Source organism: Rutidosis leptorrhynchoides, chromosome 1, assembly GCF_046630445.1.
Source record: "Rutidosis leptorrhynchoides isolate AG116_Rl617_1_P2 chromosome 1, CSIRO_AGI_Rlap_v1, whole genome shotgun sequence".
Classification (NCBI taxonomy): domain Eukaryota; kingdom Viridiplantae; phylum Streptophyta; class Magnoliopsida; order Asterales; family Asteraceae; genus Rutidosis; species Rutidosis leptorrhynchoides.
In genome coordinates, this window is record NC_092333.1 from 513,650,772 (window position 1) to 513,722,860 (window position 72,089).

A 72,089-nucleotide genomic window follows, 5' to 3' on the forward strand; every position below is an offset into this window, starting at 1 on the left:
TTACGCTTAAAAATATAAAATCGACAAACCGGTCATTAAACGGTAAAAACCCCCCTTTTATAATAATATTACTACTTATATATATATATATATATATATATATATATATATATATATATATATTTATATAAATATAGTTTTATAAAATATAGTACGTAATCACTAGCTCCCTGTGGAACGAACCGGACTTACTAAAAACTACACTACTCTACGATTAGGTACACTGCATATAGTGTTGTAGCAAGGTTTAGGTATATTCCATCCGTAAATTAATAAAACTTGTGTCATATTTTGTAGTATTTCCTAGTAAAAATAATACTATTTCGTACCCTCACGCTACATCATCACTATCCTACTTGCAATCACAGCTATACGAATCCGTTCATCACAGAATAACCATTTTCATTCAACTTCATATTTGGATTTTGACCTATCAGAGTCCGATAAGTGGCATAATGAAGAAAACATTGGACAAAATAAAATTTGTTAGAAACAAACAAATTAACTATGAGAAATTTTGTTAAGAATCCACGCTAACAAAATCTTAGCTAACTGTTCCTAGCTAACTGATTACATTTTAATTATCGCAATTTATTTTATCGCAATTTACATTCTCGCAATTTTATTTATCGTCATTAAATTTCTGTTATTCACTTTACGCACTTCATTTATCGTTATTTAATTTTCTGTTATTTATTATACGCACTTTAAATATCGGGATACGTATACAAGGTTTTGACATATCATATCGACGCATCTATATATATTATTTGGAATCACCATAGACACTCTATATGCAGTAATGATCGAGTTCTCTATACAGGGTTGAGGTTGATTCTATAATAATATATATAGTTTGAGTTGTGATCGAGTCTGAGATGTATACGGGTCATGACACGTATTAATTAATTCGAATATTATATATTATACTATATATGAATTTTTGGGCTGTCAACCGTGGACTAATAACATTGGACAATTAAAATGAATTAAAATATTGATTATAACATATGAAACTAAACAATTCTTCAAGTTGCCACTTGATTTCATCTTAAACATTATTTGTATCTTCACGATTACATTCTGCGTTCAAACCTTTCATGATTCTTGAAAACATTTCAATCGAGAGGATGAACCAATCGCACATCATTTACGGAAGGAAAGAGTGATGCATATAGCTATGCACCTGAAAATACTCAGAACCTGAGTAAACGTTTAACATGTATCTGTGTTAGATCCTTTAGCATTATTATTACCCAAAATAACTTCACAATCCCTTTTCAAGGTAGTAAATTTTGTCACAGCTCCAACAAGTCAACTTCAACTTTTCACTCGGTTTAGCTTATTATAACCCTGATATAAAAGTTGCCTTTCGTCATCAATACCGGAAAACCGTTTATATCTCACTACATTAGCAGTAAACGTACCAGCAACCTCGTTGCTTCTTGACTTAAATCTCTCTGACAAATCATTATATTTATTCATTGAAACCCTATCATATACTCATCCGCATCTTGTAACGAGAACTGCCATAACAATTACCAGGAATCAGCAATCAGTACTTTGAAAACTCACAGCATATCTACATCAACAGTTATATGTATGACATTTATCTCTTAGAATTATGATCTCTCCTTCTGGAATTCTGAAAATCACTCAGTCACAAATCAATACTCTGAATGTTGAAAAAGCTAAATGAAGCAGCAGAAACCATAGACAACCGTAAACTACCATAATCATCGAAAGTTTGATGATAAAGAATAGTATGTTGGAAAAGCCCAGAAAAGTTGGAACTGGAAAACGGATTGAGCTAACCACGAAGGAGACCGAGGACAAATACAAGGACCATACCATATATTCAAAGAATCCAGGTAATTCTGGATCTGATGAAACCTTCAAAGAATATCTTGCACCGAAGTCATGTTAAAATCTTGCGGAAAATCTTTCTCCATCAACCATCGAACTTAGAAATTCCAAAATATCATCATCAATATCTTCGATATTTCTGAGGATATTTTCATAAATATTCTCGTCCGAAATTATATACCTCCTCGTACTCCCTGTGTATCATTATATTAGAAACATTCAATAGAAAATTTAGTACCGAAAAGCAGATTATGCGAAACTAGGAAGAAAGCCATGGACAAATCACAAAGAATAAGTTTGACTTTAAAGAATCCAAATGATTCAATGTCTGCTAAAGTCTTTAGTGAATATCTTGCTCCTTACTCTAAACCCTTGCAGACAATAGTTTCTATCATTCGCTGATCTTAGATATTCCAAGATATCATCGTATCTTTCATTATAAATATTCTCCATATTTCTGAAGATATTTTTATAATTATTCCTATCTAAAATCATTAATCTTTTCGAGCTATCAGTGTTACATCATATAGAAACTGTTAGTTTCTATATTCTGTAAACTTTTGAGCTTAAAATATGAATGTTTTTGAAGTAGTGTTGGGAATTGATGCATGAGATAGTATAATATAATGACACTTGATCAAAGTGATTATATTACAGTAAGTCATGTTGAGTTTCTAATGGAACGTGATGATTCATAGATCATAACGTCATCATGTTCCATGTTACACGACTCGTTCATTCTACTTCACTTCCGAACATATCAAGAACATATATTCTTGATAGTTCTATTCTCAGTGATTCTGGTAATTTGACAAATCAAACTGTGCTATCACGTTCCTTCCTGCTTAGAACATTATAATTATTTGAAACTCTATATCTACAAATTCCGGACTATTATTCGCTTGACTTGAAGTCGGGATGAGAAAACAAAAGCATAGAGCTTTGAAAAATAAGGGAGATTATAAAGCCCGATAACAACACATAAATTACAAACCGTGTATATCAATGTTTATCGCAACATAAAGACACGGGAGAATTAAAAACATTATAATCCCAAGGGCGAAGTAGAAGAAAGCAGATTCCTCTGGTGGAAGTTGGAAAAAGAGAATGATTGTTGCGATAGTAAGAATGAGGACAAGGATTAGAACTGGATTAAGCATTTTTCAGAATCTTTTGGATGTATGAAACAAGAAGGAAAATATAGGAATGGTGAGAATAATGAACGGAAGAGCTTAATTTATAATTGAAATATCAAACATAGTAATCGAGGCAGATCACCGTATTTAATTAAAAAGATCTTAATTTCCATAAATTCCGAAGAATCAAATCTTTTAGAATTCGAAGATCTTCTTTAAATCCCTTGAATTTCGGAATTCAAACAAGACAACGTCAAAAATTAAACGAAACTTCATTTATTCATTTCACTCTTTTATGATAACTTCATTCGTGCTCTTCGATTAATCGAATCATTTTATCCATATTACTCAATGATGATAAAGCTCTAGTTATCAACTCATATTCGTCATGAAAACATTTTTATTGTTAACCATGACGACCTCACTCAAATTTCGGGACAAAATTTCTTTAACGGGTAGGTACTGTGACGACCCGGAGATTTTCGACTAAATTTAAACTTAATCTTTATATGATTTCGACACGATAAGCAAAGTCTATAAAGTGAGTCTTAAGATTTTCGAACTATTTAACGAAATCATTTGACCTTTGACTATTCCCGACGATTCACGAACAATTATTTGTAATTAAATATGTGAATTTATATATAAATATATATATGAATTCTATACATAAATAATATTATATATTGTAATTAATATATATTAAAGATTTAATATATTATAATTAGTAAATATGATATAACTAATAAATTGTATTATATTAGAATTTAGTTACCAGTTTAAAAATATAATTGTTATATTAAAATTATTATCATTATTTTCATTATAATTATTGTTAATATTAATACTTGTATTATTAATATTATTATTATCTTTAATAAAATTAATACTATTATAAACAATAGGATCATTATTATTATTATTTTTATTATTATTGTCATCATTATTATTAGTTATTATTAGGCTTATTAATATTATCATATCTGTATTATTATTTATTATTTTGATATTATTATTATTCAGTATAATTACTAATATGATTATTAGTATTATTATAACTAGTATTTCAAAATTATTATTAATAAACTTTATTATTAGTATTGATATCATATTAGTAATATCATTATCAATATTAGAGTTTATGAACTATATATATATATATATATATATATATATATATATATATATATATATATATATATATATATATATATATATAATACATATACTAAAATATATATTTATACAAATACACTTATATACACATTTACATATATAAATAATTACATATTTAAGCATAAGAGAATCAAATCAGTTTTATATCCTTTTCAAACCATATTTATTGGAATCTTACTGTATCTGATTATTGAAAATTATTCATAGATTGGTACGATTCAATTACAGTCCCTTTCTTCTTTCTATTTTTTTTAGTTTATTTTTCTATTTGATTATTTCGTGTTTGTTCCTTTGCAATCATAATCACATTTATTGAATTATTAAAGGATCACTGTTTTAGAATTTAGCTATCATCTAAAGTCTTATTTGGACATGTACATATGATATGCATACTCATTAACCGAACACCAATCATCTATCTCTCTTCTCTTTCTCTCCCTTTCTACTTCATTGAATCAACACCATCAGACTAAAGTCGATTAAAACCTGCTGTATGCTATCACCGAATACTCAAAGACAAACCATAGGCGATTTTGTTGCTGTTTTGTGTCTGTCACGATCCAGGATCAAACCCAATTAAACATCCATGAAAACCCAATAAAACCATTGTCGTTGTTACTACTCATTATCTTCATAAACCCACAACCTGAACACCTCTTATTTGCATCTATTCCTCTTCCACTCCTGCTCATGTTTTCGAACGCCATCACCAAACGAGTCACCAGTCACCACTGTTGCAGCTTACGTTTCTTTCTCTAAAAGCTGCTACGACCACCACTTGCAACCTGAACCCTACTATTGTTGCAGTCAAAGGGAAACAGCCTCTACCGCATCTGTTTCTGTCCAAACAGCAACACCCTTGTCTTGCTTCGATCACCATGTACAGCTCCTACTATTGCTTCGTGTTTCTGTGTAAATCATAACCAAACCATAACAAATTCTTGGGAAACTACTACTATCAAATGGTATGGGTCCGTATGATATTTTTTTTTTCTTTCGGTCAACTACAAGTGTTTATAGCCATGCAAGTTTCCTTCTCTTTTTCATTTAGCCGACAACTTTTGGTGAGGAAATACCCCACTTAACTTTACAAGTTACTAGTGGATTGCAAAGGGATATAGGTATGGCCAACCAATTGCTTTATGGACGTTTATTTTTTTTAGTAAGACATACAATCATGCACGGAACTATGTGGGGGTGGGATTAAAAAAAATAATAATAAATGATAAAGATGACCCACGAGCTGCTACAGCCGCTGTAGCAGCCTTCTGTTTAAAATGATCACGGAAGCAGCTGAATTAACAACCATCGATACCTGCTACTACTACGCTGCCATAGTTCCGTTTCTGGTACTGTTTTAATAACGAAGGTTACACCTAAGATGAAAATAAGATAACGATGTTTATGGTTGTGATTTTATGTGAGTACCGGATGATGTGATTATGATATAAAAATGGTAACGATGATGATTAGCATGATAAATGATTAAATGTGAAGAAGAAGAAGAAAACAAAATAACGAATAAAAGGAATTATTTTCTTGATTTGACAGATAGAAAATAGCAGAGTAATGGATAGGGTGTTTGCAGTTAATCGAGAGGTCATGGGTTCAAAACTAGGCTAATACAATCTTTTTATTATAGAAGATGCTGTGGCAGGAAACAAAAGGAAATCATTTTGTTATTTGTTAACTAGTTGGGCTCATTTAAATCATTATAACGGGCTTCGGTATAATTAAAGATTGTGTAGTGACCCGAACTTTTTCATGTTTATATATATATTAAATGAAATTGTTATTTACATGATTAAGTGTTTCCAACATATTAAGCAATCAAACTTGTTAAGACTTGATTAATTGAAATAGGTTTCATATAGACAATTGACCTCCCAAGTTGACCGGTGATTCACGAACGTTAAAACTTGTAAAAACTATACGATGACATATATATGGTTATATATATAGTTAACATGATTTTATTATAAGTATGTATCTCATTAGGTATTTTAACAATGAGTTATATACATAAAAATGAGACTATTAATTTAAGAAACTCGAAAACGATATATATAACGATTATCGTTATAACAACGTCTTACTAGGTACATATGAATCATATTAAGATATTGATACACTTGGTTAATTATGTTAAATGATAAGTAAATATATTATTAAGTGTATTAACAATGAACTACATATGTAAAAATAAGACTACTAACTTAATGATTTCGAAACGAGACATATATGTAACGATTATCGTTGTAACGACATTTAACTGTATATATATCAAACTAAGATATATTATATATCATAATATCATGATAATATAACAATTTAACATCTCATTTGTTATAATAAACAATGGGTTAATAACATTCAACAAGATCGTTAACCTAAAGGTTTCAAAACAACATTAACATGTAACGACTAACGATGACTTAACGACTCAGTTAAAATGTATATACATGTAGTTTTTTAATATGTATTCATACACTTTTGAAAGACTTCAAGACACTTATCAAAATACTTCTACTTAACAAAAATGCTTACAATTACATCCTCGTTCAGTTTCATCAACAATTCTACTCGTATGCACCCGTATTCATACTCGTACAATACACAGCTTTTAGATGTATGTACTATTGGTATATACACTCCAATAATCAGCTCTTAGCAGCCCATGTGAGTCACCTAACACATGTGGGAACCATCATTTGGCAACTAGCATGAAATATCTCATAAAATTACAAAAATATGAGTAATCATTCATGACTTATTTACATGAAAACAAAATTACATATCCTTTATATCTAATCCATACACCAACGACCAAAAACACCTACAAACACTTTCATTCTTCAATTTTCTTCATATAATTGATCTCTCTCAAGTTCTATCTTCAAGTTCTAAGTGTTCTTCATAAATTCCAAAAGTTCTAGTTTCATAAAATCAAGAATACTTCCAAGATTGCAAGTTTACTTCCAAGTTTTCTAAATCCATTCCAAGTAATCATCCAAGATCAAGAAACCTTTGTTACTTACAGTAGGTTATCTTTCTAATACAAGGTAATAATCATATTCAAACTTTAATTCAATTTCTATAACTATAACAATCTTATTTCGAGTGGAAATGTTACTTGAAATTTTTTCGTGTCATGATTCTGCTTCAAGAACTTTCAAGCCATCCAAGGATCCTTTGAAGCTAGATCAATTTTTCATATTTCCAGTAGGTTTATCCAAGGAACTTGAGATAGTAATGATGTTCATAACATCATTCGATTCATACATATAAAGCTATCTTATTCAAAGGTTTAAACTTGTAATCACTAGAACATAGTTTAGTTAATTCTAAACTTGTTCGCAAATAAAAGTTAATCCTTCTAACTTGACTTTTAAAATCAACTAAACACATGTTCTATATCTATATGATATGCTAACTTAATGATTTAAAACCTGGAAACACGAAAAACACCGTAAAACCGGATTTACGCCGTCGTAGTAACACCGCGGGCTGTTTTGGGTTAGTTAATTAAAAACTATGATAAACTTTGATTTAAAAGTTGTTATTCTGGGAAAATGATTTTTATTATGAACATGAAACTATATCTAAAAATTATGGTTAAACTCAAAGTGGAAGTATGTTTTCTAAAATGGTCATCTAGACGTCGTTCTTTCGACTGAAATGACTACCTTTACAAAAATGACTTGTAACTTATTTTTCCGACTATAAACCTATACATTTTCTGTTTAGATTCATAAAATAGAGTTCAATATGAAACCATAGCAATTTGATTCACTCAAAACGGATTTAAAATGAAGAAGTTATGGGTAAAACAAGATTGGATAATTTTTCTCATTTTAGCTACGTGAAAATTGGTAACAAATCTATTACAACCATAACTTAATCAACTTGTATTGTATATTATGTAATCTTGAGATACCATAGACATGTATACAATGTTTTGACCTATCATGTCGACACATCTATATATATTTCGGAACAACCATAGACACTCTATATGTGAATGTTGGAGTTAGCTATACAGGGTTGAGGTTGATTCCAAAATATATATAGTTTGAGTTGTGATCAATACTGAGATACGTATACACTGGGTCGTGGATTGATTCAAGATAATATTTATAGATTTATTTCTGTACATCTAACTGTGGACAACTAGTTGTACGTTACTAACGAGGACAGCTGACTTAATAAACTTAAAACATCAAAATATATTAAAAGTGTTGTAAATATATTTTGAACATACTTTGATATATATGTATATATTGTTATAGGTTCGTGAATCAACCAGTGGCCAAGTCTTACTTCCCGACGAAGTAAAAATCTGTGAAAGTGAGTTATAGTCCCACTTTTAAAATCTAATATTTTTGGAATGAGAATACATGCAGGTTTTATAAATGATTTACAAAATAGACACAAGTACGTGAAACTACATTCTATGGTTGAATTATCGAAATCGAATATGCCCCTTTTTATTAAGTCTGGTAATCTAAGAATTAGGGAACAGACACCCTAATTGACGCGAATCCTAAAGATAGATCTATTGGGCCTAACAAACCCCATCCAAAGTACCGGATGCTTTAGTACTTCGAAATTTATATCATATCCGAAGGGTGTCCCGGAATGATGGGGATATTCTTATATATGCATCTTGTTAATGTCAGTTACCGGGTGTTCACCATATGAATGATTTTTATCTCTATGTATGGGATGTGTATTGAAATATGAAATCTTGTGGTCTATTGTTACGATTTGATATATATAGGTTAAACCTATAACTCACCAACATTTTTGTTGACGTTTAAAGCATGTTTATTCTCAGGTGAATACTAAGAGCTTCCGCTGTTGCATACTAAAATAAGGACAAGATTTGGAGTCCATGTTTGTATGATATTGTGTAAAAACTGTATTCAAGAAACTGATTTCGATGTAACATATTTGTATTGTAAACCATTATGTAATGGTCGTGTGTAAACAGAATATTTTAGATTATCATTATTTGATAATCTACGTAAAGCTTTTTAAACCTTTATTTATGAAATAAAGGTTATGGTTTGTTTTAAAAATGAATGCAGTCTTTGAAAAACGTCTCATATAGAGGTCAAAACCTCGCAACGAAATCAATTAATATGGAACATTTTTAATCAATAAGAACGGGACATTTCAGTTGGTATCCGAGCGTTGGTCTTAGAGAACCAGAAATTTGCATTAGTGTGTCTTATCGAGTTTGTTAGGATGCATTAGTGAGTCTGGACTTCGACCGTGTTTTCTTTAAAAATGATTGCTTAACATTTTTGTTGGAAACTATATATTATTAACATGTATATATTATGTGATATATTAATCTCTTAACATATTTGATATTGTGTGATAGATGTCTACCTCTAGCACAAATCCCATTGACTCACCTAATAATAACGAAGAGTCGAATATATATTGGACTGATTCACAAGTTCCCGAAGAAGAACCGGAAGAAGAATCAGAACCGGAAGAAGAATCAGAACCGGAAGAGGAGGAACTGGAAGAGGAGGAACCGGAGGAGGAAATAGAACCGGTGGGGGAAATAATAAAATGGTTAAGTAAAAGAAAATCCTCAACCAACCGACCAAGGTTAATTATGGTCAATGGTGTTTCCGCCAAGGAAGCAAAATATTGGGAGGATTACCAATTCTCCGATGAATCGGATTCCGACGAGAATTCCGATGATGTTATAGAAATTACCCCAACTGAATTTAAAAAGGCAAAAGGAAATAATAAGGGAAAGGGCATAAAAATAGAGAAATCTAATTCCAACCCCGATGAACTTTATATGTATCGTCAACCCCCGAAGCCCTTAAGTTGTAACAATGACCCGGGAACCTCTAAACCACCAGGTTTTTCTAAACCGTTGTGGAAAACGACAGCTCGTATTAGGGGAACATCATATATCCCTAGAAACTTGGCAAAACGAACCAAAACCCAAGAAGAAGAAACGAGCGAGTCAGAATAAGATAGTTGTATTAGTGTGGTGTAATATATGCAATATAGTGTGCTTATGCTTTATGATATATGTAAAAATTGCTTGTATTAATAAGTATTTTTTTTTTATGAATCTAACTCTTGTCTATTTAACAGTATAAAAACACAAAATGGATAGACAACCCAATATTTTAAGAGACCTACCCGGAGACATGATTGATGAAATCTAGTCTAGAGTCGGTCAGAATTCTTCGGCACAACTATTTACGGCAAAATCAGTTTGTAAGACATTCGAAGAACGTTCCAAGAATGTCTTGGTTTATAAGAGACTTTCGTTTGAAAGATGGGGGATATCACATTGGGAAACCCATAGTTACGATGTGTTTACTTTGACGCATATATTGCGGGGAACCCAAATGCTATTTTACGCAACGGGTTAAGAAATTATTTTGACTCAATGTATCCGAATATAGGACTTCATGATTTAGAAAAAGCGGCTAACATGCAACATAAAGAAGCATGCTATGCTTACGGGTTAGTAATGTTCGCTTCTCACCAAAGTGAGAAAAAGAACATCGGGCTACAACTATTAAACAAAACGTTCCCACAAGTGACGGAGTCGGTAATTGGGGTAAGAAATGAGGTTTTTAGGTTATTACGAGACTGTTAGTCATTACGTAACCCTCGTCCCTTTGACAACGTTACAACACGCTGTCTTATCAATGACCATAACGGTTATGTTCCACAAGACCAAGGATGGGAAGTAGTCCTAGTAAAACCAGAATGCATGACTTGTTTCTGGACGTATGAATTACGTGTCTTTATTGCCTTTGTTGAACGACTTGTGTACTAGCTAGAATTATCTTCACATCTATCTTGTATCAAAGTTATTGTGTGCTATATTTCATGCTTTATGTAAAATAAGCGGTATTGTAAGTTTGTAAAATATTGTATAAAAGTTTGAAAGCGAAATATTATTATAATCAGTTTTTCATATAGAATTGTAGTAGTTGAATTGTATATTAGCTACTAAGTATGAACTTAACGGGTAGGTACTACCCGTTTTAAACTTATAAAACGCTAATATGAAGAAAAAGCTTTTATAAAGGAGTTCATATTATGCTACGAAATACTATTAACTACTCTTAATATTCTGTATGATTAACTTGTTCCATTTGACTATTTTGAAGGAAATGGCACCGACTACTCGACACACCGTGAATATGAATGAAGAGGAATTTCGTACTTTTCTAGCTTCAAACATAGCCGCAGTACAGGCTGAGCTACATACCAACAATAACCTTGGATTTAGCAGTACAGGAAATCGTGTAGGATGCACCTACAAAGAATTCACTGCCTGCAAACCTTTGGAATTTGATGGAACCGAAGGACCGATCGGATTGAAACGGTGGACCGAGAAGGTCGAATCGGTGTTTGCCATAAGTAAGTGTACTGAAGAGGACAAAGTGAAGTACGCTACGCATACCTTCACAGGTTCTGCGTTAACATGGTGGAATACCTATCTAGAGCAAGTGGGACAAGATGATGCGTACGCACTACCGTGGTCAGCATTCAAGCACTTGATGAACGAGAAGTACCGTCCCAGAACCGAGGTCAATAAGCTCAAGACAGAACTTAGAGGGTTACGAACCCAAGGATTTGATATTACCACGTACGAAAGACGATTCACAGAATTGTGCCTTTTGTGTCCGGGAGCGTTCGAAGATGAGGAAGAGAAGATCGACGCGTTTGTGAAAGGATTACCGAAAAGAATCCAAGAAGATATAAGTTCACACGAGCCCGCCTCCATACAACAGGCATGTAGAATGGCTCACAAACTAGTGAACCAGATTGAGGAAAGAATTAAAGAACAGACGGCTGAAGAGGCCAATGTGAAGCAAGTCAAAAGAAAGTGGGAGGAAAACGGTGATAAGAATCACCAATACAACAACAACAGCAATTACAATAATAATCGCAACAATTATCCCAACAATCGCAACATCAATCGCAACTACAATAAACGGCCTAACAACAACAACAACAACAACAACAGCATCTACAATAATCATCCCAACAACAATAACAACTGCAACAACAACAACAATCAGAAGCAGCTATGCCAAAGGTGTAAAAAGTATCACTCGGGGTTCTGCACCAAATTTTGCAACAAGTGTAAAAGAAATGGTCATAGCGCGGCGAAGTGTGAGGTCTACGGACCAGGGGTTAACAGAACGAAAGGAACAAATGGTGTCGGAATGAGTAATGGCGGAGCAAGTAGTGTCGGAGCAAGTTATGCCAATGTAGTTTGTTATAAATGTGGAAAACCGGGCCACATTATTAGAAATTGCCCGAACCAGGAGAACACGAATGGACAAGGCCGCGGAAGAGTTTTCAATATTAATATGGCAGAGGCACAGGAAGACCCGGAGCTTGTTACGGGTACGTTTCTTATTGACAATAAATCTGCTTACGTTTTATTTGATTCGGGTGTGGATAGAAGCTATATGAGTAGAGATTTTTGTGCTAAATTAAGTTGTCCATTGACGCCATTGGATAGTAAATTTTTACTCGAATTAGCAAACGCTAAATTAATTTCAGCAGATAATATATGCCAGAATCGAGAAATTAAACTAGGTAGCGAAATATTTAAGATTGATTTGATACCAGTAGAGTTAGGGAGTTTTGATGCAATAGTTGGCATGGACTGGCTGAAGAAGGTGAAAGCAGAGATCGTATGTTATAAAAATGCAATTCGCATTGTACGAGAAGAAGGAGAACCCTTAATGGTGTACGGAGAAAAGGGCAACATGAAGCTACATCTTATTAGTAATATGAAGGCACAAAAACTAATAAGAAAAGGTTGCTATGCTGTTCTAGCACACGTCGAGAAAGTACAAACTGAAGAAAAGAGCATCAATGATGTTCCCGTCGCAAAAGAATTTCCCGATGTATTTCCGAAAGAATTACCGGGACTACCTCCACATCGATCTGTTGAATTTCAAATAGATCTTGTACCAGGAGCTGTACCAATAGCTCGTGCTCCTTATAGACTCGCACCCAGCGAGATGAAAGAACTACAAAGCCAACTGCAAGAACTATTAGAACATGGTTTCATTCAACCAAGCACATCACCATGGGGAGCTCCTGTTTTGTTTGTCAAGAAGAAGGATGGTACATTTAGGTTATGTATTGAGTACAGAGAGTTGAACAAACTTACCATCAAAAACTGTTATCTACTGCCGAGAATTGATGACTTATTTGATCAACTACAAGGCTCGTCGGTTTATTCGAAGATCGATTTATGTTCTGGATATCATCAAATGCGAGTAAAGGAGGATGATATTCCAAAAACTGCTTTTAGGACGCGTTATGGTCATTACGAGTTTATGGTTATGCCGTTTGGATTGAATAACGCACCAGCTGTGTTCATGGACCTTATGAACCGAGTGTGTGGGCCATATCTTGACAAGTTTGTCATTATTTTCATCGATGACATACTTATTTACTCAAAGAATGATCAATAGCTCGAAGAACATTTGAGAAAAGTGCTAGAAGTATTGAGGAAAGAAAAACTGTACGCTAAGTTTTCAAAGTGTGCATTTTGGTTGGAAGAAGTTCAATTCCTCGGTCACATAGTGAACAAAGAAGGTATCCAGATGGACCCGGCAAAGATCGAAACAGTTGAAAAGTGGGAAACCCCAAAAACTCTGAAGCATATACGTCAATTTTTAGGATTGGCTGGTTACTACAGAAGATTCATCCAAGATTTCTCCAAAATAGCAAAACCCTTTACTGCATTAACGCATAAAGGGAAGAAATTTGAATGGAAGGATGAACAAGAGAAGGCGTTTCAATTATTGAAGAAAAAGCTAACTACGGCACCTATATTGTCATTGCCTGAAGGGAATGATGATTTTGTGATTTATTGTGACGCATCAAAGCAAGGTCTCGGTTGTGTATTAATGCAACGGACGAATGTGATTGCTTATGCGTCTAGACAATTTAAGATTCACGAGCAAAATTATACGACGCATGATTTGGAATTAGGCGCGGTTGTTTTTGCATTAAAGACTTGGAGGCACTACTTATATGGGGTCAAAAGTATTATATATACCGACCACAAAAGTCTTCAACACATATTTAATCAGAAACAACTGAATATGAGGCAGCGTAGGTGGATTGAATTGTTGAATGATTACGACTTTGAGATTCGTTACCACCCAGGGAAGGTAAATGTGGTAGCCGACGCCTTGAGCAGAAAGGACAGAGAACCTATTCGAGTAAAATCTATGAATATAATGATTCACACTAACCTTACTACTCAAATAAAGGAGGCGCAACAAGGAGTTTTAAAAGAGGGAAATTTAAAGGATGAAATACCCAAAGGATCGGAGAAGCATCTTAATATTCGGGAAGACGGAACCCGGTATAGGGCTGAAAGAATTTGGGTACCAAAATTTGGAGATATGAGAGACATGGTACTTAGAGAAGCTCATAAAACCAGATACTCAATACATCCTGGAACGGGAAAGATGTAGAAGGATCTTAAGAAACATTTTTGGTGGCCAGGTATGAAAGCCGATATTGCTAAATATGTAGGAGAATGTTTGACATGTTCTAAATTCAAAGCTGAACATCAGAAACCATCAGGTCTACTACAACAACCTGAAATCCAGGAATGGAAATGCGAAAACATTACCATGGATTTCATTACTAAATTGCCAAGGACTGCAAGTGGTTATGATACTATTTGGGTAATAGTTGATCGTCTCACCAAGTCTGCACACTTCCTGCCAATAAGAGAAGATGACAAGATGGAGAAGTTAACACGACTGTATTTGAAGGAAGTCGTCTCCAGACATGGAATACCAATCTCTATTATCTCTGATAGGGATGGCAGATTTATTTCAAGATTCTGGCAGACATTACAGCAAGCATTGGGAACTCATCTAGACATGAGTACTGCCTATCATCTACAAACTGATGGGCAGAGCAAAAGGACAATACAAATGCTTGAAGACATGCTACGAGCTTGTGTTATTGATTTCGGAAACAATTGGGATCGACATCTACCGTTAAAAGAATTTTTCTACAACAACAGCTACCATTCAAGCATTGAGATGACGCCGTTTGAAGCACTTTATGGTAGAAAGTGCAGGTCTCCGATTTGTTGGAGTGAAGTGGGGGATAGACAGATTACGGGTCCAGAGATAATACAAGAAACTACCGAGAAAATCATCCAAATTCAACAACGATTGAAAACCGCCCAGAGTCGACAAAAGAGCTACGCGGACAGTAAAAGAAAAGAAATAGAGTTTGAAATTGGAGAAATGGTCATGCTTAAGGTTTCACCTTGGAAAGGCATTGTTCGATTTGGTAAATGGGGGAAACTAAATCCAAGGTACATTGGACCATTCAAGATTATAGATCGTGTCGGACCAGTAGCTTACCAACTGGAGCTACCTCAACAACTCGCGGCTGTACATAACACTTTCCATGTCTCAAATTTGAAGAAATGTTTTGCTAAAGAAGATCTCACTATTCCGTTGGACGAAATCCAAATCAATGAAAAACTTCAATTCATTGAAGAACCCGTCGAAATAATGGATCGTGAGGTTAAGAGACTTAAACAAAACAAGATACCGATTGTTAAGGTTCGATGGAATGCTCGTAGAGGACCCGAGTTCACCTGGGAGCGTGAAGATCAGATGAAAAAGAAATACCCGCATTTATTTCCAGAAGATACGTCAACACCTCCAACTGCTTAAAATTTCGGGACAAAATTTATTTAACGGGTAGGTACTGTAGTGACCCGAACTTTTCCATGTTTATATATATATTAAATGAAATTGTTATTTACATAATTAAGTGTTTCCAACATGTTAAGCAATCAAACTTGTTAAGACTTGATTAACTGAAATAGGTTTCATATAGACAATTGACCACCCAAGTTGACCGGTGATTCACGAACGTTAAAACTTGTAAAAACTATACGATGACATATATATGGTTATATATATAGTTAACATGATTTTATTATAAGTATGTATCTCATTAGGTATTTTAACAATGAGTTATATACATAAAAATGAGACTATTAATTTAAGAAACTCGAAAACGATATATATAACGATTATCGTTATAACAACGTCTTACTAGGTACATATGAATCATATTAAGATATTGATACACTTGGTTAATTATGTTAAATGATAAGTAAATATATTATTAAGTGTATTAACAATGAACTACATATGTAAAAATAAGACTACTAACTTAATGATTTCGAAACGAGACATATATGTAACGATTATCGTTGTAACGACATTTAACTGTATATATATCACACTAAGATATATTATATATCATGATAATATAACAATTTAACATCTCATTTGTTATAATAAACAATGGGTTAACAACATTCAACAAGATCGTTAACCTAAAGGTTTCAAAACAACATTTACATGTAACGACTAACGATGACTTAACGACTCAGTTAAAATGTATATACATGTAGTGTTTTAATATGTATTCATACACTTTTTAAAGACTTCAAGACACTTATCAAAATACTTCTACTTAACAAAAATGCTTACAATTACATCCTCGTTCAGTTTCATCAACAATTCTACTCGTATGCACCCGTATTCATACTCGTACAATACACAGCTTTTAGATGTATGTACTATTGGTATATACACTCCAATCATCAACTCTTAGCAGCCCATGTGAGTCACCTAACACATGTGGGAACCATCATTTGGCAACTAGCATGAAATATCTCATAAAATTACAAAAATATGAGTAATCATTCATGACTTATTTACATGAAAACAAAATTACATATCCTTTATATCTAATCCATACACCAACGACCAAAAACACCTACAAACACTTTCATTCTTCAATTTTCTTCATCTAATTGATCTCTCTCAAGTTCTATCTTCAAGTTCTAAGTGTTCTTCATAAATTCCAAAAGTTCTAGTTTCATAAAATCAAGAATACTTCCAAGATTGCAAGTTTACTTCCAAGTTTTCTAAATCCATTCCAAGTAATCATTCAAGATCAAGAAACCTTTGTTAATTACAGTAGGTTATCTTTCTAATACAAGGTAATAATCATATTCAAACTTTAATTCAATTTCTATAACTATAACAATCTTATTTCGAGTGGAAATCTTACTTGAAATTGTTTTCGTGTCATGATTCTGCTTCAAGAACTTTCAAGCCATCCAAGGATCCTTTGAAGCTAGATCTATTTTTCTCATTTCCAGTAGGTTTATCCAAGGAACTTGAGGTAGTAATGATGTTCATAACATCATTCGATTCATACATATAAAGCTATCTTATTCGAAGGTTTAAACTTGTAATCACTAGAACATAGTTTAGTTAATTCTAAACTTGTTCGCAAATAAAAGTTAATCCTTCTAACTTGACTTTTAAAATCAACTAAACACATGTTCTATATCTATATGATATGCTAACTTAATGATTTAAAACCTGAAAACACGAAAAACACCGTAAAACCGGATTTACGCCGTCGTAGTAACACCGCGGGCTGTTTTGGGTTAGTTAATTAAAAAGTATGATAAACTTTGATTTAAAAGTTGTTATTCTGGGAAAATGATTTTTATTATGAACATGAAACTATATCCAAAAATTATGGTTAAACTCAAAGTGGAAGTATGTTTTCTAAAATGGTCATCTAGACGTCGTTCTTTCGACTGAAATGACTACCTTTACAAAAACGACTTGTAACTTATTTTTTCGACTATAAACCTATACTTTTTCTATTTAGATTCATAAAATAGAGTTCAATATGAAACCATAGCAATTTGATTCACTCAAAACGGATTTAAAATGAAGAAGTTATGGGTAAAACAAGATTGGATAATTTTTCTCATTTTAGCTACGTGAAAATTGGTAACAAATCTATTCCAACCATAACTTAATCAACTTGTATTGTATATTATGTAATCTTGAGATACCATAGACACGTATACAATGTTTCGACCTATCATGTCGACACATCTATATATATTTCGGAACAACCATAGACACTCTATATGTGAATGTTGGAGTTAGCTATACAGGGTTGAGGTTGATTCCAAAATATATATAGTTTGAGTTGTGATCAATACTGAGATACGTATACACTGGGTCGTGGATTGATTCAAGATAATATTTATCGATTTATTTCTGTACATCTAACTGTGGACAACTAGTTGTACGTTACGAGGACAGCTGACTTAATAAACTTAAAACATCAAAATATATTAAAAGTGTTGTAAATATATTTTGAACATACTTTGATATATATGTATATATTGTTATAGGTTCGTGAATCAACCAGTAGCCAAGTCTTACTTCCCGATGAAGTAAAAATCTGTGAAAGTGAGTTATAGTCCCACTTTTAAAATCTAATATTTTTAGCATGAGAATAAATGCAGGTTTTATAAATAATTTACAAAATAGACACAAGTACGTGAAACTACATTCTATGGTTGAATTATCGAAATCGAATATGCCCCTTTTTATTAAGTCTGGTAATCTAAGAATTAGGGAACAGACACCCTAATTGACGCGAATCTTAAAGATAGATCTATTAGGCCTAACAAACCCCATCCAAAGTACCGGATGCTTTAGTACTTCGAAATTTATATCATATCTGAAGGTTGTCCCAGAATGATGGAGATATTCTTATATATGCATCTTGTTAATGTCGGTTACCAGGTGTTCACCATATGAATGATTTTTATCTCTATGTATGGGATGTGTATTGAAATATGAAATCTTGTGGTCTATTGTTACGATTTGATATATATAGGTTAAACCTATAACTCACCAACATTTTTGTTGATGTTTAAAGCATGTTTATTCTCAGGTGAATACTAAGAGCTTCCGCTGTTGCATACTAAAATAAGGACAAGATTTGGAGTCCATGTTTGTATGATATTGTGTAAAAACTGCATTCAAGAAACTGATTTCGATGTAACATATTTGTATTGTAAACCATTATGTAATGGTCGTGTGTAAACAGGATATTTTAGATTATCATTATTTGATAATCTACGTAAAGCTTTTTAAACCTTTATTTATGAAATAAAGGTTATGGTTTGTTTTAAAAATGAATGCAGTCTTTGAAAAACGACTCATATAGAGGTCAAAACCTCGCAACGAAATCAATTAATATGGAATGTTTTTAATCATTAAGAACGGGATATTTCAGATTGGGCCGTGTAAATGTTTCGGTATTGGGCCAATATTCAATTACTAGATGGGCAGTCTAATATAGATTCTTTATTAGTCCAAATAAATATAAAGATGATAGATAAATCAGTTATATTCGGGTTCATAGCAGAAAAGCATGATAGTTCAACTGGTTTGAGTGTTTGATGGGTTATCGCGAGGTTGCGGGTTCGAGTCCGGTCCCGGGCGTTTCTTTTTAGAGACCCTTCTACAAGGGTATACCCTTTTATTCTATTTCTATTATTATTATTATTATTATTATTATTATTATTATTATTATTATTATTATTATTATTATTATTATTATTATTATTATTATTATTATTATTATTATTATTATTATTATTTTTAGATGTATGATCATTTTATCATTTTTATTATTAATATCATTGTTAGTATTATTTTTTAACATTTTTATTATTATCATTAATATTTTCTTATCAAATAACTATTAAGTTATGTAAAACTATATTAATATCCTTATAATAAATATTAATATAAATAATTTAGTAGATTATTAATGAAACACATAATTTATTAAGATAATATTTATATCACTAATTATTTATAAAATTGTTCGATTACAATTATATGTGTTAATATATATAACTGATATAGGTTCGTGAATCCGAGGCCAACCCTGCATTGTTCAGTATCGTCGTATGCATATTTTTACTACAAAATATCATATTGTGAGTTTTCATTACTCCCTTTTTATATATATTTTTGGGACTGAGAATACATGCGCTGATTTTATAAATGTTTTACGATATAGACACAAGTAATCGAAACTACATTATATGGTTGGATTATCTAATCGAATATGCCCTTTTTATTAAGTCTGGTAATCTAAGAATTAGGGAACAGACACCCTAATTGATGCGAACTCTAAAGATAGATCTATCGGGCCCAACAAGCCCCATCCAAAGTACCGGATGCTTTAGTACTTCGAAATTTATATCATGTCTGATGGAGGATCCTGGAATGATGGGGATATTCTTATATGTATATTGTGAATGTCTGTTACCAGGTGTTCAATCCATATGAATGATATTTTTGTCTCTATGTAGGGGACGTATGTTTATGAGAAATGAAAATCTTGTGGTCTATTAAAATGATGGAAATGATTATTTATGTTAAACTAATGAACTCACCAACCTTTTGGTTGACACTTTAAAGCATGTTTATTCGCAGGTATGAAAGAAATCTTCCGCTGTGCATTTGCTCACTTTAAAGATATTACTTGGAGTCATTCATGACATATTTCAAAAGAAGTTGCATTCGAGTCGTCAAGTTCATCAAGATTATTATTAAGATAATTATAATTAGATATATTATGAAATGGTATGCATATCGTCAATTTTCGATGTAAGGAAGTTTGTCTTTTCAAAACGAATGCAATGTTTGTAAAATATATCATATAGAGGTCAAGTACCTCGCGATGTAACCAACTATTGTGAATCATTTGTAATCGATGCGGACTTTGTCCGGATGGATTAGGACGGGTCTTTACAGAGGGGACATATTTTAGTAGCCACTACTTTACCTTATTTTAAATCTCTTCAATTTCACTTATTGCCATATCGTAAACTTTAATTACTTTTTACTATTTTGCTATATTTCCATGAAAAACCTTATTTCTTCTACTTTGTTAGATAAGTTTAAATCGTATTTTTATTGTCGTTAATTTAGTTATTTCATTTTAGTTAAATCTAATTTCCATTCAATTAAGTAGTAAACCCTAATCCAAAATCCCCCTTTTAAATAGATTAACTTTTAGCAATTAAAAAATCTTGAAAACTCCATCTCCCTGTGGAACGAACCGGATTTACCAAATAAACTATTACTATACGGATAGGACAAAGTTGCCTATATGTGTGAAATCAATCCGAAATCATAAGAACACCGTATAATCACAACCAATTCATGTAATAAATTCAATCTAAATCCTATCAAAATAAAAGGACATGATCTTCACGTCATCAACTTTTTGGCGCAGCTGCCGGGGAAGTTGGCAGTTAAATAAATAGATATTTTTTTTTGATTCGTAGTAATAGTTGGATTTGTACATGGACTGGGTTATTGGAGCCAAACAGTACTCAATTATATTGAGACCAAACGAATCCTGCCCCTCTGCTACATCTTTTAGCTATTCGAAACGTGGGCAAAATCAGAAGAAAAATTTGTTTGTTTAAAGGTTTTTATCATTGTTTTTATGTTATTCGATCCTTTCGTGAAAATTCATTTTCAAGAAAGTTCAATGTTTATACACTTAGTGAATAAATCCTTCAAGATTACATACAATTTTGTAATTGTATGACCCGTTCAGGAAATCCTAAACTTGTTGCACTTAATCCAGAGCCTGAAAGAAACTTGAACAAAAGATTAAAACAAGAAAAACGAAAAAAAATTAGGTAGTACTAGTCAACCGAAAACACCGAAAAATATCAAAAAACAAGTAGGAAACACTAGTGGTCAACCAAAAATCAAAACTGAACCTGAAACCATCGTCATCAAAGAAGAAATGGCTGAAGTAACACCTGATCCAAATGATCTACCGATGTGGAATACCAGACAAACTGTTCCCCCTCTCGCACTTGCACCTATAAGAAGACCTGAAATTGAGGCTGAAAACTGGGAAGTCAAGGGGCAGTTTATGCATATGGTTCGTGAAAACCAATTTGACGGAAGACTTAATAACAATCCAATAGAACATTTAGAAGCTTTTGAAGATTTATGTGAACTGTACAAAAACAAAGATGTTTCTTCAGATGCATTTAAGTTAAGAACTTTTTCGTACTCGTTAATCGGAGACGCAAAAGCATGGTTGAAAGCATCAAAACCTGATTCTATCACAACTTTTAACGAATTAAGAGAAAAATTCATTACCCGATTTTTCCCACCGGCAAAAGCCGAAAGACTTAGAACTGAAATCACCACTTTTAAACAAAAGTCGGATGAAACTCTTTATGATGCATGGGAAAGATTAAAAAGAATGTTACGAAATTGTCCGCAACACGGATTGCAAAAAGGGCAAATAGTTCAAACTTTTTATCGTGGTATTGATGAACATACTCGTGGTATATTAGATTCCTCCGCTGGAGGAGTATTTATGTACAAATCACCAAATCAAGCGTATGACATGTTAGAAGACATGTCAGTTCATACTTTTGAATGGACACCGTCTAGAGATCAACTACCTAGAAGGACGGTGGCAAGCCTTGAAGAAAATGAAGACAACAACACAACCATAGCTTCACTGTCGAATCAATTCAAAAAGTTTGGAAGAGAAATAGAGAAACTAAATTCAACAGTTTTAGCATTACAAGTAGGATGTGAAATCTGTGGACAACCACATTTCACAAAAGATTGTGATATCAATGATCGCCCAATGAACTCGGTAGCACAAGTTAATTTTATGGCCAATCAAAGACAAGGAAATTTTCAAGGAGGAAATTCTAATTATCAACCTGCAAACCCAGGATATCAAAACCCGAAGAATTTTGCTTTTCAAAGAAATGGACCACCTGACTTTTTCAATAGAAACCAACCTCCATTTCCACCTCAACAAAATTTTCAACAACAACCGTTACCTCAATTACCATATCAACAACAAAATCATAACACGCAACCAGTAGAGAAGAAATCTAACTTTGAAGAAGTTATGATGAATTTTGTCAAAAGTCAATCAGAAACGAATGAGCAAGTGAAGAGACAACTTCATCAATCCCAAACGGAAAACGAGCAAGTACAAAGGAATCATCAAGCGTCAATTCAAAACCTTGAAAGAGATATGGGAAGAATATCCCAATTGCTTGCTGAAAGGCAATCGGGAACTTTACCATCAAACACGCAACCAAACCCTAAGGGTAAGGAAACTCAAAATTCAAGTAATATTTCACAAGTTAATTCAATCACTACGTGAACTGGGTTAACCATTAACCCAGAGATTCCAAAGCCTCTCACTCCTATTCATGTTTCACAAGAAAACGAACCTCTGGTGGAAGAAAATACGATGCCAACCACAAGTCCACCAAAGACTCAAAATAAACCACCATTGAAGGTATACAAACCTCCAATTCCATATCCGCAACGTTTGAAGAAAGATAAATTACAAGCACAATATAACAAGTTTGCTGACATGATTAAGCAAATTTGTATAAATGTACCGCTTGTAGATGTTCTTGCGGGTATGCCGAATTATGGAAGGTTTATCAAAGATCTTATAGCGGACAAAGGAAAATATGCAGAAGTTTCAACCACATTCCTTAATGAGGAATGTTCGGCAATTTTACAAAAGCAAAATTTGCCACCAAAACTTGGAGATCCTGGAAGTTTCATCATTCCTTGTCTGATGGGAGATTCAGTAATGTACGATGCATTAGCTGATTTAGGAGCGAGCATTAACCTTATGCCTCACTCCTTGTACTTAAAATTGAACTTAGGTGATTTAAAACCAACTAGGATGTGTATACGATTAGCTGATAGAACTTACAACTATCCTATTGGCATTACTGAAAACCTACCGGTTAAAGTAAATCACTTAATCTTTCCTGCTGATTTCGTTGTTCTTGAAATGGAAAAAGATAGTAAGGTTCCCCTAATTCTAGGGCGTCCCTTTCTAAATACTGCAGACGCAATTGTGAGCGTAAAAGAGAAAAATCTCAGCTTAGGTGTGGGGGAGGATAGAATTATATTAAACATAGATAAGGCTATGAAGCACCCTATGTCTCCTGATGACGAATGTTTCCAAATAGACATTATTGATCGTTGTATTAAGGAAGAACTACAAGAACTATTAAATGTCGACACCTCGGATTTCACCCCGATGGGTGAAGGTGAAGATTTTGATGTCGATATAGAGTTAGACAACCTGTTGAAGGTAGTCACTGATGAAGAATACGTAGAAGAAGAAATTCCCGGGGAAGATGAACCTTTTGAAGAAATTACCGATGGTAATAGGTTCCGGATAAAATCTTCCTTGGAAGAACCACCCACCTTGGAACTTAAAGAACTCCCGGAATATTTAGAGTATGCTTATCTCCAAGGAACGTCACAATTACCTGTCATAATTTCATCAAAACTTTCCAATGACGAAAAGGGTAGGTTAATGTCTATTTTAAAAACCCACAAAAAGGCAATTGCTTGGAAAACAACTGATATTCCAGGTATTAACCCTGCTTATTGTACTCACAAAATTCTAATGGAAGAAGATTTTAAACCCGTGGTACAAAGGCAACGGAGGTTAAATCCTAACATGAAAGAAGTTGTCAAAAAGGAGGTTATCAAATTACTTGATGCCGGGTTAATTTACCCTATATCCGATAGCCCGTGGGTAAGTCTTGTACAAGTAGTACCCAAGAAAGGGGGTATGACTGTTATTTTAAATGATAAGAACGAACTCGTTCCTACAAGAACAGTCACTGGGTGGAGAGTCTGTATAGACTATCGTCGTCTAAACGACACTACAAGGAAAGATCATTTCCCGCTACCATTTATCGACCAAATGCTAGAACGTTTGGCGGGAAAAGATTACTACAGTTTCCTTGATGGATTCTCCGGTTATTTTCAAATTCCAATTGATCCAAAAGACCAAGACAAGACCACATTTACTTGTCCATTTGGTACTTTTGCCTACCGACGAATGCCATTCGAATTATGTAATGCACCAGGCACCTTCCAAAGGTGTATGATGGCAATTTTTCATGACATGATTGAAGAAAGTATAGAAGTCTTTATGGACGATTTCTCTATTTTTGGGGACTCCTTCAACTCATGTCTCTCAAACCTTGAACGAATGCTAATTCGTTGTGAAGAATCAAATCTTGTTTTAAACTGGGAGAAATGCCACTTCATGGTGAAGGAAGGCATTGTTTTAGGACACAAGATTTCTCGAGCTGGAATGGAAGTAGACAAAGCTAAGATAGACGTTATTTCAAAACTTCCTCCTCCAACCAATGTTAAAGGAATTCGTAGTTTCCTTGGTCATGTGGGATTCTATCGAAGATTCATAAAGGACTTTTCCAAAATCACTCGACCCATGACTAAACTTCTTGAGAAAGACAGTACATTCGATTTCAATGACGAATGTCTAAATGCTTTCTCCATTCTAAAAGAGAAACTTACGAATGCACCTATTATGGTATCACCCGACTGGTCCAAACCTTTCGAGCTAATGTGTGATGCTAGTGATTTTGCGCTGGGAGCTGTTTTAGGCCAACGTCAAGATAACAAATTTCAACCAATATACTATGCAAGTAAAACACTTACAAGAGCTCAGTTGAATTACACAACTACTGAGAAGGAGCTTCTTGCAGTAGTTTTTGCTTTCGATAAGTTTAGATCTTACCTGGTGTTATCTAAAACAATTGTTTATACCGATCATTCAGCACTAAAGTACTTATTCAAGAAGCAAGATGCTAAGCCTAGACTAATTCGTTGGATTCTTCTCCTACAAGAATTCGACATTGAAATCAAGGATAAAAAGGGTGCTGAAAATCTCTCTGCAGATCACTTGTCCCGTCTTGAAAATCCTAACTTAGAATCACTCGACGAATCTGTTATTCACGATACTTTTCCAGACAAGTTCCTTATGAAAATTAAAACGGAAGAAGAAATTCCATGGTTTGCGGACTTTGCCAATTATCTTGCTGCAGGAATTCTTGTTAAAAATCAAACTTATCAGCAAAAGAAGAAATTTTTCGCTGATCTGAAGTTTTAGTTCTGGGAAAGCCCTAATCTCTTTCGTATAGGAGCAGATCAAGTTATTCGTCGATGTGTATACGGTAAAGAAGCTCAACAAATTCTGGAGCACTGTCATCAAGGACCAGCTGGTGGACATTTCGGACCAAGCTATACAGCTAAGAAGGTCTTTGACTCAGGTTTTTACTGGCCAACTATTTTCAAAGATTCTTACAACATGGTGAAAACCTGTGACGCTTGTCAAAGATCTGGAAATATCTCCAAGAGAGACGAAATGCCACAACAAAGCATCCTAGTATGCGAAGTATTTGACATTTGGGGTATTGACTTCATGGGTCCATTCCCCGCCTCTAACAAATGCAAATACATTCTCGTAGCAGTCGATTACGTTTCTAAATGGGCTGAAGCAAAAGCTCTACCCACTAATGATGCTCGAGTTGTTGTCAGCTTTCTTAAAAACCTTTTCTCACGATTCGGGCTTCCGAAAGCATTAATCAGTGACCGTGGAACTCATTTTACAAATCAATTACTCGAGAAAGTACTTAAAAAGTATGGAGTTAATCATCGTTTCTCAACCTCTTACCACCCTCAAACGAGTGGCCAAGTTGAAAATATAAATCGAGGTCTTAAACGAATTTTAGAAAGAACGGTTAAGAATAATCCAAAAATCTGGCATCGAAAGCTAGATGATGTATTGTGGGCATTTAGAACCGCATTCAAAACGCCCATTGGTACCACTCCTTTTCGATTAATATATGGTAAGGCATGTCATCTACCTGTCGAGGTTGAACACAAGGCGTATTGGGCACTAAAAGAATGTAATACAGACCTTGTGGAAGCCGGAGAAAATCGATTCTTACAATTGCATGAATTAGACGAGCTAAGACTTCAAGCATATGAAAATTCAAGATCTTACAAAGAGAGAACTAAGAAATGGCACGATGCTCGCTTAAAAGAGAAGAAAGCATTTGAACCAGGAGACAAAGTTCTAGTTTTTCAATCACGTTTTAAGTTTTCACCTGGAAAACTTAAGTCCCGATGGAGGGGACCGTATGAAGTAAAACAAGCATTTCCATTCGGATACGTAGAGTTATATGACAAGAATGGTGGTATTTTCAATGTGAATGGTCACAGACTTAAATTCTATTATGAAGGGTTCAACAACACTGAAAGAGATGACATCACATTCTACCCTAAGGAAAAATGAATACATGGTAATTTTAACTAACCACTCGCCTTCTTAAAACGTTTCAAATTATTTCAAGAGTGGAGCCCGATTGGTCTTTCCCTAGCAGACACTAAAGAACTAGTCTTCTCCCTCCATTCTGAATTTTTTTTAGTTTTGTATGAAATTAATATGCTTTTAAATTTAAATTTTGTGTGATTTAAAAACAAAATTTACTTTATTTCATTAAGTTTAAAAAAAATGATTTCTAAAATTCGTCGTGAGTTGAAAACTAGGTCATAGAACCGAAATTGCTTTACCCAAGGAAGGGGCAAAAAATTTTGTTATCACTATTTTAATATTATTGATCTAAAGTATATAAAAAAAATATTATATGAAAGTGGGGTAATATACCCAACTTCAAAAATATGTATATATGTTTGTAGTTTATTTTATAATAAGGGTAAAAGACGCATTTTCAAAGACTGGAATTCAGTTCAGCAAAATTAACCAATTTTTGACAAAACATATGAAAAGATGACAGAAATTTTGGGATGACGAACAAATCAACATCAACGGATTAAACAGAAAACTCGCAAGTTACGGCTTTTTAGCTAAAGAGGTTTTAACTCCCTTTCTATTCTAATTGCCCTCATGAATTTTATCTTGTCTGATTTCATTGCAAATGAGGGCATTGCATGATCTCAAGTATGGGGAGGGGTTATAAATTCTCTCGGGTTTACACTAGGCTTATTTTCTAAATTTTGTGAAAATTTAAAAAATTTTAACTAAATGAATTCAAATCTTGTTTAATATATTTATGAACGATAAAACTAGGTGCGAGTACTGAAATTATTGTTAACCTTAAAAAAAAGGACATAAATTGAGAAACAACTAAACGCTTGAATTTATTTATTATAAATAAAAAGACGCATGAAAAAAGCCAAGTGTGGGGAGATTTGTCAATATATATGAACTGTTATCACATGTTTGTACGAAGTTTATTGCAGGTACTTTTGCTTTGGGCTGTATAAATTTGTTTTACCCATTAAATTGTGAAAATTAAAGAAAAGATGGATCTACACGATGAATCAATTCTATCATTAAATATGAAGTAAAGTCTTCAGAAAAAGAAACGCGCTTCTTGATTTAGGTCAAGAAGTTGTCGTCCAGACCAGTTGTAGAGTCTACGAAAAACCTTGAAAAGTTTTCTCGAAAATCAGCTGGAAATCCACGGACCTCAACATCAAACAGGGTCGCCATGTGGTCAGACTTATCCTAACCATGAGAGGATTTGTCTCGTAAAATGGGGAGGGCGCCGTGCAAATTAGCTTGATAAGACTAATGAATCAGACCCCCAGAAAGGATAATCTCCTTAAAGATTAAAAATCAGCATTTAAGCCTGATATTACTCAATCCTTGAGATTGACCTTAAAGATTGAGAATTACAAACTCATGGAATTCAATGATATCTAAACTCGAGTTTGAACGAGAAAATATTTTGATCAAATTAAAACCGATTTGTTTTCTGAAAACCTATTTTTAATGCGTTCATTACCATTAAACGTAAAATCCTGAGAATTTATCAAGAATTCATTAGGTCACCTGAACCAAATCGGGTGTCAACCGTAAGAACGGTGGTTACATAGCATGGTCGAAGACAGGACCTTGTGCCAGACCAAAAAATCATAGGGTGATCTTTACTATTGCTCTTACAAAGGATAGTAATTGCATCCGACACATTTTAGGACCATAATCAAAAGCATGTCATTAGACATTGCCTTAACAGTTGCTTGTTCATCGCTTTCCTTTATAATCGGACGGTAGTTTACGAGAAGGTAATATACGGGACAAGTAAACTGGACGTGTGCTTTCCTAATACAAGGTTAGCTAGTGGGTGACACAAAACCGCAAGTTTTGAACTAAAATTTTAAAATCTGAAACCCACAACACCCACAAAAACAATTTGCGACACCGATAAAGGGTTTAATCAGAAAACTTATCTAGGGTAAAAGCTAGCTTGAATTTTCAAAAGATCAAAAGTTTTCATAAAGATCCAATTTCCTTAAGGATCTAAATTTTCATAGTCACGTGGGACTTTAAACTGCCTTTCAAATGTGCACTTTGCTTTGGAAACCGAAAGTAAATCGGCTATTTGATTGCAAGTGTCGTTGACCTGAACCCGAGGCAACTGTGGATGGCACACCCACCTTTAACCATGGTTCTATTGTTACTATCATTGTTTATACCGCCGTACCAAAATCACTGATGTATAAAGTGTGAAGAATAAAGAAGTAATTTGTGTGAAGTTTGTTTTATTTCAAGATATATATTACTTGAGGACAATCAACGTTCAAGTGTAGGGATAATTGATATTGCTCCAAACGAACATATATTTAGTCGCAATATCGTTCCAAAATGTAATGTTTTTAATTGTAATTTCCTTATTTTTAGTTGTAATTGTTTAAATAAATAAGTGCGAAGACGAAAGACGAAGATCGCTCAAAAATGAAGATTTAAAGTCGAAAACGAAGATTTAAAAGGCAAAAACGTCCAAAATGCTCAAACGTACAAGTTACACTCCAAGTGGTTTAAATTATCGAAGAAAAACGTCTAAAGATTGACAAGAATGCAAGTCGCGGAACGCAAATTACACAATATTAAATTGTACGAAAAGACGTTCGAGAAACCGGGACTGAGACATAAACCGGGCGTAAATGTACGAGACATCGGAGCCAAAATTATGAGTCAACTATGCACAAGAATATAATATAATATTTAAATAATTATATAAATTATTTATATATTATATATATTTTTATAATATGTCGACAAGTAAAAATCCAAATAATTGTGAGCTGGATCTGGCGGCCATGCGATCGCATGGGAAATAGGCATAAAACCCATGCGATTGCATGGGTTACTGTAGCAGGCCACATATCTATAAAAAGCCAGTTTGCTCGAGCTTTATAGATATATATTTTCTTTTCTCTTCTGTAATACATATATATAGTTATATTATAATTTTAATTTAAGTTTATTTTAATAATAAGGTTATTGTAACATTTAAATTACGGGTTTTAAGTCGGAGTTCTGTCCGGGTACCGCTACGCTAATTATATCGCTTTTTACCGTTCCAACTCGCTGTAAGTCTCCACGTTCCAACTTTATTTTCACATATCGTTATTATCGTTGTTATTACTATTATTATTATTATTATTTATTATTGTTATCGTTTATTATTATTATTATTATTATTGTTACCATGTCCACTTTATATAATTTATATTTTTACGCCGTTATAATGTCCAACTAAATACTCATAGTGGTAACTAAAATGTAGAACCTCTGGACAAATGGATTGAACCATATTATAATATTATGATGTAACTTTGACTATTTTTAAAATTAAGTTTAATCACCGACCCATTGTTATATAATTAAATATTTTCACCCTTATCACATAATTTATTAAAATTGATAAACGAAAGTGCATTAAATTGACATAAATTTTGCTTCAACGCCTCGGTGATCTAGACGGACATATGGACAAATTATTGACAACAATTTAGAAGTGTGATTCGGTGGTTTGGGTAATATTATAATTTATATAATCGTGTAATTATAAAAAGGGTAAGACCGTTATAATTTTGGTTTTAACGAAAGTAAAAACTGGATTAAATCTCAATTTAAATAGTCGGGGTATAATTTAATTCGCTAAAACGAGATCGAAACGAAAGTTAGATTTAATTTTAGATAGTTAAATCTTTATAAATCGGAAGATATAATATAAGGATATATATTAAAACATCATAACCGGACTTAAAAACAATCCATAAATCCAGAGGGGACATATTTTAGTAGCCACTACTTTACCTTATTTTAAATCTCTTCAATTTCACTTATTGCCATATCGTAAACTTTAATTACTTTTTACTATTTTGCTATATTTCCATGAAAAACCTTATTTCTTCTACTTTGTTAAATTAGTTTAAATCGTATTTTTATTGTCGTTAATTTAGTTATTTCATTTTAGTTAAATCTAATTTCCGTTCAATTAAGTAGTAAACCCTAATCCAAAATCCCCCTTTTAAATAGATTAACTTTTAGCAATTAAAAAATCTTGAAAACTCCATCTCCCTGTGGAACGAACCGGATTTACCAAATAAACTATTACTATACGGATAGGACAAAGTTGCCTATATGTGTGAAATCAATCCGAAATCATAAGAACACCATATAATCACAACCAATTCATGTAATAAATTCAATCTAAATCCGATCAAAATAAAAGGACATGATCTTCACGTCATCTATTTCACATCTTTAGGTGTGAGAACGATAGATCCAAAAACTTTTCTTTTATTGAGCTATTCAAATTCAGCCCGTATTGCTCCTTTCCAATGATCCCAATCATGTATATTTTGACATTCAATGACAGACTTTGGTTCTGGATCATAATCATCATTCATGATGTCATATGCAACATCATATGAAGATATCTCATCAAGATTTTTTATTTCATTTCGGTTCTATAATATTTTTGAATGTGTATAATTGATTGCAACTTTCGTATTGACATCATCAATCTCCTCTACAGAAGGAGTATTGATTTATGATTTTTCTTAAACACTTTCTTTTACTTCATTATAAGCTGATTTTCATTTTCGATGATTTTTATCTTTGGAACCAATTGATCTCCCACGTTTCAGGCATGGCAAAGACTCATGAGTGACTTTATTGTCAGCTTTTGGAATTTCAATTCGAGCTGGAGCATTTACTGCTGGTATATATGATTTAGTCTCTCGTTTTGTATCTGTAAATGCATTAGCAATTTATACGCAAGTTCTTGCATATGCATTATTTTTTGAACTTCGATCTCCCATTCTTTTGTGCGAGAATCAAGATACATTAATTTAGGTTCACACCATGAAACATCATTTTCTTTATTTTTTATTTCTCCCCTTAATCTAGAGAACAATGTTTCATTAAAGTGGCAATCAGCACGTGCTGTAAAAACATCACCCGTCATGGGTTCAATATATCTTATAATTGGAGATGTTTCATGTCTAACATATATTCCCATCCTTCTTTGAGGACCCTGCGCTGTGGCGGTGTGATAGAAACAAAAACCGCACAACCAAATGTTCTAAGGTGGGAAATATTTGGCTGATGGCCAAAATCAAGTTGCAAGGGAGAATATGTATGACTTGCACTGGGTCTAATGCGAATGATGATGCAGCATGCAAAATTGCATGATGCCATACAGATAATGGGAGTTTTGTACTCATTGCCAATGATCTAGGTATTAACTGCAATCATTTAATTAGTGATCCAGCTAAACCATTTTGTGTATGCACATGGACAACATGAAGTTCAACAACAATCCTAATAGACATGCAAAAATCATTAAATTCTTGAGATGTAAACTCAGTAGTTATCCAGTCTCACCCTTTTAATAGTATAATCAGGAAAATGTGCTCTCAATTTAATAATTTGAGCAAGAAATTTTGCAAATGCCAAATTTCGACTTGATAATAGACAAACATGAGACCATCTACTAGATGCGTCTATTAAGACCATGAAATATCTAAATGGTCCACATGGTGGATGAATTGGTCCACATATATCACCTTGAATTCTTTCAAGAAACATTAGTGATTCTTTTTCAACCTTAAGAGGTGATGGTCTTATTATCAATTTTCTAAGTGAGCATGATGTGCATGGGATAAGTGCATCATGAGGGATCTTTTGATCCGTCAATGGATGTCCATGTGTATTTTGAATTATTCTTTTCATCATTGTTGATCATGGGTGGCCTAATCTCTCACGACATAGATTGATCATTACAAGATCACATGCCTTTTCATTAACTACCATGTATGTTTCTGGTACATTTATATATGTATAATGTAATCCAGAACTAAGTCTTAGTAGTTTTTCAATCACATGATTCTTGTCAGTGAACTTAAATATTTATCATTTTCCGTTGTCACTGAGTGATAATCATATCCATTTTGGTATATGTCAGAGAAGCTTAACAAATTTCTCTTTGACATGGGAGAAAATAAGGCGTTATTTATTAGAAAATTTGTACCATTTGGCAACATGAATTTTTCCTTTCCCGTTCCTTTTATCAAGTTTGCAGGACCTGATATAGTATTTATAATTTCTTCAGTTGGTTTCAGATTAGTGAAATACTTCTTAGTTTGAGTATAGTATGTGTGGTACCACTATTTGCAATACATAGCTCTCCACCATTGACTTGATGTTGTATTCCAGCAGGATTCATATTAAAAACTTCAAATAAGATAAGTAAATGATGAGTAAATATTTCGATAAAATAATCAAAATATATTACCTGTAAACCAGTTACAATCTGAAGTACATAAAACATAACAACTGTAGCGACCCGACCAAATCGTCATTGACGGCGCCGTCTACTTAGGTCCCGTTACGTGGTCATAAGTCTTTAAAACAACGTTGACCAGAAGATATGTCGCATTCATTTCAAATGTAAAGGTTGTTCAAGTTTTACAAGAATAGTTCCACCACAAGTTACGATACCAAGTTTTAAGTACAAATGAAACTTATGCGACACAATTTAAAAGTATCCAAAAGACGCTCCATGTATGCATGTATACTCGACATCCAATGCAAGTATCAAATTAATGAGCGGAAGCATGTATCATGTATCGTTCAAGGACCTGAGAAAAACATAGAAATTTGTCAACGAAAACGTTGGTGAAATCATAGGTTTAAGTAAGTAAGTACAAGTGAACCACAAGATTTGCATCAATGAAATAATAGTAATACATTCCAAAAGTTTGTTTCACGAGCACCCAATTATCAAAGCTTAACATTCCTTCCATTGTATACCCCATCAATTAGTGCTAGAACAAACACTGATTCTCGAAAATATATTTCATCCGTAGACGGTAGCGAACCGTCAGAGATGAGGGTTGTCAACCCATATGGCCATATAACATAAGTTCTCGCTTACACCCGGCAAGTGTAACTAATGATAATCGAATTGAGGATTTTTGTTCTAAACTCGTATGTAGAATGTTTGTTTTCCCGTTCTTGTGTTCACTTAGTTCAAAAGAATCGTTTATGTTTTCTCATCCCAAATATAAGTTCAAAAAGAGTAAAAGTGGGACTATGATCTCACCTTGAGTGCAAGAGTTAATAAAGTACTTCAACAAGTAGACGCGTGCAAAGACGAAGCTAGTCTTGACCTAAACATATAGGTTGTATCAATAACGGTAAACACGATAGGTCAAAGATGTTCAATTAGTCCTATGGCTCGTTAAGACTCGATCATAATAACATGTGAATCAAATTGTCATGTTTCATGCAAGGTACAAGTATAAAAACATGTTAGAACGATTGCACAAATATTTGGTTAAGTTTGATTAAAAGTCAAACTTTGGTCGGTCAAAGTCAACGAAAGTCAACACGTTCGGGTCGGGTTCCGAACTATTTTTCTGAGGTTTTTAATCATATATGAACATGTTAGAACAAGTTTCATGTGAATCGGAGGTCCGTAGTATGCCAAACATTTTCCATAAAATGGACACCGGAGACAGAAGCTGGGCACGGCTTATGCCGCGCCGCGGCCAGGCCTGTCGCGCCGCGACAATGGCCGTGGCCTGGTCCCAGGCCTGTTTCACTTGTTCAAGACTTGGTCAATTTTCAAACAAACGCAAAACTCAAACCGTAAACAACTAGAAGACGTATCTTATACCGTTGGAAAGCTCTTTTGACAAGGAACACAACTAAACATGTTTCACCAAACAAAAACATCATTTATAATAGCCGAAAACTCATCAAGTGATCATTAAACGTTCATTTTTAAGGTTTCAAGTTCTTCAAATGCAATTTGAGTTTCGGGAAACCAATTCACACATATAATATGCCGTTTTGAAGGTAATGAAACATACATTACAACTAAACACTAATAATTAACATTCCATGGCATTCAAGCATCCAAAAATTCATGTCAAGAACTATCAAACCCTAGTCAAACATCTCAAAATCAATAATCATGTTTTTGGAGTTTCCTTAATCAACCTATACATCAAATTGAAGCTAGTGATGCTAGTAACACAATTAAAACATCAACTTTCAACATCTAACAACATATGATCATCCAAAATTCAAGAACATCACACCAAAATTCAAGTTCGTGTTAGTTACACTAAAACAACGAGATCGAGCATATAAATCATATATTCATGTTAGACTTGAGCCATAGACACTAATTAACACTTTTATAAGTTAAAAACATCAAGAACACAAAATCTAGTGATTTTAGAAAGTTACCCAAATGAGATGAAGTTGGTACCAAAATGAAGAGGATGAAGAGAGGATCACGAATATGTAATTTATTTGGTTGCTAGCTCCCTAATCCGGATTTAGATGATGAATGAATGAATTTGGATAATTGGGTGTGTTTTCTTGCTAGAGAGAAAGAGAGAGATGGAGATGAAAGTGAATGGGTGAAAGGGGTTTGACCCTTTGACCTAGTCAAGGGTTTGATCCCTTGTCAAGTTTAGTCCCTCAACTTTCGTTCGGGTGCGGGAATTACCTAAACGAGATAATTTAAAACGCGTATCAACGGGAGATGTTATAAACATATAACGGACTTTATATTAGTATAACGGAAAAATAAATGGAAAAAGGCGGGATGTTACATTACCTACTCCTTAAAAGAAATTTCGTCCCGAAATTTAAGTAGGCGTAGTAGTCGTTGTTTCTCCCTCGAGATCTTGCGTTTCTGAATTCACGAATAGATGAGGATACTTCCTTTGCATTTGATCTTGTCTTTCCCAAGTAAACTCGGGTCCCCTTTTGGCGTTCCAACGGACTTTAACAATCGGGATTCGGCTTTGTTTCAATGTCTTGACGGAGGTATCCACAATTTCAACCGGTTCTTCCACAAAATGAAGCTTGTCATCAATAGTAAGTTCCTCAAGAGGGATGACGATATCGGGTTCGGCAAGACACTTTTTCAAGTTAGATACATGGAAGGTAGGATGAACGGAGTTCAATTGAGGCGGAAGATCTAAACGATAAGCAACGGTTCCAATACGCTCCAAGATTTCGAAAGGACCAATATACCGCGGATTTAGCTTCCCGCGTTTCCCAAAACGGATTACACCCTTCCAAGGTGCGACTTTTAACATTACTCGGTCACCGACTTGAAATTCAAGATCGTTGCGTCGTTTATCGGTATAGCTCTTTTGACGACTTCGGGCCGTCCTAAGCCTATCTCGGATTTGAACGATTTTCTCGGTAGTTTCGTGAATGAGTTCGGGTCCGGTGATTTGCACGTCGCCTACCTCGGCCCAACAAAGAGGTGAACGACATTTGCGGCCATATAGCGCTTCAAAGGGTGCGGCTTTAATACTCGCGTGATAACTATTGTTATAAGAGAACTCGGCGAGAGGTAAGTGCTTGTCCCAAGCTTTTCCGAAATCAACCACGCAAGCTCGTAACATGTCTTCTAAGGTTTGAATTGTACGTTCGCTTTGTCCATCGGTTTGAGGATGATATGCGGTGCTCATGTCTAAACGCGTTCCCAACCCTTCTTGCAGTGTACGCCAAAATCTAGAAACGAAACGGCCATCTCGGTCGGAGATAATCGATAAAGGTACACCGTGTCGGGCTACGATCTCCTTAATGTAAAGTTGTGCAAGTTTTTCCATTTTGTCCGTTTCTTTCATGGCCAGGAAGTGTGCGGATTTGGTGAGACGGTCAACAATAACCCAAATGGTATCATAACCGCCCGTCGTTTTTGGTAGTTTGGTGATAAAATCCATCGTTATCCCTTCCCACTTCCATTGCGGGATCTCGGGTTGTCGAAGTAGTCCGGACGGTCTTTGGTGTTCGGCTTTGACTTTGGAACATGTCAAACACTTGGAAACATAAGTAGCTACGTCCCTTTTGATGTTCGGCCACCAATATAGTTGTTTAAGGTCGTGGTACATCTTATTGGCACCGGGGTGAATCGAGTATCGTGACTTATGGGCTTCATCTAAAATAAGGCTTCGTAGATCCCCATAACTAGGCACCCAAATTCTTCCGGCGAAATATCGGAGTCCGGTTTCTTTAACTTCGAATCGAGAGGTGAGGACGTTCAAGTGTTCGAGAGAGATGTTTTCATCCTTGAGAGCCTCATCTTGGGCTACCCGAATTTGGCTATTAAGGTTGGTGTGAATGGTGATGTTTAAAGCTCGGACACGGAGAGGCACCGCTCTTTCTTTTCGACTTAAGGCATCGGCTACTACATTTGTCTTCCCGGGATGGTAACGAAGCTCGCAATCGTAATCGTTTAAGGTTTCAATCCACCTTCGTTGTCTCATGTTTAGTTGCTTTTGATCGAAAATGTGTTGGAGGCTTTTGTGGTCGGTAAAGATAGTACTCTTGGTCCCGTAAAGATAGTGTCTCCACATTTTAAGTGCAAAGACAACGGCTCCGAGTTCGAGATCATGTGTCGTATAGTTTCGTTCATGAATTTTGAGTTGTCGAGAAGCATAAGCAATGACTTTCGTTCGTTGCATCAATACACACCCAAAACCATGTTTTGAGGCATCGCAATATACAACAAAGTCATCATTGCCTTCGGGAAGTGACAAGATAGGAGCGGTGGTTAGCTTCGTTTTCAAGATTTGGAATGCGGATTCATGTTCGGTCGCCCAAATGAATTTCTTTCCCTTGTGAGTCAATGTGGTCAGAGGACGTGCAACCAAAGAGAAATTTTCGATGAATCTACGATAGTACCCGGCGAGACCCAAAAATTGACGAATGTGAGTAGGAGTAGTAGGAGTCTCCCATTTACTAATGGCTTCGATCTTTGTGGGATCGACTTTAATGCCTTGATCACTTACAACATGACCAAGAAATTGAACTTCCTTCAACCAAAATTCACACTTGGAGAATTTGGCATAAAGTCGTTCTTGTCTCAAGAGTTCAAGCACAAGTCGGAGATGTTGTTCGTGCTCTTCTTCATTTTTAGAATAGATCAATATATCATCGATGAACACAATAACGAATTTATCGAGATACGGTTTGCACACGCGGTTCATAAGATCCATGAACACCGCCGGTGCGTTAGTGAGACCAAATGGCATGACGAGGAATTCATAACTACCATAGCGAGTTCGGAAAGCGGTTTTGGAGACATCTTCCCCCTTAACCCTCAATTGATGATAACCCGAGCGGAGATCGATTTTCGAATATACACAAGACCCTTGTAGTTGATCAAAGAGGTCATCGATGCGAGGAAGAGGATATCGGTTCTTAACCGTCAATTTATTTAGTTCGCGATAATCAATGCACATTCGTAGGGATCCGTCTTTCTTTTTAACAAACAAAATCGGAGCGCCCCAAGGTGAATGGCTAGGTTGGATAAAACCACGATCAAGTAGTTCTTGGATTTGACTTTGCAATTCTTGCATTTCAGATGGAGCGAGTCTATATGGTGCACGTGCTACGGGTGCGGCTCCCGGAATAAGATCGATTTGAAATTCAACCGGTCGATGAGGCGGAAGACCCGGCAATTCGTCGGGAAATACATCGGAATAGTCACTAACAATTGGCACATCATCGATGTGCTTCTCATCGGACTCGACTTTCTTAACGTGAGCAAGGATCGCAAAACAACCCTTACGGAGTAGTTTTCTAACTTTAACACACGAAACGAGGTTGAGTCCGGTGCAACTCTTATCGCCATAGACGATCAAAGGTTCACCATTCTCGATAGGAATTCGGATTGCGTTAAGATCACAAAGAATGTGAGATTTCGTTTTGACTAACCAATTCATACCGATTATTACATCAAAGCTTCCTAGTTCCATGGGTATCAAATCAATTTCAAATTCCTTACCCAAAATGTTTATCGTACACCCCCGGTAATATGTGTCGGCACTTAATAGTTTCCCGTTAGCCATTTCAATGGTATAAGTGGTATCTAATGGAAGAGGTGGAGTGCTAAAAGAATGAGTCAAAGTCTTGGATACAAAGCATTTATCGGCACCTGAATCGAATAAGCAAGAGACATAAGAATTGTTGAGAAGAAACGTACCCGTGACTAGTTCAGTGTCATCCCGGGCTTCCTCGGTGTTTATGTTGAAAGCTCGGCCGCGCGTATTGGGGTTATCTTTCTTCTTTGGGCATGCATTTCTTAAATGACCCGTTTGGCCACATTCGTAACAAGTGCCCGTCTTTGGTGCATTGGGCCACTTTCGAGCGACGGGAGTGGCACTTTTACAATCGTTGGCCTTATGACCAACTCCTTGGCACCGGTGGCAAATTAACTTACTACATTCGCCAAAGTGATGTTTGTTGCATTTGTTGCAAAGAGGTAGGTTCCCGGCATAACCTTTCTTGCCGTCGGAGGTGTAAGGCTTCTTAGCAAAGTTGTTGTTGCTTGATTGGGAGGGTTCCCACTTTCTTTTGTTGCCGCCCGATTTATCCTCGGCCTTAGGTGCCGGAACTACGATTTCGTCAACCGTTTCAATTAGTTGGCGAGCCATGTTCATAGCGGCTTGATGAGTAGTGGGTTTGGATGACATCACCCCTTGTTTGATGCTTTTTGGAAGACCGAGCATGTAGAGCTCAATCCTTTGAGATTCGGGGTTAACAAGATTAGGACACATCAAGGATAGTTCGGCGAAGCGTTGATTATAAGCTTTAAGATCGTTTCCGACCGCTTTCAAAGCTCTTAGTTCTTCCTCAAGCTTTCGGGTTTCTTCGCGCGGAAAATATTCAACAATCATCTTTTCCTTTAGATCGGCCCAAGAGAGGGCATGAGCTTCATCGGTACCCACCGATTGAACATAGGTGTTCCACCATGTTAGAGCAATTCCGGAGAAAGTGTGAGTGGAGTATTTGACCTTGTCTTGGTCCCGACAACCGCTTATGCTAAAGACGGCTTCCGTTTGCTCAAACCATCGGGTGAGCACGACCGGTCCCCCGGTTCCATCAAAAGTGTGAGGTTTGCACCCCATGAAAGCTTTATAGGAGCATCCCTCGTTTGAGTTTCCGGCTCCATTGTTGTTGTTGTTGTTGTTGTTGTTGTTGTTGTTGTTGTGGTTGTTATTATTATTGTTGTTGGATGAGTGACCGGCCATGGCCGCATCTACGGCGGTAGCTATCATCCGTTCGAGAGCTTGTTCGGGAGTTTCATTGCGGCGTACACGACGAGGAGCCATTGTTCCTTCAAGACACAAGAATATCATTGATTAGTATTCTCAATAATACTAACCGTGATATAGAATAAAGATAAAGAGAAGTTTTTCCTCGACTCGCCTTAAATTCTTTACGTCATAATGTCGGAACGTTCATATGAGTCACCGTAATATAATCCCGGAAATTATATTACCCTGAATCATATGTGCATTCGACATCATTTCATATAGTCAAGGTGGCGTGTCAATCAAATTAAACAACGTGAGATTAAGATGAACTAAGAGTAGATATGAGTAGAAGCGTTCGAGTATAAATGCACAAGTAGTCAAGTAATTCCTACTTCAAGTCTATATGCCGGTTGTAGTCTAGACTCACCAATGTACCCTATGACTCGAGGTTGACACCAATGAACTCTAAATCCCTACAACCAACGCTCTGATACCATCTGTAGCGACCCCGCAAGTAGCTACAGATGGGGTAGAAACCCACCCAGTGCCTTTCCAGCTAACCGCTTGGTGACCACTGAGTGTACCTCAGACACTGATTTTACGGCCCGCATTTCTGCCAAACTGCCAACCCTCAAATTCCAAGGGATCGCAAGGGGTAAGAGCCAATGCTTCGTCACAGGTAACACTGTGAGAACCCCCTCTACGATTAACCCGCCAAAAAGCATAGTCCGTATGAGTGCCCGGCCTGACAGCCGGCGCGCGTGACTACCTTTACGGCTAAGGTTAAACCAGCTCTGATACCACCTGTAGCGACCCGACCAAATCGTCATTGACGGCGCCGTCTACTTAGGTCCCGTTACGTGGTCATAAGTCTTTAAAACAACGTTGACCAGAAGATATGTCGCATTCATTTCAAATGTAAAGGTTGTTCAAGTTTTACAAGAATAGTTCCACCACAAGTTACGATACCAAGTTTTAAGTACAAATGAAACTTATGCGACACAATTTAAAAGTATCCAAAAGACGCTCCATGTATGCATGTATACTCGACATCCAATGCAAGTATCAAATTAATGAGCGGAAGCATGTATCATGTATCGTTCAAGGACCTGAGAAAAACATAGAAATCTGTCAACGAAAACGTTGGTGAAATCATAGGTTTAAGTAAGTAAGTACAAGTGAACCACAAGATTTGCATCAATGAAATAATAGTAATACATTCCAAAAGTTTGTTTCACGAGCACCCAATTATCAAAGCTTAACATTCCTTCCATTGTATACCCCATCAATTAGTGCTAGAACAAACACTGATTCTCGAAAATATATTTCATCCGTAGACGGTAGCGAACCGTCAGAGATGAGGGTTGTCAACCCATATGGCCATATAACATAAGTTCTCGCTTACACCCGGCAAGTGTAACTAATGATAATCGAATTGAGGATTTTTGTTCTAAACTCGTATGTAGAATGTTTGTTTTCCCGTTCTTGTGTTCACTTAGTTCAAAAGAATCGTTTATGTTTTCTCATCCCAAATATAAGTTCAAAAAGAGTAAAAGTGGGACTATGATCTCACCTTGAGTGCAAGAGTTAATAAAGTACTTCAACAAGTAGACGCGTGCAAAGACGAAGCTAGTCTTGACCTAAACATATAGGTTGTATCAATAACGGTAAACACGATAGGTCAAAGATGTTCAATTAGTCCTATGGCTCGTTAAGACTCGATCATAATAGCATGTGAATCAAATTGTCATGTTTCATGCAAGGTACAAGTATAAAAACATGTTAGAACGATTGCACAAATATTTGGTTAAGTTTGATTAAAAGTCAAACTTTGGTCGGTCAAAGTCAACGAAAGTCAACACGTTCGGGTCGGGTTCCGAACTATTTTTCTGAGGTTTTTAATCATATATGAACATGTTAGAACAAGTTTCATGTGAATCGGAGGTCCGTAGTATGCCAAACATTTTCCATAAAATGGACACCGGAGACAGAAGCTGGGCACGGCTTATGCCGCGCCGCGGCCAGGCCTGTCGCGCCGCGACAATGGCCGTGGCCTGGTCCCAGGCCTGTTTCACTTGTTCAAGACTTGGTCAATTTTCAAACAAACGCAAAACTCAAACCGTAAACAACTAGAAGACGTATCTTATACCGTTGGAAAGCTCTTTTGACAAGGAACACAACTAAACATGTTTCACCAAACAAAAACATCATTTATAATAGCCGAAAACTCATCAAGTGATCATTAAACGTTCATTTTTAAGGTTTCAAGTTCTTCAAATGCAATTTGAGTTTCGGGAAACCAATTCACACATATAATATGCCGTTTTGAAGGTAATGAAACATACATTACAACTAAACACTAATAATTAACATTCCATGGCATTCAAGCATCCAAAAATTCATGTCAAGAACTATCAAATCCTAGTCAAACATCTCAAAATCAATAATCATGTTTTTGGAGTTTCCTTAATCAACCTATACATCAAATTGAAGCTAGTGATGCTAGTAACACAATTAAAACATCAACTTTCAACATCTAACAACATATGATCATCCAAAATTCAAGAACATCACACCAAAATTCAAGTTCGTGTTAGTTACACTAAAACAACGAGATCGAGCATATAAATCATATATTCATGTTAGACTTGAGCCATAGACACTAATTAACACTTTTATAAGTTAAAAACATCAAGAACACAAAATCTAGTGATTTTAGAAAGTTACCCAAATGAGATGAAGTTGGTACCAAAATGAAGAGGATGAAGAGAGGATCACGAATATGTAATTTATTTGGTTGCTAGCTCCCTAATCCGGATTTAGATGATGAATGAATGAATTTGGATAATTGGGTGTGTGTTCTTGCTAGAGAGAAAGAGAGAGATGGAGATGAAAGTGAATGGGTGAAAGGGGTTTGACCCTTTGACCTAGTCAAGGGTTTGATCCCTTGTCAAGTTTAGTCCCTCAACTTTCGTTCGGGTGCGGGAATTACCTAAACGAGATAATTTAAAACGCGTATCAACGGGAGATGTTATAAACATATAACGGACTTTATATTAGTATAACGGAAAAATAAATGGAAAAAGGCGGGATGTTACATTAACTAATAAACATATTGACGCCCCGTACAAAATCAACGTGTAAGGATCATCAACAACAGGATCATTACACGGTTATAACACTATATGCTGTTTTAAAACAAGTTTTGCATTCATGAAAAGATAACGTCTTTATCAACGTCAAATGTTTTACAAAAGATAACGTGCTTCTACGAATAGAAAGCATTTACATAAGTACGTGACACAAGGGTCATTACAAAACCATAGCTCGTAAATAACATAAGTTGTGAATGCAAAATAAAAGTTCCATGATTGAGACATCTCTAAACAATGCAGCAGAAGTCTAACACAGCTAGTCTATAACAGCGGAAGCAAATCGTCTAAGCACCTGAGAAATAACATGCTTAAAAAGTCAACACGAATGTTGGTGAGCTATAGTTTGATTGTAAACAACAATGTAATGTAGACCACGTGATTTCGTATTCAAAACAGTATCTCAAATCTGTATGATAAAGTATATGCTTATCCGTGGGCACTCGGTAACTAACTTAACGTAAAAATAATATATCACCCCCTAAAAGTACACTTGGCAAGTGCGTATGTTCTCGAAGTATTAAACATCTGTTAAATGCTAGCGCGACTAGCCCGAGTGGGGATGTCAAACCCTATGGATCCATATCTAAGATTCGCGTCTACCGGTTCATAAACCAATAGTTAAACGTTACCGAGCTAAGGGGAATCTTTGTGCCGTTATGTCACCCACACATATATAAAGTTTAAGTACTCGTGTCTAGTATGTAAAACATAAAAAGCGCATGTATTCTCAGTCTCAAAAATAGTAAAGTAGAAAGGGAGCTATAACTCACAGTGAATGTGCGGTAAAATCTATACGAAAATATAAGCAAGTAGTAAGTCGGTCCAAACAAGTAAGCTGGTCGATCCAAAAGGTCCTCAACCTAAGTCAATGGTTACTAAGTCAGTAAATCATCCCAAAAAAGTTTAAAAGTAAATAAGTTAAGTCTTAAGTATCATCATCATCATCATCATCATCATCATTCGTAAAAGATAAAGTTAGTTTTCAACAAGAATAGAGATTCAAACAAAGGGCTGACTTCGGACAGCTGCTACGACCTCTATACAAACTGAAATGATGCGCGACCAGTGGCCAAGGCTCCGTTTGTGAGTCCTCTTACCGCTGTCAAATTTTCAGATCCTAACTCGGTGTTCTTTGACCGTGGCGACGGTTCAAGCGTGAGTAGGTCAGAAATTTCAGCACGTCGTTACGAAGGCGTAGTGATTTTCGAAAGGCTATAAATCCCAAACCATATATCGGATTTAGGCGAGTCTTGAATGAAAAGTCATCTAATCAAACCAAACTATCTGAAAATCAACTTTTCAGAAGTCCCAGGAGTCTGATCAGACCCCGAAAAACAGAAACAAGTGCTCTGGTGGATTTCTTGGTGCTTGATGCTTATCACGGTTCTCATCCTTGATGCGTATAAGCCTCAAGTGTACAACTCTTTGATGTTTTAGCATCATTATGACCAAGTTTTAACCATCAACACACAACTAAAAGTAAAAGCTAACTTTCTACAAGTTTTGAACATCAAGGTTGTCTCTTTATTGTATAAACACAATAAAGCTTCAACCTTTGTCTTTTTGATACAAGTTTATGCATCTTCTTCATATGAGATGATGAAGACTTGATTTTTATCACCATAAAAATCATAAAAAGGTTCCAAGTAAGTGAGATATACAATAATAACTTAGATCTCAAGTGTTAAGAAACCCTAAGCTAGAAAGCTTGGATCTTTACAAGATTAATGAGACCATAAGCTAGAAAGCTAAGATCTAGTAAAAGTAATGAGATCATAAACTAAAAAGCTTATATCTTTAACAAAATAATGAAATCCTAAGCTAGAAAGCTTGGATCTTTAATGTTCTTGAAGATCCTTAAAGCAAAAAGCTAGATCTACAAGTTACATGAAGATCATAAACACAAGTTTTGATCTTTTAACAAAATAAAGTGATCTTAAGCTTCAAAACTTAGATCCAACAAAGTAATGAAGATTCAAAGCTAAAAACTTGAATCTTTCATGTTCTTGAAGATTTCAAATCAAAGTTTGAATCTACAAGATGTAACAAGATCAAAAAGCTAAAAAGCTTGATCCTTTGATGATGATGATGATGATGTCGTGGTTAAGAAGAAAAAGAGAAGAAGAAGAAAATTCAAGAACTTACAATTTTAGTGTGAGAAAGACTAAAGAGAAAATTAGAGAGCAAGTGTGTGTAAAATGAGAATGAAATCAAGTGTGAAACGAAGAATGAGGTTTGATATTTATAGTGGTGGAGGTGGTGGTGGGTGTCTCCAAACCGTAGGCATCATGGGGGACAAGGGGGGACAACTTTTTACTTTTGCATGGTGGTGGTACAAATGTGGTGCTTGTTGTTGGGATCCCATGCAACATGTGTAGTAATGGTTAACAAAAATGCTAGTATGTTGACTCATCTTAATGGGGTTTTGTCTTACATCTTAATGGATCATAAATCCATTAAAGTTGGGATAATTTAATGGTTCATTAACTAGAGTAGGGTGGGCTTATGTCCATTAAGGTAAAGAGTCCATTAAGACTAACTAGTGTGCATTAGTAAATTACTAAGCGTAATTAAGCGACCAATAGGCCAAGTAATTGTCATTAGATAATAACAATTAGTTTTACGTAGTCATAATATTCCAATTATGACAAAAGTTTAACGTGTACAAAGTACATAGCTCGATCAAAACGACAAGTGACACTAACAGTCATAAAAGCATTCGAGGATCAAGTTAAGTGATTAAACACTTAATAGCACGTTGTAAGATATTAACAAAAGTAATTAATCATGAATAAAGATCCCAGAGCATAAACTAGCTCAGTACGCACATATACGCAGATTCGTGAAAGTATAGAGCACAAAAATATAAGTCGAAAAAGTTGGGTCGTTACACATATACTCCCTTCGTCCCATCTTAAGTGTCCACTGTTGACTTTTCAAAGTTTTCTGATAGTGCTCCAAATGAACATATATTTAGTATCAATATCCCTCCGATATGTAAAGATTTCAGTTGAAATTGTTCCATTTTCATGTAATATTCATTTATATTAAATAAGTGCGAAGACAAAAGGCGAAAACAACGAATTGAAGACGCAAAGGTCCAAAAAGCTCAAAAGTACAAGATACAATTAAAAAGGTTCAATTTATTGATAAGGAACGTCTAAAAATGACAAGAGTACAAGTTACGAAACGCAAAGTACAAAATATCTCAGCGTACGCAAGGACGTTCGAAAATTCGGAACCGGTACATGAACCAACTCTCAACGCTCGACGCAACGAAAAAAAAATTACGAGTCTACTATGTATATAAATATAATATAATATATAAATAATTATAAAAATTATTTATATATTATATATATTTAAATAAAAACCGTCGGCAGCCTTGGATCTTAAACTTGTGGGCTGGTTTTGGAACCTCCGCGACTTGCGGAGCTGGAAGGCCAAAAGTGCCGCGACTCGCGGAGCACAGAAATTTCAAAATCCCTATAAAAGGTCGCGAATTCTGCCGAGTAATATAGAATAATAATAATAATAATACTCCATAAGATAATAAATAAATAAATATATATATATAGTATAGATTAGTGTTATATTAGATTAGTTCGGGTTATGTAAAGGTTATTTTACGGGTTTTTGAAGTCGAAACTCTGTCCGTGTAACACTACGCGATAAATAATCAATGTAAGCTATGTTCTCCTTTTTAAATTAATGTCTCGTAGCTAAGTTATTATTATGCTTATTTAAAATGAAGTAATCATGATGTTGGGCTAATTACTAAAATTGGGCAATTGGGCTTTGTACCATAATTGGGGTTTGGACAAAAGAACGACACTTGTGGAAATTAGACTATGGGCTATTAATGGGCTTTATATTTGTTTAACTAAATGATAGTTTGTTAATGTTAATATAAAGATCTACAATTGGGCGTCCCTATAAATTACCATATACACTCAATCGGACACGATGGGCGGGGTATTTATATGTACGAATAATCGTTTATTTAACCGGACACGGGAATGGATTAATAGCCACTAGAATAATTAAAACAGGGGTGAAATTACATTCAAGGGTAATTGGTGTAATTGTTAACAAAGTAGTAAAACCTTGGTTTACACGCAGTCGATAACCTGGTGTATTCATTAAACAAAGTATTAAAACCTTGTTACAATTCGAATCCCCAATTAGTTGGAATATTTAACTTCGGGTATAATAATAATTTGACGAGGACACTCGCACTTTATATTTATGACTGATGGACTGTTATGGACGAAAACCAGACGGACATATTAAATAATCCAGGACAAAGGACAATTAACCCATGGGCATAAAACTAAAATCAACACGTCAACCATCATGGTTACGGAAGTTTAAATAAGCATAATATATTTTATTTCATATTTCCTCGTACTTTTATTTATTGTCATTTTAATTATGATTATTTATTTTATTGTTATTTAAATATCATCATTTACTATACGCTTCGCTTAAAATATAAATCGACAAACCGGTCATTAAACGGTAAACCCCCTTTTATATATTATTTTATATAATTATATATATTTTGTACAAATATAGTTGTTTAAAAATATAGTGTGCAATAAGCCCGCTCCCTGTGGAACGAACCGGACTTACTAAAAACTATACTACTCTACGATTAGGTACACTGCCTATAGTGTTGTAGCAAGGTTTAGGTATATCCCATCCGTAAATTAATAAAACTTGTGTCATATTTTGTAGTATTTTGTATTAAAAATACTACTATTTCGTACCCTCACGCTACATCATCAAGTTTTTGGCGCCGCTGCCGGGGAATTGGCAAAACTCTATATTTTTAATTCATTTTTGTATAAATATATATTATTTTTAGAAAAACAATATAAAATCCTAAAAAAAAAAAAAAAAAAAAAAAAAAAAAAAACTTCGAATTTCAAACTGTACCAGAGTTGAATTCTGGAACCCCGCGACTCGCGGGGTTTGCAGCTTCGGGAACCGCGACTCGCGGAGCCGTCTGACACGAACCTGGTACAGCAATTAATACGATTTAGGTTTTAATTATTTATTATTATTATTATTATTAAACCTAATTAGGTTTTATATATAATATTATTTAGTTTAAGTTTTTAATTAATTTGTAATATTAAGTTTTAATTAGTTTTATTTATATATAAAAATTAATACTATTATAAAAAAAAATATTTTTATAAAAATTGTATTTTTTACAACTTTTTGTATATTTTTATATTTTGTCCCTTTTTATTTGTTTTTAGCGTAATATTTGTATGTTTTTCGCTCGTATTTAGTTTTAAGACATAGTTTTTGCCATAGCTTATTTTTATTTCTAGATTTTTAGGTTTTGCCGTAAAATTCCTTAAGTGCTATTTCTTTAGGCTAAGATTTAGGTGCTTTAGAATTTTGCGACGATTTTAAAATTTTAGTGCCTTTTAAGTCACGACTCGCTACTTTCTTATTTTTATTTTTATTTTTATTTTTTTTGACGTTTTTCGACGCGCATTCTTTTTCTTTCTTATTTCTCGACGCTTTAGTTTTTAGGACTTAGAAATTTTCTCTATTTCTTATCTAATATCTCAAACGGAAAGAAAAATTATTTAAGTGATTAAATTAATGGACGTTGACAATTTTCTGCTTCGTAGTAATAGTTGGATTTGTTAGTGGCTGAGTTGTGAGCTTCCGATTTAAAGGGTTCTGGCTCCCTGCTGCATCTTTTGGCTATTCGAAACGTGGGCAAAAGCAGAAAAGTCTATTAATTGGACAACTTATATAAGTTTTTCTATTTTTATAACTAATAGGATAATTAGTAAATGCACCACATTGTAGCTAAAATTTGGCCATCGCAATAAAATGGAAAATTTTGAAAACAAGGCTATGGAAACTCTTTTTGATATCCAAAATCAATTAAATCAATACTCTCAAACGGGTGTTGATGACAATTCGTTCGGTCAATCTTGGATCACGAATGACGAAACAATAACTGGTTGTGAAATCTGTGGAGATTATCACTCAACATGGGAATGTTATTATTACGTTCCTATGGAAAATTACGCACCCACGGAACCTGAATGGAATGATTATGAAGAATACAATTCAAATTGGGATTATTCCCAAGAATATTTCCAAACTCAACAACCAGTAGACGAGGAAAATTACGTGTCTGAAAATTTATTAGACAATATGAAAATCAAACTCAAAGAACTCAATGCTCAAAATGAACAAATGAGAGAGTTTGTAAACCGGCAAGCTGAAACTCTATCAGACTACACACCTGTTGATCTGAGGAGTATTGTGCAAGAAAATCTCATATCATCGAATTTTGATGAATTCGAGAGCTCCGAAATTACCAACTATCCCGATGATACTTTTTATTCAGTCTTACCAATTTCACAACATATCGACACATTAGCCTCTACCGACGAAATCATCGATCCATCAATGGATAAAGAAGAAGTAAAGGTAATAAATTGGTACTCTTGGGAATACGATAACGTTGAAAATTTTACCCCCAAGGCCAAACCGAACTTCACCATTCCACAACCTTCCAACCCAATATTCTCAATAGACGAGTCATCAACCGGAAATGAACTACGAGCTGTAATAGATAATGACACCTCGAATTTCACCCAATTGGGTAATAGAGGTGAAAACTTTGATCACGAGAATAAAAGGAAGGAAATATTAGGAATTGTCCACCCTATAGAAATAAGTATGACGGTGTATATCGATCCATTTGACCAAGAACCAGAAAAGAGACATATCCATTTACTAAAAGCTACACTTAAAAAAGAATTAAGTAGTGACAATCGGGTGGGTCTAAACTTTAAACCCATTGATATAATATATACCACCCGAGATGTAAATAACTGGCTCACTATTTTAATTCTTGGAACTTATTCTACTGACTTCACATATCGTCAGCTAAGTGTGGGGAAGTTTAACCCTACTTAACGTTAAATTAGGGGTTCGGGTTAGTGCATAACTCGTTAATAAACATGCATAATAAATTAGGGCAAAAGACGTATTTTTAAAGATTAGCAAACAGTTCAGAAAAGCAACCGTTTTTGAAGAAAAATATGTGTGATAAAACATAAAGGAATGAACGATGAGACGCGCCATCTATCATTCGACGAGCTTTGTAATTACAAACTGGGTATTTTTAATTACTTTTCTACACTAATCACCCTCATGAATTTATAATTATAGTCTGATTTCATGTAAATGAGGGCATTGCATGATCTCAAGTGTGGGGAAGGGTTATAAATTCTCTCGGGTTTGCACTTAGTTTATTTGCCAAATTTTGTGAAAATTTGAAAAATTTTCAACTAAATGAAGTCAAAATCATGTTTATACATATTTATGAACGATGAAAACTAGGTGTTAATACCGAAATTATCGTTACCTCGGAAAGGACATAAATTGAGAAACACCCTAAAACGATTGAATTCATTTAAAATAGAATAAAGGAGAATAAAAAGGCAAAGAAAGAAACTAAGTGTGGGGAGAATGTACCAAGTTATTCAATTAAAAACTATCTATCACATGTTTCTGTAAAGTTTATTGCAAGTGTTTTTGTTTTGGACTAAATTAACTGTTTTACCCGATTTATTAAAGAAAGATGGATCTACACGATGAATCAATTCCATCATTAAAAGGAAGTAAAGTCTTCCGAAAAGGACACGCGCTTCTTGATTTAGGTCAAGAAGTTGTCGTCCAGACCAGCTGTAGGTTGACGAAAAATCTAGAAAAGTCATCACTAAAATCAGCATGAAATCCACGGACCTCAGCATAAAACAGGGTCGCCAAGTGGTCAGATTTATCCTAACCATGAGAAGGATTTATCTCGTACAATGGGGAGGCACCGTGCAAATTAGCTTGATAAGACTAATGAATCAGATCCCCAGAAAGGATAATCTCCTTAAAAGATTAAAAATCAGCTTTTAAGCCTGATATTACTCAATCCTTGAGATTGACCTTAAAGATTGAGAATTACAAACTCATGGAATTCAATGATATCTAAACTCGAGCTTGAACGAGAAAATATTTTGATCAAATTATAAACCGATTTGTTTTCTGAAAACCCATTTTCAATGCGTTCATTACCATTGAACGTAAAATCCTAGGAATTCACCTAGAATTCATTAGGTCACCTGAACCAAATCGGGTGTCAACCGTAAGAACGGTGGTTGCATATTGGTCGAAGACAGGACCTTTTGCCAAGACCGAAAAACTATAGGGTGATCTTTACTATTGCTCCTACAAAGGATAGTATTGCATCCGACACGTTAAAGACCATAATCAAAAGCATGTCACGGGACATTGCCTTAACAGTTGCTTGTTCATCGCTTTCCTTTACAACCGGACGGTAGTTTACCGAAAGGTAATATACGGGACAAGTAAACTGGACGTGTTGCTTTCCTAATACAAGGTTAGCAAGTGGGTGAAACAAAACCATAAGTTTTGAGCTAAAATTTTCAAATCTGAAACCCACCAACCCACAAAAATATTTTGCAAACACCGGTGAAGGGTTATTCCGGAAAACCTGTCTAGGGTAAAATCTAGCATGAATTTTCAAAAGATCAAATGTTTTTATAAAGATCCAATTTCCTAACGGATCTAAATTTTCATAGTCATGTGGGACTGTAAACCACAAATGCTACTATCATTGTTTATACCGCCGTATCAAAATCACTGATGTACAAAGTGTGAAGAATAAAGAAGTGATTCTAGTGTGTTTTATTTCAAGACTGTATTGCTTGAGGACAAGCAACGTTCAAGTGTGGGGATATTTGATAGTGCTCCAAATGAACATATATTTAGTATCAATATCCCTCCGATATGTAAAGATTTCAGTTGAAATTGTTCCATTTTCATGTAATATTCATTTATATTAAATAAGTGCGAAGACAAAAGGCGAAAACAACGAATTGAAGACGCAAAGGTCCAAAAAGCTCAAAAGTACAAGATACAATTAAAAAGGTTCAATTTATTGATAAGGAACGTCTAAAAATGACAAGAGTACAAGTTACGAAACGCAAAGTACAAAATATCTCAGCGTACGCAAGGACGTTCGAAAATTCGGAACCGGTACATGAACCAACTCTCAACGCTCGACGCAACGAAAAAAAAATTACGAGTCTACTATGTATATAAATATAATATAATATATAAATAATTATAAAAATTATTTATATATTATATATATTTAAATAAAAACCGTCGGCAGCCTTGGATCTTAAACTTGTGGGCTGGTTTTGGAACCTCCGCGACTTGCGGAGCTGGAAGGCCAAAAGTGCCGCGACTCGCGGAGCACAGAAATTTCAGAATCCCTATAAAAGGTCGCGAATTCTGCCGAGTAATATAGAATAATAATAATAATAATACTCCATAAGATAATAAATAAATAAATATATATATATAGTATAGATTAGTGTTATATTAGATTAGTTCGGGTTATGTAAAGGTTATTTTACGGGTTTTTGAAGTCGAAACTCTGTCCGTGTAACACTACGCGATAAATAATCAATGTAAGCTATGTTCTCCTTTTTAAATTAATGTCTCGTAGCTAAGTTATTATTATGCTTATTTAAAATGAAGTAATCATGATGTTGGGCTAATTACTAAAATTGGGCAATTGGGCTTTGTACCATAATTGGGGTTTGGACAAAAGAACGACACTTGTGGAAATTAGACTATGGGCTATTAATGGGCTTTATATTTGTTTAACTAAATGATAGTTTGTTAATGTTAATATAAAGATCTACAATTGGGCGTCCCTATAAATTACCATATACACTCAATCGGACACGATGGGCGGGGTATTTATATGTACGAATAATCGTTTATTTAACCGGACACGGGAATGGATTAATAGCCACTAGAATAATTAAAACAGGGGTGAAATTACATTCAAGGGTAATTGGTGTAATTGTTAACAAAGTAGTAAAACCTTGGTTTACACGCAGTCGATAACCTGGTGTATTCATTAAACAAAGTATTAAAACCTTGTTACAATTCGAATCCCCAATTAGTTGGAATATTTAACTTCGGGTATAATAATAATTTGACGAGGACACTCGCACTTTATATTTATGACTGATGGACTGTTATGGACGAAAACCAGACGGACATATTAAATAATCCAGGACAAAGGACAATTAACCCATGGGCATAAAACTAAAATCAACACGTCAACCATCATGGTTACGGAAGTTTAAATAAGCATAATATATTTTATTTCATATTTCCTCGTACTTTTATTTATTGTCATTTTAATTATGATTATTTATTTTATTGTTATTTAAATATCATCATTTACTATACGCTTCGCTTAAAATATAAATCGACAAACCGGTCATTAAACGGTAAACCCCCTTTTATATATTATTTTATATAATTATATATATTTTGTACAAATATAGTTGTTTAAAAATATAGTGTGCAATAAGCCCGCTCCCTGTGGAACGAACCGGACTTACTAAAAACTATACTACTCTACGATTAGGTACACTGCCTATAGTGTTGTAGCAAGGTTTAGGTATATCCCATCCGTAAATTAATAAAACTTGTGTCATATTTTGTAGTATTTTGTATTAAAAATACTACTATTTCGTACCCTCACGCTACATCATCATTTTCCTTTATCAATTTTGACCGTAAATATTTTTATTTGTGTTAAATAATATTTTATGAAAACTATATAGAATGAAAACATATTTAAAACCTAATTCAATTTTATTATTTCATCAGATATTATATAGCACAAATAAAAATATTTACGGTCAAAGTTGACAAAGAAAGACTTTGAAAAGTCAACAGTGAACACTTAAGATGGGACGAAGGGAGTATATGTTATGGTCTAAAATCATTTATTTAAGGGTGACACATAACAAGCTAGGAATCTTAGAAAATTTAGACCATTTAAGTCTCAAGGTAGCTCTGGGTTTATTTAATCAAGGATTTTCAACAGATTCACTCTCATTTTCTTTTCTTTTGGGACTTATTTGTAGAGCTAAACAAGATGTTCATGTATTCAAGAAATACTAGACTGATGATCCATGTTACCAGATCATTAATAAGAATCTCTGGGATTCTTATAAGAGCGTATACTAACATCTTCAATTTTATTTGTTCATAGATCACGATTGTTTCTGGATAATTAATATCATATTTATCTTTGAGCTCTTTCCATAATACACTTGGATCTTCAATCATACAATATACAAATTCTAAGGACTCGTCAATATGTTTGCGAAGAAAAATACTTGCTATTGCTTTCGCTTGTTCAGAACTATTGTTATTTTCTCTCAGGGTTTCTAAAATACCTATTGATTCAAGATGTTTCTATACATTCACAACCCATGGAAAGTAGTTACTTCCACTTGATTCTAATGGAGCAAATTTAAGCTTTTTCAAATTCAACATTTTCTATTATCAGAAAATGAACAACATAAATCATAATCATAATTAATTTCTATTCATAGACAAATAACAACATGAAATTAGAATTAGTTTAAATTCATAAGTAACAAACAACAGAATAATGGCATGATTACAAATAATGAAACTACAAGGGAAGGATAAAACATATGTTCATCCGGTGGTATATTAGCAACAATGATGATACTTAGTATGACCAATACAATAGGAAAAATCATCCTCGGGTAAATCATCTTTACAAAAACTGTTGAGAGTAGTAATATGAGAAAATGAAGATTGATTTGTGAAAATGTGAAAATAGAGATGTTTATTTTATATTTGAAAAATATAGTCGTTGTAACGTCGTCAGTTGACGTTAACAACCGTTATGTATATATGATCGTTGTAACGTCGTTAGTTGACATTAACGACTGTTATGTACTCGTTATATTAATAATAATTTTTAATAAAAGAATTTAATTAGTATAAATACGATAACTATATATATACATATAGCATAAATACGTTTAGTATAAATACGAAGATTAAGAGAATAAACATATTATGCATAAATAATAAATTAAGAATAAACATTAGTATGCATGAAATAAATAATGATTAGTTGCATAAATAATCCTAAATAAATGTTAGATAACATAATTAAAAAAGTTGGTGAAGTTAATAAACGTTAGATAACAGAAATATAATGTTAGTAAACACAAATTATACTTAGACGACAATATCCACCATATATTATCCATGCGGTATAACCGACCATATATCACTTAGGTGGCAGAGCCAACCATATAATAAGAACAACAGAAAAGTTAGTAGTTCAAAATGTTAGTAGTTCAAAATGTTAGTAGTCCAATATCCGATATATTCGGGTCTAACATTATTATTGGCCTAAGTCATATATTAATAGTAGTTAAGTTTATTATTATTAATAGTTTCGTTAGTCGCTCATTTCTTTTAAGTATATAACAATGCATTTTAATGTTATCAATGATCATAATAATATCTAGCTTACTAATAAGTAAAACAAGATATCATTAAAGAATTTCTTACCTTGATTAATGACTCGTGATTGCTTGAATTAACCTTGATTACGCTATCATGCTGATAACGTGTTAAGATTTAGTAGTTAATAACTACCTTTAGTGGCCTAATCTAACTACCAACTTCTTAAATACAAGATTGAATTATGAGTGGAGATAAAGAATAGAACACTTGTATAAGTGTAAGAGATGGTGCAAGTTCAATGCTTGCATTCATGCTCTATTTATCGCAAAATTTTCACTATCTTAGGGTGATAGAATAGTACAAGTGATGTGCATGAAAATTGATCATCCATACAATATCTCTATACTATTTCTTTTGTTGACTATATTATAACAATTCACATAATTGTATAAACCTCAATTGTCCATTTTCTAAAGCATACAAATATATCTCCTGCCAAAAGCAGAAAACGGCGTTTTTATAACAAAGCTGCGAGTTTCGTTCATTGAGCGTGGGTTTAGTTGATTCTAAAACTACACTAACGTATAAGTTCATAAACGCCCAATGTGATGTGGAAATATATACTCCCTAGTTATTTATGTAACATCCCGCATTTTTCCGTTAAATTATTTTAACTTCCGTCTTTTTATTTTGATAATATTTTTCGCTATCTAAATTCGTATCCTCCGTTAGCTAATGTTCTTAATATTTTCGTTATTTAATTATAACATCTCTCATTTACTCTAGCGTATTTAAAATATTCGTTCGGTTAATTTACGCACCCGCTTCCAAACTTGAGGGACTAACTTTGCCATGTGGTCAAAGATGTAACTAGTGGAACTAGTTATCACCCACCACCACCACTCATTCATTCTTCCACCTCCCCATTTCTCTACTACTTCCATTTTCTTTTCTCTCAAACACCCAATTCATTCAATCATCATCTAATTCGGATCTAGGAAGCAAACATCAAAACAAATTGTACTTTTGGAATCTTTGCATCTTCCTCTACAACTTGATACTAATTTCATCTAGTTTGGGTAACTTTCTAAAAACACTAAATTTCATGTTCTTGATCTTTTAAACTTAAAAGTGTGTTAATTAGTGTCTATGGCTCAAGTCTAACATAAATATATGATTTGTATGCTCGATCTTGTTGTTTTAGTGTAACTAGCTTGAACTTGAAAATGTGTGTGTTTAATCATGAGTTTTGGATGCTTAAATGTTGTTAGATGTTAAAAGTGCATGTATTAAATGTGTTACTAGCATCACTAGCTTCAATTTGGTATGTAGGTTGACTTAGAAAGACTCCAATAACATGATTGATGAGTTTATGAATTTTGGTTAGGGTTTGGTAGCCTTAAATGTAAATTTTGATGAATTAAATGCTTGCGATGTTGTTTGAAAGTGTTTAGTAGTATTGTATGCATAATTACCTACGAAATGGCGTATTATATGTGTGTGTTAAGTTCCCGGATCATCAATTGCATTTATGAGCTTGAAACATTAAATGGTGAGCATTAAATGATCATTCGACGAGAATTTGGTTATCATAAATGTTGGATTTGGTGGATGAAATGTGGTTAGTTGTATTCCTCGTTAAATTACCTTTCCAACGATATAAGATACGTATTTTAAGTGTTTACGGTTCATAAATTGTGTTTGAATGAAGTTTGGTTCGAGTTGAACACTTGAAAACATCCCAAAATTTCTGTCAGGCATACGGAGCGGCACGCCGATTCCTGAGCGGAGCGCCGAATGCCTACAAAGTGGTTCCGAGGCTTTGCCTTGAAATGGAACGGCGCGCCACGAATCTGAGCGGCGCGCCATTTGCCTGTTGTCCAAAAAGTCTCATTTTCGTTTAATTCTAACTATGCTACGCACCTCCGATTAACATGAAACTTGGCCAACATGCTTATATATGATTTCTCATCATGGAAAAATTGTCGGACACCCGAACCGACCCCGTTGACTTTGACTTTGACCAAGTTTGACTTTTAGTCAAACTTAACCAAACACTTATGCAATCGTTCTAACGTGCTTTTATACTTGTATCTTGCATGAAACTTGACAACGTGATTCACATGCTATATAATTGAGTCGTAACGAGCCATAGGACTAATTTAACAACTTTGACCAACCGTGTTTATCGTTATTGATACAACCTACTTGTTTAGGTCAAAACTAGCAGTAGTTCTTGCACACGTTTACTTGTGAAGTACTTTTATACTCTTGCACTCAAGGTGAGATCATAGTCCCACTTTTACTCCTTTATACTTACATTGGGATGAGAAAACATAAACGTTTCGTTTTACAAAGTGAACACAAGTACGAAAACAAACATTCTACGTACGAGTTAGAACAAAAATGCCTCAATTCGATTATCATTAATTACACTTGCCGGGTGTAAGCGAGAACTTATGTTGTATGGCCATATGGGTTTGACAGACCCTCATTCGAACGGTTCGCTACCGTTATGCGGATGAAAAATATTTTCGAGAATAAAGTTTAGGTTATAACACTATGTGATGGGGTAACGTTAGTTAAACCTTGATAATTGGGTGCTCATGATAACAGTTTTTAGAATGATTTACTATTACTTCAACGTTATAAATCTTGTGGTTCAACTTACTTACTTACGTACTCACTTACTAAACCTATGATTTCACCAACGTTTTCGTTGACAGATTTTCTATGTTTTTCTCAGGTCCTTGAACGATATGTGTTACATTCTTCCGCTCACTATATTTTGATACTTGCTTGGATATCGAGTATACATGCATACATGGAGCGTCTTTTGACTTTACTTAAATTGTGTCGCATAGGTTACATTTGTACTTAAAACGTTGTAACGTAACTAGTTGTTGAATTACTTTTGTAAACCTTAAACATCTTTACATTTGAAATGAATGCGACATATTTTTTGGTCATACGTTGTTTTAAAGACTTATGACCACGTAACGGGACCTAAGTAGACGGCGCCGTCAATGACGATTTTGTCAGGTCGCTACAGATGGTATCAGAGCGTTGGTTGTAGGGATTTAGAGTTCATTGGTGTCAACCCCGAGTCATAGGGCAAATTAGTGAGTCTAGACTACAACCGGCATATAGACTTGAAGTAGGAATTACGTGACTACTTGTGCATTTATACTCGAACTCTTTTATTCATATCTAACTCTTATTCCATCTTAATCTCACGTTGTTTAATTTGATTGACACGCCACCTTGACTTTATGAAATAATGTCGAATGCACACATGAATTAGGGTAATATAATTTCCGGGATTATATTACGGTGACTCATATGGACGTTCCGACATTATGACATAAAGAATTTAGGGAGAGTCAAGGAAAATTTTCTCTCTATCTTTATTCCATATCACGATTAGTATTATTGAGAATACTAATCAACGATATTCTTGCGTTTTCAAGGAACGATGGCTCACCGAAGTCAACACAACACTCCTCCCGAAACTCTCGAACAAGCTCTTCAACGAATGATAGCCACCGCCGTGGATGCGGCCATGGCCGATCACTCCTCCAACAACAATAACTACAACACTAACCATGGAGCTAATAACTCAAACGAGGGGTGCTCCTACAAGAACTTCATGGGGTGCAAACCTCCCACTTTCGATGGAACCGGGGGACCGGTTGCTCTCACCCGATGGTTTGAACAAACGGAAGCCGTTTTTAGCATAAGCGGTTGTCGGGACCAAGATAAGGTCAAGTTTTCCACCCTCACTTTCGCCGGAATAACTCTCTCACGGTGGAACACGTATGTACAATCTGTGGGTACCGATGAAGCCCACACACTCTCTTAGACCGAATTAAGAGAAAGAATGATCATCGAATACTTCCCGCGCGAAGAGACTCGAAGGCTCGAACAGGGACTAAGAAATTTAGAAGCGGTCCGGAATGACCTCGAAGCTTACAATCAACGGTTTACCGAACTAGCCTTAATGTGCCCAAACCTCATGACTCCCGAGTCTCTAAGAGTTGAACTCTACATGGATGGCCTCCCTAAGAGCATTCGACACAGGGTAATGTCATCCAAACCTGCTAAACTACAAGAGGCTTTAACGATGGCCCGCAAATCTATAGAAACGGTGGACGAACTTGAAGCGCCGGCACCAACGACCGAGGATCAATCGGGTGGCCACAAAAGAAAATGGGAAGCCTCCCCATCAAGCAACAACAACAACAACAACTTCGCCAAGAAGCCTCTCACCTCCGACGGCAAGAAAGGGTATGCCGAAAACCTACCTTATTGTAAAAAGTGCCACAAACATCATTTGGGTGAATGTGGCAAACCATTTTGCAACAAATGTCAAAGAAGTGGCCATGTGGCCCATGATTGTAAAAGTACCACCCCCGTCGCTCAAAAGGGGCCCAATGTACCAAAAACGGGTGTTTGTTTTAAATGTGGCCAACCGGGTCATTTTAGAAATGCATGCCCAAAGAATAAAGCTAAAACCAACGCACGCGGTTGAGCTTTCAACATTAACGCCAAGGATGCCTGATATGACGATGAACTAGTTACGGGTACGTTCTTCTCAACAACTCTTATGTTTCTTTCTTATTCGATTCGGGTGCCGATAAATGTTTTGTATCCAAGACTTTGGCTCATACACTTCGCACTCCACCACTCCCCCTAGATACTACTTATGCCATTCAAGTGACCAACGGAAAACTATTTGCGTGCCGATAAATTTTATCGGAGGGTGTACGTTAAACTTTTTGGGTAAAGAGTTTGAAATTGACTTGATACCTATAGAACTAGGGAGCTCAAAACCTATTCGTTAAGAAGATAATGTTTCCTTACATGTGTATTGATTAGAGTGAACTAAATAATTTCCGGTTAAGAACCGATATCCTCTTCCTCGTATCAATGACCTCTTTGATCAACTACAAGGGTCTTGTGTATATTCAAAAATCGATCTCCGCTCGAGTTATCATCAACTAAGGGTTAAGGGCGAAGATGTCTCCAAAACCGCGTTCCGGACTCGTTATGGTAGTTATGAATTTCTTGTAATGCCATTTGGTCTAACTAACGCACCGGCGGTGTTCATGGATCTTATGAACCGCGTGTGCAAACCATACCTCGACAAATTCGTTATTTTTTTCATCGACGATATTTTGGTCTATTCTAAAAGCGAAGAAGAGCACGAACAACACCTCCGACTCGTGCTTGAACTTTTAAGACAAGAACGACTCTATGCCAAATTCTCCAAGTGTGAATTTTGGTTGAAGGAAGTTCAATTTCTCGGTCACGTCGTAAGCGACCAAGGTATTAAGGTCGATCCCGCAAAAATCGAAGCCACACGTAATCGGGAAACCCTCACGACTCCGACTAGAATTCGTAAAATCTCAGATCTCTCCGGGTATTACCGAAGATTCATTTCCGACTTTTCCCATTTTGCTCGTCCTTTAACCTCGTTAACTCATTAAGGAAAAATTTAAACCTCGCCGTGACCGAACCTTGAACGTAATTATTCACACGAACCTTACAACCGGCATATAGACTTGAAGTAGGAATTACGTGACTACTTGTGCATTTATACTCGAACTCTTTTATTCATATCTAACTCTTATTCCATCTTAATCTCAAGTTGTTTAATTTGATTGACACGCCACCTTGACTTTATGAAATAATGTCGAATGCACACATGAATTAGGGTAATATAATTGCCGGGATTATATTACGGTGACTCATATGGACGTTCCGACATTATGACATAAAGAATTTAGGGCGAGTCAAGGAAAATTTTCTCTCTATCTTTATTCCATATCACGATTAGTATTATTGAGAATACTAATCAACGATATTCTTGCGTTTTCAAGGAACAATGGCTCACCGAGGTCAACACAACACTCCTCCCGAAACTCTCGAACAAGCTCTTCAACGAATGATAGCCACCGTCGTGGATGCGGCCATGGCCGGTCACTCCTCCAACAACAATAACAACAACACTAACCATGGAGCTAATAACTCAAACGAGGGGTGCTCCTACAAGAACTTCATGGGATGCAAACCTCCCACTTTCGATGGAACCGGGGGACCGGTTGCTCTCACCCAATGGTTTGAACAAACGGAAACCGTTTTTAGCATAAGCGGTTGTCGGGACAAAGATAAGGTCAAGTTTTCCACCCTCACTTTCGCCGGAATCGCTCTCTCATGGTGGAACACGTATGTACAATCTGTGGGTACCGATGAAGCCCACAGCAGCAGCAGCAACAACAACAACAACAACAACAACAACAACAACAACAACAAATCTTGCATATATGCGAGGTATGAGGGATGTGAGATGTAGACTTATTATAACACTGAACTTCCTGTTAATACCTATTAAAACCAATACTTATTACTACGTATAACACTGTACTTCCTGTTAATAAGTACAATGCCTGAACTCTGAAGATTCAAATGCACCTGCAATCCTTTGAAGGCGGTCAGAAACAAGTGAAGGGACAGAATGTAGAATTGATGATCAGCTTGGCTAAAGAAGGTATTGACTTTTTGAATATATTTGAATATTGCATCAGAAGAATTTCTTATGACATTTTTGTACCTTTAGTTATCTTCTCAGACAAATGCCATATTAGCAATTAACAGCGAATCATACAGGTTAGCTCCTATGTATCGCATAGACTAAGCGCTAATGGATGAGTTACATGGTGTCAAATATTACCTTTCCGGCATTACATTTCTCATTCATCACTCTCAATAACACAACAGTTGCATCATGCCATCATAAACCTATCAATTTTGCTGTAAATGATAACGGATCTCTTATCAGTGACATGAATACTCAAGTAAATAAAAGAGAGTCGCCCTCATTTTAAGTAACTATATGACCACGTTGACAAGATTAAACAAATGATACCCTAATAAGCGCATTAATGGATGAGGTTTTTTCCTATTCGGGTTACCATGGAGGGTGGGTATTTTTACTCAGATATAAACGACCTAGATGTGACCAATTTTGACCCATTCTCTAGCAACCACAAGATGTGTTGCTGCCTGCTAGTGAGGATATCAATACGCCAACCATTGGTCATCTTGATGATACCAACCATTTTAAGTTGGTATTAGTGACAAATGAATGGGAGGTGTGAAACAGCCAAGTTTTTAATACGGTTAAACTTAAAGCTTCATGCTTGGGAACAGAGATATTGAACTATACAAACAAAGGTTCTAGTAGCATACCAATTTTAAGAGTTCATAACACTTTCTCAGCATACAAAAACACAAAGCAACTCAAAGTCTAGAAATTATTATTATTATTACTTGTCACATCACAACAACTTGAACTTGTAATATCAAAGGGAAGCTGAGGAGCCTTCAGAGGTAAACTTAATGGAGATACTGTTAACACAATGCCTTTCATCAGTAGGTGTCTTGAATCCCTCGCCTTTAAACACGTGGCCCAAGTGCCCTCCACAAGCTGTGCAGGTGATCTCGGTCCTCCTTCCATCTGGGTCTGGCTGCATTTTCAACATAATTGTAACTCGTTAAAAAACATCAAATAAACACCCTGGTAAACCATGTTCTTAGGTTCTATAATCCCATTTACGTATAATGAACAAGGTGCGTAATAACTTGATGTAAATAGTTACTAAGACTCGTATAAATTAGTACAGAGAACATTAGAAGGATGATGAATCTTACAGTGCGGGTGATTGTTCCAGGGAGGCCTTCATAAAAAGCAGGCCAACCACAACCAGAGTTGAATTTGGTGGTTGATTTATAAAGTGGTGTTCCACAACCAGCACAAGTGTATATCCCATCGGAAAAGAACTTGTCGTATTCACCGGTGCCTTTCGCCCTATAATCAAACACAAAATGTTCATCAATATTAGCATACTGTACCAACTCACTCCCTTCTAAAAGATAATAAGTTGCATACATTCTATTAATCCATTAAATATCAATACAGTTTAACAGCTTTTAGTAGAAATTTGCCAGCTAATCCAGTCAAGGCCGTCCCGTCAATTCTAATTTTTCATATGGGCCCTGCTCAATTAAAAAAAAAAAAAGGTCTTTTTGTATACAAAAGTTTTAAATATATGTACGAATAAGTTCAGTCATACTAAAAATTTTTGGTTAAGTACTAGCACAATAGACCCCTTTCGACTATGGGCCCTGTGCGAGCGCACATGTTGCACGCCCTCAAATCCGCCCCTGAATCCAGTTGACATCCAAAGTAAAATAAACAATAGAGTATGATTAGTTCTAATTTCTAAATTTAGAAAAATCTAAATAATAAAAGTAAACACATGTAAAACTTCAATTACTGAGATTTAAAAACACAGTTCCAAATACTATTGCAATCAGGTCAACCAAGAAGGTCTAAAAATAGATAATTTTATCATTGAACTTTATTTTTTATTTTTAACATTAGTAATACGGAGTAATATTAAACCAAATAAAAAGACCTATAAAATTAATTCTCGGAATTCATATTCATATTAAGGTTAAATTAGGGTTTATATATGTACGTCATCTAAAAGCTAATATATAAAATTGAAATCAAATGATATCTCGATTACATGTAATTAACTGGATCAAGTCATATGCTTACTCGGTTCCTTTGTTACGAAGGATACGAAATTGTTCAGGAGAGAGAACAGCACGCCATTCCTCTTCGGATTTCACAACGGAACTCATGGAAATCAAATTTGTTAGTAGTAGATGGAGTGAGATCTGAATTAATGGACTCGTATATACTCCGTTATAACTAGACTGACTAGATATGAATATGTATCAGCAGCATATAATATGTGTTTCAAGATGAACCTGGTCGCATAGACGGTTTCCAGGGAGCTTTTATTTAATTCATTAATCCCCCTTAGTTTACTAAATTTTATTTAAAAAACATATATTTATGGTGTGTTTGATCTGCCGGTTTAGTTTATTAGAGTTTTATGAAATTTAAGTAAAACTTTGATTTATTAGCATTATTTTAGTGACATCTATCTATTCTATAATCTATCTATCTATAGTTAATATTAAAATTCTATAATAATGATGTCATTATTTTAATTTATTTGTTAAGAAAAAATTATAAAAAAAAAAAAGAAAAAAAATCTAAGCATGGTAGGTGATGTCATTAATCTAAATATTTTTGAATTAAAATTAAATCTTATTAATTAATTATTATTATTAAATTTTATTAATAATTATTTTAATTATTAAAATTAAATAATTTTGAATTATTTTAATTAATTATTATGAATTGAGTACGAGAAGGTGTAAAAGCTAGGCAGAAGGAAACAAATTCTAAATTTATATTTAAATTTACACTTTTAAAATAAAATGACAACCAATATTATCTCTTGCGATTGGGTGTGAAATGTTTAATATGCATTTTAGGTGTTTGATGAAATATTCAGCTGGCGAGTTTCTTAGTCGGACTATGTGGTTCCACGGGTCATTAAACTAAATAACTTTAGCATTTACGTTGACTTAATACCTAAAACATATCATTAAACTGTTTCGTTTAAATAAATCCGTGATTCCACGGGTCATTCATTAGTAATTTTTAAAATTTATGAAAAAATAAATTAGTTAGACTGGTCTATCTATCTATAAGTTCTATTAAAATCTTAAAATGATGATATAATAATTACTATTTTTCCTTCAATAAAAGAATCAAAAACCAAAAAAGAAAAATTGTGAGGGCATGTAAGTGATGTCATAAATAGAATTATTTTTATAATTAAATTAAATCTAATTATATATTAAACTAAATCTTTTTCAACAAAGAACTCATTGTTGCACGGCTTCTCTATCTCTTCAATTAGGGTTTATATATATATATATATATATATATATATATATATATATATATATATATATATATATATATATATATATATATATATATATATATATATATATATAAACACGTCACTATACTTCATCCTCAAGAATCGTTCCTTTCCCAAATTCAAAATTGCACGAGTGCCAGACATATCGGTAGAAAATCCATTGATTACCTTAAGCAAGCATATTCTTTTTCATCCGTTTTTTTTTTCATCTCTCTTCTTTTTTGTTTATGGATTCAAATTGAAGGTGCTCGATGAATTTGGATTTGAAGATTTTTACAATTATTGGATTTGAAGTTTTTTAGAGTTGAAATCCGTGAATTTGTATATTTTCTTTTATGACGTAACTTCTTCAGCTTCTAAACTGTTAATCATGATTTTCGTGAGATTGAACCAGGTATTTTGAGTCTCTCTTTTAATATTAAATAATACCATTTATGACAAGAAAAATAGTAATTGTAATGAACATTGTAAGAAGGTGGTGGGAGAATTAATGTAGTTCAGTTATTCTGATCAAGTTAACAACGACAAGTTCCTTAGTCGAAATATGTGGTTCCACAAGTTATTAAACTAAGTGACTTTAGCATTTAAATTTACTTAATACCTAAAACATATTATTAAACTGTTTCGTTTAAATAACTCTGTGACTACACGGGTTATTTCACCAGTTAAAAAAATAAACTCCTAAATTTTGAAATGTAAATTGCATATCTCACCTTTATATAATAATTTATCATTTTATATCATATACTATATTCGCCATAAATTTATTGTTCATTATTTTATTAGGTGATGCCAAAAATTAATTGTATATTTTTAAAAATGAATAAAAATGTTGTGATATAAATCTTTTGTATTCTTACTTTATTCATGTATGACAAAAAGATAGGTAAAAACTAATGAGATAAAATTAAAAAGTTAACAAAAAGGTACATATGATAGGTACTTTTTTTAAAATTGTGTGTTTTTTGTTCATGAACAATATATTTGAGACGAAATGAGTATTTTATTGTCATATTTCTTCAATCAACAACTATAAACTCAAGCAAGTTTTAATTAAACACTTATAAAAAAATAAGCTCCATCTTCTAGCTTATAAAATAAGCTTCATCCATAAACTCCAGCTCCAACTATATGCTTCAGCTCTAGTTAGGAACGCCAAACATACCCTTAAATTAAAATAATAGATGATTTAGTAGTACTATAATTGAGTAAGACGCACGATATATGTTACAGCCATTTAGAGACCCTAAAACCAAGTTACCAACCAAATACTTTGAAAACTATTCCAACAATAACTCATCTACAATCAATAAACGATAACAAAGCATAGAACCAATCAATATGAATTAGCCGAACAAACTAACACTTGAAGCACATCTGCCGAAATCTCAAATCTTCAAACACCACAAAAAAAGGTCATCCCTACAACAATGAAGGTACACAAATCAATCAACAAAAAAACAACTGAAACTCGCAACAGAAGATTCATCACAAACTGCAACGAAAACTCAGATGAGGAATCACCCAAAATACACCCATAAAGCACTTAACCACCAACACAAACTTATCCATAGTCCACACCAATTAGCTGAAAGAAAGTGGGAATCCATCTGGCATGACAAATGATGTCGAAAAACATAAACCAACAACATTGTGAATGTAAACCATATGGAACCACAATCAAACTACCAACAGGAGGCCATGAAAGATGACTAGGAGTCGACCACCAATGAACAAATTTGACAAAAAGAAACAAAGGAAAATTGGGGTTCAAGTGAGAAAGTGCAAGGTATAGAAACTAATATCTCATGAGATTCCACCTAAAAACCAGTGAACCTACGTGGCTAGAAAATCATATAGGCCATCCAATTGAAAAAAAAAACCTTTGACGACCAGCAAGTCACTCAACCACCCATCCACAATAATCTACACTACAACCGACAAACGCAAACCTTGAAACCAAACTCCGGAGATGGTCGTCAGTTAAACACCGGCAACTGAAAACCCGAAGAGACCACAGTGACCCAAACCAACAAATTAACGAAATACCACAACAACCATCAAACCCATTCATACACAGTGGTCAGGGTCATAACGACAAAGAGAGAGAGAGGGGGGAGCTGACACCCTCGCTCGAAAAACGTAATCGTAGGAAAAATGTAGTCGTTGAAAAACGATAGAACTTTGGCAACGAACTTATGGTTAAAAATATAAATAGATGGTTTTTTTTATTACTTTCACACTTTATAAGCTCAATTTTCTCAAAAACTCGTTTAAAAGCTTATGTTTATAGGACTTGTATTTACAATAAGGTATTGTTTGTTCTTTAAAATATTTTTGTCTGGAGATCTGTGAACCATATCTGTAGAGAAAAGGCGGCCTAAAGGTCTGTGTGCTAAATGGTGAAGACTGTTTGTGTTTATGTCTTCACAATAACTTAATTCTGTCTGTGTAACACCCCGTCAAAAATCCCTTTAACGGAACGTTAACTCTGGTCCCAGTGCTTGGCTTGACTTCTATGTAACAGCAATATTCTACAGCGGAAGCAACTAATACCTGAGAATAAATCACGCAAAATGGATCAACAATAATATTGAGTGAATCTACAGGTTTTAGTTTAAACAATACAGTATGTTTAAGAAATAATATATTTCTGAAAAACGTTTAATAGTGGAAGACCACCAAAGTTTTATATCAAAGTTTGCATACAGCAATGTCAAGTGTTAACTGTTCGTAATCAGTGATATCAAGTTCCAAATGTGTGACACCAAAATAGTTTCGTTTCATATACTTGTAGATATTACCATGTCTAGTTTTAAATGTTTGTAAACCACAGTTTCAAGTAACGTATCATAGTATCTAAAAAATGGTTATCGGAAAAATAGTTTAATTTCCTTGACCACGAGATTTTACAAGTACAACACAAAGTCGCAAAACGTTTGCATAATATGAGCACCTGAATACTAGCAATGACCCGAGTATAGAAGCCACTATACCCGCCTTACCTCGTAAAATGTTATACACTTGTTCAAATGTATTTAATGTTCAAAGTAAATGCGCCACGGTTAATATTGTTTGGGCGAGGTTGTCAACCTAACGGATCCGTCCATCTAAATTGTGCTTACACCGATGGTATTAAAAGTATTCAAGTTAGAGGCTTTTTGAACAAACTCAATATGCATATATAGTACTCATGTCAATACAAAATCATTTGAAAATGTAAGTATAACTGCGTGTATTCTCATCCCTGAAAACATGTAAAAAGCGGGACTGTAGACTCACCTTTGAATAAAGCTCGGATTGAAAAGTGGACAATCAACTTGTACGGTTTATAGCCGAGTAATGCAACCTAAGTATACGTATTTAGGTTGGTCAATATATGTATCTTAAATAAGTGTGGTTTCATAGTGTACGTTGTCTTATTGCTCGACTCGACGCGTTTCAAAGTAAAAGTCAACTATATCATGCAAGTCAAACAAGGTCAACCGAAGTCAAACCGAAAGTCAAATTTGGTCAATGTGGTCAACTAAAGTCAACATCAGTAGGTTCATGTCAAATATTGGTCAACATGTCAAACCTAAGTGAAACAATACGTTTTAGGTCATGAATGATCATTTTCACAATTTCAGTTTATCGTTATGCACAAAGTTCATGAACACGTAGCATACTTAGCACATTATCTCATAGTACAAAATTCAAGTAAACATGAAAAACTCCAGATCATAAATATACTTAAAATCGATTCCAAAAATTCCGGCCAGGGACTCATACGACAATTAAAAGTCAGGAATCAGAAGGATACATTTGGGGTTTGCCAAGTCAGTTTCTGACCGCGCACTGATTTCGTTTTGGCTATAACTGGAGTTAGGAACATGAAATTGATACAAGACCAGTGGCCATAGTTCAAAGACAAGTAAAAGTAACACTTATAAAAAATATATCAACTTTTGTTTAGCCAATTTGTACAGTTTATTCGTGCAAGTTGAACATTCAGTTTTCAGCTCAAATCAGAATCCACATAAAGTATGGCTCTATTGTGCCCAATGAATAAGGTTTCAGAGATTGACATAAACTAACAATAAGTCACATATCATGTTAAGTTTCATTTTTCAAAAGAATACATGCTCATGCAATACACACAATCCACAGAGTACAAAACCGTGAGCAATTTACAGATTCGATTCTCATTTAGTTAGTCACATTCACACGCGATTATCCGAAGATTTAGATACAATTAGCCTATGATATCCACATGAAAGATGAATTAATTTTTGTCTACTTTTCAAATATGCAAAGCTTTAATCACAGAAGTTAACACATTTTATCACACAAGGTTATTTTCATGCAAGTGCTGTATAAAACTACTTTTACACTAATTCAAGCATATCTCGGGCTATACATAAGCAAACGACAAGATATCCTAGTCTAAATTGAGTGTTTTTAAATTATATTTCCAGTGGTATAAGTTTCACATGCCAATTCGTTGTCTAACAATTCCAGATTTCTGATCAAACAACAAAAACACAACGATAATTCAAATTGACATAACTTAATCATACGGAAACGAAATTAAACTAATCTGATGTCAAAGCTAAGGGGTATAAAATACTATTAAATTTTAGCAGGAAATACTATTAAATACGATACAATTTTACACAAGATATTTATTTAATATTGAATGGATATACTTAAACCTTGCTACAACACTTATAGGCAGTGTACCTAATCGTACAGTAGTGTAGTTTTTAGTAAGTCCGGTTCGTTCCACAGGGAATCTTTTTCACAAAGCTTAACGCTATATTAGTTTAAATTTATAAAAATACAAATATATATATATAAGTAATATTATTATTATAAAGGGGGGTTTTTACCGTTTAATGACCGGTTTGTCGATTTTAAAACTTTAGTTGCAGTTAAAACTAAATGTAAAATATTAAATAAAAGACTTAATTTAAAGCGTAAAGTAAATAACGATAATGAAATTACGAATAATAAAAGTGCGATAAAATAAACTTGCGATAATTAAAAAGTACGATAATTAAAAGTGCAATTAAATACAATAACAATAAATAAAAGTGCTATAATTGGAAGTGCAATTAAATATAAAATAAAGGAAATTAAATATGAAATAAAAGAATTATGCTTATTTAAACTTCCATAATCATGATGTTTGACGTGTTGATTTTAGTTTTATGCCCATGGGTTAATTGTCCTTTGTCCTGGATTATTTAATATGTCCGTCTGGTTTTTGTCCATAACAGTCCATCAGTCATAAATATAAAGTGCGAGTGTCCTCGTCAAATTATTCTTATACCCGAAGTTAAATATTCCAACTAATTGGGGACTTAAACTGTAACAAGATTTTAATACTTTGTTTAATAATTACACCAGGATGTCGACTGAGTGTAACCCAAGGTTTTAATATTTTGTTATCAACTATACCAAGTGTCCTTGTACATAATTTCACCCCTGTTTTAATTATTCTAGTGGCTGTTAATCCATTCCCGTGTCCGGTTAAATGAACGATTATTCGTACATATAAATACCCCGCCCATCGTGTCCGATCGAGTGTATATGGTAATTTATAGGGACGCTCAATTGTAAATCTTTATATTAACATTAACAAACTATCATTTAGTTAAACAAATATAAAGCCCATTAATAGCCCATAGTCTAATTTCCACAAGTGTCGTTCTTTTGTCCAAACTCCAATTATGGTACAAAGCCCAATTACCCAATTTTAGTAATTAGCCTAACATCATGATTACTTCGGATTAAATAAGCATAATAATAACTTAGCTACGAGACATTAATGTAAAAAGGTTGAACATAACTTACAATGATTAAAAATAGCGTAGCGTTACACGGACAGAATTTCGACTTACACCCTTACAACATTCGCTAACATACCCTTATTATTAGAATTATAATTAAAATTAAAATTAAAATATAAATATAAATATATTTACGTATACATACATAGAGAGATTGAATTATGGATGATAAAAATGATCAGAATTCGTTTGGCTTTATAGGGAATTGAGTTCAGGGGTACTCCGCGACTCGCGACAATTTTTGCCTTCAAACTCCGCGAGTCGCGGAGTTTGAAAATACAGCTCACCCTCCTTTGGCTTCTTTCTTGCCGACGATTTATAAATATATTATAATATATATATATATTAATTTTAAGAATTAATTATATATTATATTATATTTATGTGCATAGTTGACTCGTAATTTTTAGTCCATTGCGTC

The 72,089-nt window shown here is 34.5% G+C and overlaps 1 protein-coding gene and 1 non-coding gene across 2 annotated transcripts; both read right to left on the reverse strand.

Annotated features, from left to right (window-relative positions):
• Positions 1-22,319: 22,319 nt before the first annotated feature.
• LOC139886684 (small nucleolar RNA R71) lies at positions 22,320-22,426 on the reverse strand. The gene has a single exon (XR_011772558.1). It is a non-coding gene; the product is annotated as a small nucleolar RNA R71 (small nucleolar RNA).
• Positions 22,427-63,114: 40,688 nt separating this feature from the next.
• LOC139876500 (peptide methionine sulfoxide reductase B5-like) lies at positions 63,115-64,846 on the reverse strand. Its single transcript, XM_071863829.1, has 3 exons — positions 64,586-64,846; positions 63,673-63,829; positions 63,115-63,488 (listed from the first exon to the last, which is right to left on the reverse strand). The coding sequence occupies exons 1-3, from the start codon at positions 64,669-64,671 to the stop codon at positions 63,324-63,326; spliced, it is 408 nt and encodes a 135-aa protein (XP_071719930.1). The 5' UTR covers positions 64,672-64,846; the 3' UTR covers positions 63,115-63,323.
• Positions 64,847-72,089: the final 7,243 nt, after the last annotated feature.

Coding starts and splice junctions, on each gene's coding strand:
- LOC139876500 (XM_071863829.1), bottom strand. CDS start 64,671: ATGAGTTCCGTTGTGAAATCCGAAGAGGAATGGCGTGCTGTTCTCTCT. Junction 63,830..64,585: donor CTTCGTAACAAAGGAACCGA/GTAAGCATATGA, acceptor GTTTGATTATAG/GGCGAAAGGCACCGGTGAAT. Junction 63,489..63,672: donor CTGGAACAATCACCCGCACT/GTAAGATTCATC, acceptor TTGAAAATGCAG/CCAGACCCAGATGGAAGGAG.